The sequence below is a fragment of the Chanodichthys erythropterus genome, chromosome 10 (genome assembly GCF_024489055.1).
Source record: "Chanodichthys erythropterus isolate Z2021 chromosome 10, ASM2448905v1, whole genome shotgun sequence".
Lineage (NCBI taxonomy): Eukaryota > Metazoa > Chordata > Actinopteri > Cypriniformes > Xenocyprididae > Chanodichthys > Chanodichthys erythropterus.
Genome location: NC_090230.1, coordinates 30,757,916 through 30,828,539, shown reverse-complemented (window position 1 = coordinate 30,828,539; position 70,624 = coordinate 30,757,916). Strand labels below are relative to the sequence as shown.

The following is a 70,624-nucleotide window of genomic DNA, read 5'->3' as shown; positions in this document are numbered from 1 at the left end:
CGATTTTTGTATTGTTGAGGGATTTTCATCTTTAGAGAGGATAATCTTTTAAATCTACATGTTGATATGATATATACGCATTGGAAGACAAATTAAATCCGCTTGTGCAAGTTCTATAAACATAATGTATATATATTCATCAAGCACGGATGTGATTGGTCCATCTTGATCATCGGGGTGAAAAGTAACAGATATTACCTGACCACGCGGCTTCGTGAATCATCAATCCCGTCCATAATTTAGATATAAATAATGATATTGTTCAACTTTAATAGCGATTATTTAATAAATAAAAAAATAAACAGTAAAATCTTAAAATAGAAGCATTATTACAAACTGTCCAATGAGATCCCAGCAATGAACGTGAGCTTGAAATCGATTGGCGAACGCCTGAAAAGTCAGTTGAGCGCTGAGCGTCACTCGTTGTTTTGTTTGAAACTGACAGTTAATTTGAATAAAAACTTTTAAAATTGTGAAACAATCAGAGATCAGTTAAAACAATATTATAATAAGACATTAACATATTTTGCCCCAAAATAAAGAGCCTCACATTTCCCTAAAATGGTGAAATATGAGATTTATAATAGAAAAGAGAGTCGGTGGAAACAATTACATACTGAAATTAAAGGTAAATCTTTAATAATCATCAGTCATCAAATGAGTAGTGTTGAAAAAAAATATCATATTGTGCAGTAATAATGTGAAACTGCACTGTGCTAGGCAGTAATAATTCAACACAATACCATTTCAACACTCCTCGGTATATTTAGTTCATCAAAATTAAAGCTCTCGACTTGTAAGTTGAGCTTCATGATGGTGAGAAAACCGTTGAGCGTGTGCAAGACACCTGTCCAAACCGTCCAAACAGACACGCGCCTCGTTGCTAGGTGACGCGTGACAAAGGAAAACAATCAGTTTTGACAAGTTCGCTACTTTTAAATGGTTGATTATTTTTCCCGCTGGTTAAAGGTGCATTCAATACTGTATAGAGTAACTCTATATTTAAAAAAAAAAAAAGAAAGAACGAAAGAAAGAAAGAAAATTTAACGTATAATGTTAAAATGTGTTTTTAATGTAACATTCTCCCTTTAAATAATTTGATTAATTCAAGAATAATTTATGCATTTTATAATAGGCTATTATTTAAAATATATTAGTATTGTTCAACTGCTCAAGGTTAATATGGGATTTAGAATATAAGTAATATAATAGAGAGAGAGAGCGGCCATTGTCGCTCGCGTCACAACAGCTAAAGGCTATCTACACTTGACATGACAAAGCACCTGTCGTAAAACATTTGTCCTTTGTGTCATTATGTATAAATTGAACAAGACATGAGTTTAATGTGGGAGATTTGTCACTCGTGTCACACCACATTCAGTGTAGACATCATCACTGATTGTAATGAGTCTTTTGTTTTGTCGCATATCGCCTCTGGCATCAGGTGTAGACATGGTGTAATTACTACAGTAATCTAATTACACTGTTGAAGATGTAATTAGCTAGTAATTAATTACTTTTTTAGAATAACTTACCCAACACTGATTGAAACGAATTTTCGCCTGCAAAAATTCGCCGAACATAAGTAAACGTGACCGCACATATCGGAGTCGCGATTTTTTGTTATATATTACTCACAGCTTTTAGTATATTTAAAAAAACCTAAAATAATAGCCAAATTTAAAAATAAAACGACCAACAAATTAACACTTAGGCCGTGTGTCCACCAAATCGTTTTTTTCCCTCCGCTAGAGTATTTTTCCAATTGTTTTCAATGGGAACGCCACATTTATTAAACGGCACTGAGCGTCTATTTGAGCACTCAGCGTTTTTTACCAGTCGACGAGAGTTGAAGAATGTTCAACTTTGCGTAAAACACAGCACTCATCTTTGTCACTTTATACCCAGCCGTCCAATCACAGTGGAGGAGGTGCAGGACAAATGCAACACCGACAAGCCGCCACATTCTGCTAGTACAACGCCAACAGATGACAACAACAAGCATAATAACGGAGCAAAATCATTTAAAACAAGAGCCAGAGCAAATACTTTACATTATGTTGACGTTTTTATATAAAAAAAATACAGAAACAAACTGTGAAATGAGATACTAGTAGGGCTTGTTCACACAGAATGCGTCTTTTCATCTAAAAACGCGAGACGCTGTGCTCAGGAATGGTTTTTAAAAAAGTGCAGGACAGAACGCAAGGGTCTCGAGACACTCTTTTGAGACATGATGCGATAACGGCAATAACGAATAAATAAAACAGTTGCCATGCCAACTTGCTACTGTAAACAAAAGTTCACAACACTTGCCCCGCCTCTGATTTTTTCTGATTGGTCCACTGTTTTGGAAATGACACTGATGAGCGGTGCTGCGTATAAAAGTTGAAATTCTTTTAACTTGACACGGCGTCTTAAAAACGCAACGCTCATGTGCACGGCGCATTAACACTGCATTCACACGGGGCATCGGCATTGACGTCCATGACGGAGGGCGTGTCTGAAGCTTGTGTTGACGCGACCATTATAGTGATAACAGCCAATCACATTACTTTCTGGTGCTGCATGAACGCAATTAGCTAGCGACTGCTCTAGAGTGTTTGCATAAGGCGATCTGATTGGCTGACGCCTGCGTTGGAGCTTGAAAAGTTGAGAAATCTTAAATTTCTGCTGCTTGCAACGCGAGTAAAGCGACGCAATGGAACCCACAATTCAGTTCGGCAACGCGTGACGTCACCCATTCAAAGTAAACGAGATGCCTACGCCCTGTGTAAATGCAGCATAAAAGATACAAGACGCAATAAACGTCCTTCTAGCACGTGTTTACAAAAAAACAAAGAAATAGAAAAACGTGTTCTGTGTGAACAGCCTAGAGGTGTTTTCAGCAGAGCGCCTAGTATTTTTAGCTGGCTAAAAACGCTTTGGTGGACACACAGCCTTATAGGTACTTAATATGAAACAGTGAGCATTAAAAATGAAACATAAATAGCTATTAATTTAGTATGAATATTAAAATCCATATGAAACAATTAAACAAACTGAACAATACTATCCTTAAACCAGCCCCACAATCTAGTTATCCATAGATTGACTCCTAAATGAGTCAAATACTGGATCTCAGGTGTCAGCATTTTCCTACAGAGCTCTTGGTACTGTTGGTCAATATCAGTCCTCAGGTTGTAGCCTAATATGGAAGCTTTTCCAATTGGCTGCCAGGGCTTCATGTGTCTGTCTGTGATGTCCTTAGCCTCCACGGCTCCCCTGCCGTCAATGCAGATGGCCTCCATCTCTGCGTTTCTCCTACGCAGCTCCCTCACATGCTCTTCCATTCGGATCCGGCCGTAGGCCTCCACACGGGCCCAGAAAGTGGCGTTAAAATGCAGATAGAGCTGCCAGTCGGCGTCGTTCCATTGCCGAGCTTGATCCTTCAGCTCGGGGCTCATGAGAGTCGTGACATTTCGAGCGTTTAGCTTAAAAAACAGCAAGTCATCCATCTTCCAGCATAGAGCGTCTTTCAGCAGAATGAGCGACTCGTCAAAGTAGTCCGATATTAAAACAAGTCGAAAGTGCTTTTCGACGTATTCAATGCCTTGTTGAACTCTTGGATCTCCAGCCTCCAAATTGTTCTCAAAGCCAAAGTCAAAAAACTGTAGGTTCCTGAGGTAAAAGCCGTTGATTCCCTTTGGGTTGAAGTAGCGGTTTGGGTGGGCGAGAAACTCTTTAAGTTGGTTTTCTCCAGGGATTCTCCATGTTTGGGGTATGTAACCTTTGTAGTAGTGAAACGTTGACTCAAAGAGCTCTGCGGGATCTCGTAGGATGGTGAAGAAGAAGGCGTCCGCTGGGAGGAGCTTCTTCACTTCGGGTGCGTTGAATCGCATGTGATTGCACACGATGTTATAGCACGAGCCCGGCTGGTAGCTCTTCACTTGAGTTCGAAAGAAGCTAGATGGGTAGGAAAAGTCATTACGGCCGTCTGGGAGAGCGAACTTCAACTGATGCTTTTCTCCAAAGCGGAGGAGAATGTTCATCAAAGTGCTGCTGGCTGTCTTGTGGGTCTTCATGAACATCAGGTTGACTTTAGGCGTACAGGCCACATCTTTTCTGATGCTCTTGTTCCACATTTGAATGTTTGGTGCACATGGAGCCAAAAGAACACTGAAGAAGAAACAAGAAAAACAAGCATTGAATTATAATATGTTGATTTGACTTCAGAGTAGAAGGCAAATGGTCTTTTAGGCGCTGGCATTAAGATGCGTTCACAGGTGGATGACTCTAAATACAGGTGTAAACAGGGTCTAAAACGTTTTCTCCTGTGTTTTTATCAGGAGATTCTGTACTCTTTTAGAAGATGCGTAATAGCGCCACCTACTGTAGAACAGTGAAAACATGGATTGCCAGAAAATTCCATCAATGGTGGGGAAATACAAATTTCAATAGGTTGCACTGAATGTCCATGCAGCTAACAGGGAACATTGTCAGAAATGTAGCTAATGTTTTATCAAGGTTCTCTCAAAGTTATGAAACTAAATAAATGTTCGCTTTAAGTTATCTGGTCTTTAGTGTTTTCAAAGCTACAGAGCCCTGCACATGACATGCAAAAAAAAAAAAAAAGTAAATTGTGTGATTTACAATCCCTCAATTTGCTAAATCGTGCACACAATTTACTATTCCGTTCCCTCGATTTCGAGTTGTGTGCATGATTTATAAATCGAGAGAACAAACAAAGTAAATCATGCGTACAATTTGGCCTACTATTCTTTTTCCCTGCATGTCATGTCCGGGGCTCTGTACAAAACATTAGCACAAATTATTTAATGTCCATGAACGTTTTAGTTGGACATTCATTTAACGTTTTTAAATGTTACTACTTGTTTCAGAACATTCAAAAGTAACATTCTCATAATGTGTGCAGAATGATGAAATGGAATGTTTACTAAACGTTCGAAGAACCAAAAGAAAAAGTTTTAAAATCAGTTGATAAACAGGATGTTTGCAGAGACATTCAGAGAACATTCAAAAATAAAGATAACGGCAACGTTAGCAAAATGTATTTTTGTTAGCCGGGTGTCTCTGGAAACACCTCAGATATAGCATTAAAAGTATGAGGATTAAAATGACTTACAGCAGTTGTATAATTTGAATTTTATTCCATTTTACTTCAATCTTAAAATCAACTTATATTTATGTTACAATTAAAGGCATTCTTAATTCAGTTCTCTCTATATACTCTTGAAAGTTTGTAATTTTTACAGAAAATGGTACTCCACAAACATGTTAATTGGTTAATTGTAAGTTACCATTAATAAAAAACTTTAACATTTATACGGAAGAGGATAAAGGCCAAGCAATAATAAAAAAATAAAACCATCTCGAGATTAAAGTTGTTAAATTTCGCGAAAAAAGTCGAAATAAAATGTTGAGAAAAAACTCGTTAAATTTCAATAAAAAGTCGAGATAAAATGTTGAGAATACAGTCATTAAATTACGAGAAAAAACTAATTAAATTACAAGAAAAAACTAATTAAATTACGAGAAAAAACTAATTAAATTACGAGAAAAGACTCATTAAATTACGAGAAAAAACTCGTTAAATTTCAATAAAAAGTCGAGATAAAATGTTGACAATACAGTCATTAAATTACGAGAAAAAACTCATTAAATTATGAGAACAAATTCGTAATTTGATGACTTTTTTCTTGGAATTTAATGACTTTATTCTCAACATTTTATCTCGAATTTTTTCTCTAAATTTAACAAGTCTTTTCTCGTAATTTAACAAGTTTATTCTCAACATTTTATCTAGATTTTTTTTTCTCTAAATTTAACGAGTTTTTTTCTCGTAATTTAACGAGTTTATTCTCAACATTTTATTTCAACTTTTTTCTCGAAATTTAACAACTTTAATCTCAAGATGGTTTTATTTTTTTATTATTGCTTGGCCCTAATCCTCTTACGTACATTTACATATGCATTATATATATAATTGTCAAAATTTATGGTTTTGAAAGTAAAATGTGTAGTGAAAAATATTAAAAGGACATTTCCAGAGTAACCATCGCATATGGTTACATTTCTAATTTTTGTTATTAGTAATGTATATTAATGTGTTTTGTGTTACATTTCAAGTGAATTAGTTAATGTTTATTGCATTATTTTAGTGTCGCGACTCATACCTGATGCTGTTTTATGGACATAAACTCTTTTATTCAGCAAGGATGCATAAAAAGGATCAAAAGTGAAAGACATTTAAAGGTTTTTGTACTTCAAATTTGGTCAAAAGTTATATAATAAAGATTGTACCTCACCCTGTAATCAGCATGATCATTATTTTACATGCCATACCTCTCACATGTCATTTTGCATCGTCAGCATGAGATCAGCTTATGAAATCAGTAAACTGAGAGATGAAGTGATAAGAAGGAGCACCCATATTATTATGGTGGTTATCACAGTATCTTAAGGTAAAAAGATAGTTCAGGTAGTTTGGAATATTAAAATTTTTCACTTAATGAAAGCGATGGTTAAACACTGTAAAATATGCAGGAAAGGTCACAGTATTTTTACAGTGAATTTCTCTCAACCACAGCTGCCAGTTGTTTATCAGTAATTCAAGTCCTTTGGGCTACTTTTACTCTGTCGCCGTGGCTTGTTTTTCATGTCTGCGGGTTTTAGCCCCTGGAGTGCAAATTTTACCAAGGGAACACCACCAAAAAGCAGAATTTACCCCCCAGAATGCAATTTTTTACTGTGGAAACGTGATTGGGCTAGTTTTGAGTAGCAATTGGGAGTTTTGTTGTGAGAACATGTGCAACACTTATATAATGCAATAAACATTCATTAAACAACAGAAGATGTAACATAAAACCCTAACAGATATAAAAAACTATTAAGAAACATGATTTTTTTAAACAAAATACTTTCAAATGTAGGGAATTGTGGGAATGTTTACAGTTTTTGACTGTAAATTATATATTGATTTGTTCTTTTTTACTTCTAAAAATTGTAAAAATTTACAGCATTTTACTGTGAAAATTACATAAAATGTCTGGTTAGTTTTTCCCTGTATATAATACGAAAACGTATTGTTAACCCATTAATATTTTAATATAGGGTTTTTACAATATTTTACCGTTAAAATCACATTCATTTTTTACAGTGCAGTGGATAAAAAAGTCTACACACCCCTGTAAAAACAACTGTTTTTTGTGATATAATGTATATATATATATATATAGCCAACAATACATACATTATATGTGTCAAAATTATCAATTTTTCTTTTATGCCAAAAATCATTAGGATATTAAGTAAAGATCATGTTCCATGAAGATGTTTTGTAAATTTCCTACCGTAAATATATCAAAAATGTATTTTTGTGAGGGGATATGCATTGCCTAAAGACTTCATTTGGACAACTTTAAAGGTGATTTTCTCAATGTTTTGTTTTTTGCACCCTCAGATTCCAGAATTTCAAATAGTTGTATCTCGGCCAAATATTGTCCATATCCTAACAGCAACACAAAATGTACCCTTATGTCACATAATGCTAAATATGTAGGCTAGATGTAAAAATAAACAACAGAGTGTGCTTACCTGTGTGTGGCCAGGAGCGCTGGAGCAATTAAACAGTAGAAACCCATGATGCAAATCACAAAAGTTCCCAAAATCAGCTTCTGTGTCACTCGCCTCATCATTCTTCCAGACTCTGAAAAATGCAATCAGCAGACGAATGAGACCACTTGCATAATCTGCGTAGTCTTACAAGAATCCAAAAAGCAACCCTTGACTGACTGATAGTTGGTCAGACTAGTTTTAAAGAAACTGTTCGGTTGTCAGATCTAGAAATGAGATTTGTTTGACAAGTTTTGATGATTTTTGTTTTGCATTTTCAAAAGAGAGGCCCTCTGTTAACCTGTCATTTATCAGAATATATGTTGTTTTACTAGTTCGGTGGATGAGTATGCGCAGCGTCTCATACTGTATTTGTACGGAAACAGTTTCTTTCTCTGTGTTTACACACCAAACAGGTGTATGCCAGTGTTTACAAGCACAACTCAAAACACAACTTTTGCTTTAAGAGCACATCACAAGACGTTTAACACTTTCTCCGCTCATGCATTTTCAAAGGCTTTGATCTGAAATCGCATTTTAAATTTGTATCAAATCAATGATTAAAGATTTGAATGTGCCAACCTGATTAGCCCTTGATAAAGAAGGATTGCATTGCCACATTAATTCCCCAAATAATCCCAGAAATCATGACCAAAGACAGAGATAACAGTGCTCAATCCATTGATATGAACCTGTTCTGCTGCTGACAGAGAAAACCTCTCAGTCCTTTATTGTGTCTGATGTTTATCAATGATAAAGTGTCTGAAGAGCAACTGAAGGTCACACCTATCTGTGATTTAATAAAAATCTGTTGTCTAGTGAATATTTTATGAATCATCTACACCCGATCATGTTGTTTCATGTTGTTAGACTTGTGTTCAAACCTCGAAATAATCAATACAAGAACTTATGTGCAGATTTATGAACCAGATTCATGCAAGTAATTATTCAGTATACATTTGAGATATTTTTACTAGTTTTTGATTGAATTCGTTTTTATTTTTTTCATTTTCATTTTAGTATTTTTTTATTAGGTTTTATATACATTTCAATTTTAGTTATTTTAGTACATGTTACAACAAACTAAATGAAAATGAGATTCATTCTTTATGCATTTTTATACTTTAAAATAACTCAATTATAATTTTAATATACATCAGTGTTATTTTAGTATCATTAATATTTAGAATTTTTTTTTCAGTTTTTTAGCAATTTTGTTGTGTGTTTTGTCATTTTATGCATTTTGTTTTGAATATGTCATTTTTTAATTGAGTTTTTGTAGGCTACATCACATTAAACTAAATAGAAATGAGAAATATTACCCTGAAATCAAGCTAAAATATAATATGTTTAGTACATTTTATTCTATATTAACTATAATACCATTTTATTTTTTATTTTTAACTGTTATACTGTTTTACCTTTTTTGAACTATAAAATGGATTTTATTTTAACTATAATATTTTATTTTAACTATAATATTTAATTTTATTTTAATTATAATACCATTTTTTATTTTAACAATAATAACATTTTATTTTATTTTAAAAATAATATTTTATTTTTAACTATTTACTATAATAACATTTTTTTATTTTTACCTATAAAAATATTTTATTTTAATTATAATAACATTTTATTTGAACTATAATAGCATTTTATTTGAACTATAATAATATTTTATTTTAATTATAAAAGCATTTTTTAATTTTTTAACAATAATAACATTTTATTTTTTACTTTTTAACTATAATAACATTTTCTTTTAATTTTTACCTATACAAATATTTTATTTTATCTTAACTATAATAGTTTTATTTTATTTTAACTACATTTTATTTTAATTATAATACTTTTTTTTATTTTTTAACAATAATAACATTTTATTTTATCAATAATAACATTTTATTTTTTACTTTTTAGCTATAATAACATTTTTTTTATTTTTACCTATAAAAATATTTTATTTTAACTATAATAACATTTTATTTTTTACTTTTTAACTATAGTAAAAAATTTTATTTTTACCTATAAAAATATTTCATTTTAACTATAGTAATATTTTATTTTATTTTAACTATAGTAACATTTTATTTTACTTGAACTATAATAACATTTTATCCTATTTTATTTTAACCATAATAGCATTTTATTTTAACTATATTTTATTTTACTTGAACTATAATAACATTTTATCCTATTTTATTTTAATTATAATAGAATTTTATTTTATTTGAACTGTAATAACGTTTTGTTTTATTTTATTATTTTATTTCATTTTTGTATAATTTCATCTCATCATCTCATCTCATTTCATTTCCTGTTTTCAGCCGTTTGCTGCAGTTGCTTGTTTCACCCTGAAGGAGGCGCCATTTCGAGTCACTCACTTCCTGATCCGGGGAGGGGAAGCGCGTGCGCCTTTTTATCCTCGGTGTTTTACTACGACCTGCAAATTATAAAGGTAAATCGAAGTATTAACATCTCTTATATGTGACCCGTAAACACATTCGTGCATGAGGAAGCAGCCCGAGCTCGTTATTCGCCGTGTTTCTCATTTCGCCTTGAGCAGTTCCTCAACAAAGGGGCTAGCAGCTAGCATGCTAATGTCATTGTGTAGTATTGTGATTAAACGCGCAGGCTTGACACTTTTAGCTCTCATATTATACATATATTAGTATAAATACATGCATTTGGGTTCATTTTTCAAATTACATGCGGAATTAACAACATTAGAAGAGATGAGAGATGTTAGCAGCTCGTCCACTCATTTGCATTTGACTCCTTTCTTAATAATCAACGACTTTATTGTTGTTAAATATTCACGTATTTGCATAGTTAGTCTCTTTACAAAGTCCTGCTATGCTATTATAGTTTAAATAAAATAAAATGCTATTATAGTTCAAATAAAATGTTATTATAGTTAAAAAGTAAAAAATAAAATATTATTGCTAAAATAAAATGCTATTATTGTTAAAAAATTAAAAAATAGTATTATAATTAAAATAAAATTATTATAGTTTAAATAAAATGCAATGTTATTATTGTTAAACATTTTTAAAAAATGGTATTATAATTAAAATAAAATATTATTATAGTTAAAATAAAATTATTATAGTTCAAAAAAGGTAAAACTGTATTATAGACAGTTAAAAATTAAAAAATAAAATGGTATTATAGTTAAAATAAAATGTACTAAACATTATATTTTAGCTTGATTTCAGGGTAATGTTTCTCATTTCTATTTAGTTTAATGTGATGTAGCCTACTAAAACATGTAAAAAATAAAAAACAACATTCAAAAATAAAATTTAAAATGACAAAACACACAACAATTACAAAATATTAATGATAGTAAAATAACACTGATGTATATTAAAATTATAATTGAGCTATTTAAAGTATAAAAAATGCATAAAGAATGAATCTAATTTTCACATTTAGTTTGTATTAAAATAACTAAAATTGAAATGTATATAAAACTCTTAACTAATTCAATATTACAGAGCTCATTTAACATACTAAAAGTAGATCTTGGCAAGAAGTATGGTTGTTTAATAAGTGTCATATGTCAAAATAAGCCCTACAAAATGTAAATCGTCATTTAAATAACGCACACGACGTTATTCAAATGTTTCACGCTCGACTGGAAGCATCATTCAGTCCCTTGTTCCTCATCTGAGCCTCATGTATGTTCACATTGATTGATTATCCTGTGTTTCTAAGTTTTCAGACTGTGGTCCTGGAGAAGGTCCTATGCTGGGTTGCTTGAGCCCGACATGTACTGCTTCCGCCAGAGTTTAGAGTTGTAAATAGTGGCTTTTAGAAGGACGGACTAGAGTTTGGATGTTCTGAACACCTTGACTCGGAAACGCTCTATTTCCTCGAAGGCTGCAGGTCCAGCGGGGTTTAAGCCATGTCGGATGGACGGATCTACGTGGGAAACCTTCCCATGGACGTTCAGGAGAGGGACATTGAGGATCTCTTCTACAAATATGGAAAAATTCGGGATATTGAGCTGAAGAACAACAGAGGCACCATCCCGTTTGCCTTCGTGCGATTTGAGGACCCACGGTGAGTCGCACGGCTCGTGGACGAGGCTTTTTCAAGTGTAGAACGAAAATTAGGAGCACTTTCCTCTCTTCCTCTAGGGATGCGGAGGATGCGGTCTTTGGAAGGAATGGATATGGATTTGGAGACTGTAAGCTGCGTGTGGAATACCCACGTTCTTCTGGATCCAAATTTAGTGGACCTGCAGGAGGAGGAGGAGGAGGAGGAGGTGGAGGGGGGCCGCGGGGAAGGTTTGGTCCCCCGACGCGTAGATCTGAGTTTCGGGTTATTGTGACGGGTGAGTTAAGAGGTTTGAGACTTAAAAGGGTGTTAGTTCACCCAAACATGAAAATAATGTAATTTATAACTCAATTCATGCCGTTCCACACCCGTAAAACCTTTGTTCATCTTCAGAGCGCAAATTGAGATATTTTTGTTGAAATCCGATGGCTCCGTGAGGCCTGAGCAATGACATTTCCTCTCTCAAGATCCATCAATGTACTAAAAACATATTTAAATCAGGTCATGTGAGTACATGTGAAGCAGTGTTATGAAATCGGCCATCACTAAATAAGTCGTTATTTTGGGTTTTTTTGGCACACCAAAATATTATCGTGGCTTTATAATATTAATATTGAACCACTGTACTCACATGAACTGATTTAAAAATGTTTTTAGTACATTTATGGATCTTGAGAGAGGAAATGTCATTGCTCAGGCTCACTGAGCCATCGGATTTCATCAAAAATATCTTAATTTGCGTTCTGAAGATGAACAAAGGTCTTACGGGTGTGGAACGGCATGAGGGTGAGTAATTAATGACATTATTTTCATTTTTGGGTGAACTAACCCTTTAAATCAACATGATATTATAATTTTCACAGACTAATTTCCACAGTTTTTCCTAAATCTATCAACTTGCATTTTTAAAAAATGTAATGTGCATTTTTAAGATTATACTTTGTAGAGCTGCACGAATTAATCGTTAAAAGATGATTGTTCTGTCTATTAAACCTTTGAAAAATCACAGCGGGCATTCAGATCTTCAGCCAGAGAGAGCCGTTGTCATGAAATGTCACGGTTACGTTATTCCTGTTATAAATAATCACAGAAGTACTGGGATGAAAGTTTATCGTTTAGATATAAACACTGATGTCTACGATAATGATCAAATTAGAGCAAATCACCTTTTGAAAGTAACTTTGCGCTTCAAATAAAGATTGTATCAATTACATCATTACACCAGTAGGTGGCGACAAGTGACTGTTTAAAAAATATATTTGTCATTGAATCGTTCATTCAAGAGATTGTTTTCAAAAACGCTGATTCAATCAGCAATGGAACAAGTGTTTATGAGAGTCGTTGTATTATTCACTCAACCAGAGTTTTTTTTAATAATTCAGAATAATTTTACATTATAAATAGACTGCAGCAATTTACATTTTGTCAGAACTTGTAGTAAATTACTTTGAGGCTTCTGACCAACATAATCTCAATTATACAATAAGAATTTATAATTACACCAGTAGGTGGCGACAAGTGACTGTTAAAAACATATTTTTCATTGAATCATTCATTTAAATGATTTGTTCAAAAATGCTGAATTATTCAATTGAACAATTGAAGTCTTAATGAGTGAGTCATTGAATCATTCATTCAACCTGATTTTTTTTAAAAATTCTGATTAATTAAACATTTTAAATAGACTGCAGCATTTAAGTTTGTTAGAACCTCTAGTAAATTGAGGCAAATTTGACTCTCCTGACCAACGTAATCAATCTCTTGTTAATTTTTCCTCTTTTGTAAAGTCATATAAACATTATGGTGGATTTTTTTCTTTTTCTGTTTGAGCAAATGGGAATGCAAAAATTATATTTGTAATAGTTCATAGAAGTTTGCCCAACTATGACGACTTCTGCTTCCTAGAACCCCGGAAATATGAAAAGGGTTTACTTTTTACTTACTGCTAATCATAATGGATTGTGAATTATTGACCTTGATGTTAATTTGTTTACATGCATATACACACATCTTTACAGCACTTTTCATTATAACTCTCAAGGTGTTTTGTAGATGTGTTTATGAACATAATAAAAACCTTTCCCTGCAGGTCTTCCTCCCACTGGCAGCTGGCAGGACCTCAAAGACCACATGCGGGAGGCTGGAGATGTGTGTTTCGCTGACGTGCAGCGTGACGGCGAGGGCGTGGTTGAGTTCCTCAGACGCGAGGACATGGAGTATGCACTGCGGCGCCTGGACGGCACAGAGTTCAGATCCCACCAGGTGAGGGTCCTGTGATACGCTTACTATGAGATGTGCATTGCAAATTCACAAGTTCGGTTCGTCCCTCAGGTTTCGTCCCAGTCCACTTTAATGCATTAACACATGCAAATAATTCAAAATGTGTAACGCGTTAAAATAATTTAATGCAAATAAAAAGCACATGGAATTGCATTATTAACATCATTTACCTCATGCAGATAGATGATCTTTGAACTCAGGAGTTTATCACACTGAGTATCTACAATGATGCAAACTATGGAAGTCACAGGTAATTGTGACTTTTTATCTCCCAATTCTGACTTTTTTTTTCTCAGAATTGCAAGATTTAAACTTGCTATTTTGAGTTATAAAGTCAAACTTGCAATTCTGAGAAAAAACATCAGTCACACGTCAGTCCCTCACAATTCTGACTTTATAACTCACAATTTTGTCTATATCAAGCAATTCTCACTTCATATCATGCAATTCTTACTATATCTCGCAATTCTGACTATATAACGCAATTCTGACTATAACTCGCAATTCTGACTTTAAAACTTGCAATTCTGACTATATCATGCAATTTCGACTAACTCACAATTCTGATTTTATATCACACAATTTTGACTATATCTCGCAATTCTGACTTTATATCTTGCAATTCTGACTATATAACGCAATTCTGACTTTATAACTTGCAATTCTGACTTTATAACTCGCAATTCTGACTTTATAACTCGCAATTCTGACTTTATAACTCGCAATTCTGACTTTAAAACTCGCAATTCTGACTTTAAAACTCACAATTCTGACTTTATAACTCGCAATTCTGACTTTATAACTCGCAATTCTGACTTTATAACTCGCAATTCTGACTTTATAACTCGCAATTCTGACTTTATAACTCGCAATTCTGACTTTATAACTCGCAATTCTGACTTTATAACTCGCAATTCTGACTTTATAACTCGCAATTCTGACTTTATAACTCGCAATTCTGACTTTATAACTCGCAATTCTGACTTTATATCTCGCAATTCTGACTATATAACGCAATTCTGACTTTAAAACTCGCAATTCTGACTTTATAACTCGCAATTCTGACTATCATGCAATTTCGACTAACTCACAATTCTGACTTTATATCAAGCAATTCTGACTTTATATCTCACAATTCTGACTTTATGACTCGCAATTCTGACTATAACTCGCAATTCTGACTATATAACTCAATACTGACTTTATATCTCGCAATTCTGACTTTAAAACTCAATACTGACTTTATATCTCGCAATTCTGACTTTAAAACTCGCAATTCTGACTATAACTCGCAATTCTGACTTTATAACTCGCAATTCTGACTTTATAACTCGCAATTCTGACTTTATAACTCGCAATTCTGACTTTATAACTCGCAATTCTGACTTTATATCTCGCAATTCTGACTATATAACGCAATTCTGACTTTAAAACTCGCAATTCTGACTTTATAACTCGCAATTCTGACTATCATGCAATTTCGACTAACTCACAATTCTGACTTTATATCAAGCAATTCTGACTTTATATCTCACAATTCTGACTTTATGACTCGCAATTCTGACTATAACTCGCAATTCTGACTATATAACTCAATACTGACTTTATATCTCGCAATTCTGACTTTAAAACTCAATACTGACTTTATATCTCGCAATTCTGACTTTAAAACTCGCAATTCTGACTATAACTCGCAATTCTGACTATATCATGCAATTTCGACTAACTCACAATTCCGATTTTATAAATCGCATTTCTGACTATATCACACAATTTTGACTATATCTCGCAAAAAAAAGTCAGAATTGTAAGATAAAAAAAGTCTTTTTAGTTTTTTATTTCTTGGCGGAAACAAGCTTTCATAGCAAACACCTGTCACCCTGGTAGGCGGAAATTTCTATTCTAACCCTTTAACCTGATCTCTGTCATATTCTGTGATTGTTTCTGAAGAGTGCGAGCCCTCACATCACAAAACATCAACGTCAAAACATCCCAACGCTGTATGGCCAGATGATACGCAAACTACTTTTCTCAGCTGGATAAAGCAAACCAGTTTCTCGCTAGTAAAGTTTTGATGGATGAGGATTGTAATCAAGGTAAAGACGATTGCTGTGACATACAGGAGTCGTACCGTAAGCACGCATGAGTTCGATATATATTGATGCGCAAACAAACCGTGCATGCGCGCTCTCGACGCACTGATCGCACATTGTGTTTATGCACAGACACACTTCAGTACATTTACGTTGTTTCCAAACACATTCAGGATAATGTTTTTATCTGTCGTGTATGTTGCGTGTATGTGTCTTTAGTAATTCTGAATGGATCCGTGAACTGTAGTATACGCAGTCAGGTCTAGTGAATTTTTTAAAAATATGACGCTTTGAGCGCTGCTGAGTGGAGTATCTTGCAATTCTGACTTTATATCACGCAATTGCGAGTTTATATCTCAGAATTGTGACTTTGTAACTCACAATTGCAAGATAAAAAGTTAGAATTCTGAGATAAAATGTCACAATTACTGTTTTTATTTTTTTATTTAGTTGCGGAAACGGGCTTCCATACGTGCGTTGATCATTGTAGCCAATCACAGACATATCTGATAAGCGTGTCAACACAAAGGCCAATCAGAGTTGTTTACGAATCCGCTCAACAGTGCTCAAAGCGTCATATTTTTAAAAATTCAGTACTGATTTGGTATCGCGGTTGGTAATTTTGACAACACTAGTCAGGTCAAGATGGTCACTAGTCAGGTTATTCAGTAAAACTCAAAAATTACGAAAAAGCCAGTTTCTGCCACTAAATAAAAAAATAAACACAGTAATTGCGACTTTTTTCCTCACAATTGCGTAATATAAAGTCACAATTCTGACTTTTTTTTCTTACAATTGTTTTTTCTCTCAGAATTCTGACTTTGTCTCGCAATTGCGAGTTTATATCTCAGAATTCTGACTTTATATCTCGCAATTCCGAGTTTATATCTCAGAATTGTGACTATATCATGCCATTGCGAGTTTATATCTCAGAATTGTGACTTTATATCATGCCATTGCGAGTTTATATCTCAGAATTGTGACTTTATATCACGCAATTGCGAGTTTATATCTCAGAATTGTGACTTTATATCATGCCATTGTGAGTTTATATCTCAGAATTGTGACTTTATATTACGTAATTGCGAGTTTATATCTCAGAATTCTGACTTTATATCTCGCAATTCCGACTACATCACGCAATTGCGAGTTTATATCTCAGAATTGTGACTATATCATGCCATTGCGAGTTTATATCTCAGAATTGTGACTTTATATCACGCAATTGCGAGTTTATATCTCAGAATTCTGACTTTATATCTCGCAATTCCGAGTTTATATCTCAGAATTGTGACTTTATATCATGCCATTGTGAGTTTATATCTCAGAATTGTGACTTTATATTACGTAATTGCGAGTTTATATCTCAGAATTCTGACTTTATATCTCGCAATTCCGACTACATCACGCAATTGCGAGTTTATATCTCAGAATTGTGACTTTATATCTCGCAATTCTGACTTTATATCGCAATTGCGAGATAAAAAGTCAGAATTCTGAGGTAAAAAGTTGCAATTACTGTTTTTATTTTTTACAGCTTCCATACCTAATGCCTTGATTATTGTAGCCAATCACAGACATATCTGATGAGCGTGTCAACACAAAGGCCAATCAGAGGTGTTTACGAATCCGCTCAACAGTGCTCAAAGCGTCATATTTTTAAAATTTCAGTACTGACTTGGTATCGCGGTTGGTACTTTTGACAACACTAGTCAGGTCAAGATGGTCACTAGTCAGGTTATTCAGTAAAACTTAGTTTAAAAAGTTTTTTTTTTTCCGTCACTAACCGACTGATTAAAATGTAGTCGCTATTAATCTCTAATTTCAAAGATGTTTCTGTTATTTTAGGAAGTTCTTATCACGCAGACGTATGTTTAAGTGTTAGTTTGGTTTTAGTTATTTGATGTTGAAAAAATGGGGTGTAACGTCATGTGCTAGCGATTGAGTTGGGCTCCGAATGATGTAATTGAGACCTTTTTTTTTTTATACAGTCTGTGGTCTAATTTCTAAATTAGTTTTTCAACTAATATTTATTATTATTTCAGTTTAATTTTTTTTTTTTTTTTTTTTTTTTGGTGTTTTTGCCTTTATTATAACAGAGACAGTAAGTTAACAGGAAGTGAAGTTGGAGAGAGAGAGGGGGACTGGATTGGGAAATGTCGGTGTGCTGCCCACAAGGCTATTGTCACCGACAGCAGAAATGTTTTTAATAGTTTTAGTTAACGATAATAACCCTGATTTAAAAGTTCATCCACCTTATTGGTTGTGCAGGGAGAGACGTCCTACATCAGAGTCATGGAGGAGCGGGGCACAAGCTGGGGTCGCTCGCGCTCCCGGTCCAGGTCTCGCGGACGCTACTCACCCCCGTACCAGAGCAGAGGGTCGCCGCCTCCCCGCTACCGATCGCCACCGCGTCACATGACCCGCCATAGCCCGCCCTCCCGACGAGCCCCGCTTCAGCATCACAGCCCGCCGCCGCGCCATTATCGATGAGCGCCAGCTGCGGCAGCTCCTTTTCTCCGTGCTCCCTTTTCCTTTATCAATTTTGTAATTTACATTCCATTGTAGGAACCCGAATGGCCTTATTCACCGTTCAGTTCATGGAGAGTTTGCGAAATGTGTAAATGATCATGTGGATGATGTATGTTTACAGAACAGATGATGTGGTTATGATTGTGAAAGATCTGAAGATGAATAACCCGTTTTAACCCGTTTTGTGATTATTGATATGAGGCAACAGACTAAAGACCTGCTGTTTGTGATTAATCTGGTCCATTTCATAAACATTACAATTTTATGATTTTTTTATTATTTGAATTAAAGGCTGAAATTTTAACATTTTTCTTTCGGAAATCTCCCCGTGTGATTTTTTTTTTTTTTTTTCTTGTTTTGTATCATGTGATGACTGTATGCATAATTTCTTTTTTTTTTTTTTCAATTAAAGCATTGTCAAATTTACTACCACAGTGTATCACGAGTCATTTTTACACACCTGCGTTTTTACAGCAATAACGGAAAACCTGGAAATGGGTGTTAAAAATCAAGTCATTGAATTATCAGTAAAAGAGTAATAAATTAACCAAATTACAGATGTATATGATGCATTAAGACATTTAATTTAAAAAAATACATCCGTAAATGTTAAAATTAGCATTTGCATCTTTGTCTTATCTGAGTCACTTGTACACAAAAAGTGCAATTGTGAAAATATTTTAATTTCAAGGATTAGTGTCAAATTCAAATTGTGACTTTATATCATGCAATTGTGAGTTTATATCTCAGAATTGTGACTATCATGCAATTGCAAGTATAGCTTACACTTTTGACTGTCACACAATTGTGAGTTTATATCTCAGAATTGTGAATATATCATGCAATTGCGAGTATATCTTACACTTGGGACTATATCACGCAATTGCGAGTTTATATCTCAGAATTGTGACTTTATTTCACAATGAGTATGATCACAACCTCATTACAGGCAAATTAGTCTAATAGTTTAATTTTTCCATTATGTGATGCCTCATGTTTCAATAAATAATTTGTTGGAGTCTATTGTTATGACAAAAACATGTTAACACTAACTGCGCTCATCAATGTCAAAATGACTGAGATGGCCAATCAAATCAAAGATGGCAGGGCTTTACGCTTAAGTCGTGACGTAAAGAACGCCGTTTCCGGGTCCAAGCCTCGACTCGTTTCACTTGAGAATGCCATCGACGGCGGTTTATGAGCATTATTTATTCATATTAAATATCAATAATTTAAAAAAGTTAAACATTTTAAATATTTACAGTCTACACAACTGTCTCCGTGCTCACAGTGTCACATATATTAATATTTTAATAATTTATAAAAGATGAATCATTGTCTGGCCATCTGGAATTTTGGTATGGAGATAAAGGTTATAATTATATATATTTTTGTAGTACACCACATTGTGTATGTATATTAGCACCATTTGTTGTTTTCTTGTGGTATGAGATAGAGCGTTAGGACCCGGAAGCGCTGCCGCATGACGTCAGACTTCACAGAAATTGAGCGCGAATTTCACCGCAACGCTTCCGTTTTTGACGGTGAAAGAGCGCGAATGCGAAGTAAGATTTAAATAGCTGTTTTACGATATAAATGATAAACCACCAAAAACAGTAATATGCAGTGACACGAACTGCTTAACTTATATGTCAAATTTCACCGTATTGAATATGAAATATACGCTGAATAATTTGCGATACAAGAAACATTTCGCCTCATACGACTGAGAGTGAATCTGTGTATATTTTAAGATAAATTTTATTTGTAAATAGCTATAGGCTAATTGATATTCTTGTTATTTTACTGTTTTTTCTTTTTGAGAAGCTTCGAAACCTTGTGAATCATTTGTTTCGAATCAGTGATTCAGAGCGTATTTCGAGCAAACTGCCAAAGTCACGTGGTTTCAGTAAACGAGGCTATAACCGTTTCGAAATTTCAGTATGGTTATGGTTCACATCTCTTCAGTTCAATAAATTTGTGGACATTTTATAATACAAAGGAAGAGTTAGTCTCTTATTGGCCTGAACCAAGCTCTACATAAAACAAAAACAACAGTAATAAAATTTCATATTTTACAGACACTTCATATTTAACGGTATTAGATGATTTTGTTAGTTGCAATAGATTACACTTTCATAAATTAGAACATTACAATTAGTTTGTAAAAGGTGTACATTGCATTTACATAATTTGACCAGCAGGCGTCACAAGAGTGTCACTATCCTCAGATTCTTTCTGGTTCAGTGCATAAAATATGGCCCTTAAGAGCTCTAAAACCTACATCTATGCTGCTGTGATTAACGTGAATAAATAGCAGGTAAATTCAGACTGACGTTTAATCAATGATGTGGTTCTGTGATCGAGGTTTATTGATGAAACTGAGGCTGCTCGGTTGACTTCGCTTCAACGTCGTCTCAGATGATAAAACGGTTTTGGACCACAGTGAAAACACTTTAAAAGAGATAAATAAATTTACAGATAAATAACTGGGCTATATAATTTAACTTACCTCTATATATTTTATTTTTTAATGACTACGTTAACCATTAGCTTGAGGCGACTTTTAAATTGAAATCTGCCAAGAACTCCATAAAGTAACAAAAATTTACCATAGTACATAATCTTTTTGCTTAGTGTTTTTTTTTTCTTGTTTTCCAGTACAAATAACTAAAAAGACATTTATTTGAGAAGCAAAATGACGATAATAAATCTTGTTTTCTCAGAAACTGCATCAAAATGAAGTGAGTTTATGGTTAAAACAAGAAAAAATACATGTCAGTGAAAAATAATCTAATTTTCCCTTTAAATGAACTATGTTTCTGACCTCACTTGCAGATAATTTTTCTTGTTTTTAGCATAAACTCACGTCATTTTGATGATTTATTAAGATTAAATAATATCTTGTCATTTTGCTTTCTGAGTAAATAGGGGCAAGACCATCAAGAGACATCAGAAAATTAATGTATTGCTATTTTCCATCTTTTTAGGACACCAATAATACAATTCCATACAATAATACAATTCCATGATTTTTTTAAAAACATAACTTTTATTTTTTATTTTAATGTTTGTATCACCCATGTCATGTTGCCAGTTTGGGGGTTTAAATCCATTGAAAACAGAATGCATGTTTGGCAATGCGTATTACAACATTATACATTTATTCTCTCATAACTTCAACTAAACATTTTTTGTAAAATTCTGTTGAACAATAAGTATAATGCCTATTTATGAATATATTGTATAATGCTTAATAATATTTATTATGCAAATTTCTAGGCCCTGTATATTATCATTACAACCAAAACTTTGTTTTACACAATCTACTTCATGCCTTCTGCCCTCCGATTCATACTTTATCAAGTAAACTGTTTTTTACTGTGAAATCTTTAATGATTTTTATAAAGTAAATGTAAGATAAACATTTATTGTATTGTAGCAAATTGGGTTTACTTGATTATTTGTACATTATTTTTTCATTATTATTGCTTTGCAATGAATTGCATGCCATAAAAGCCTGTAATATGATACTCAACAAAAAACGTTTATGCATGCATACAGTATATATACAAGTTTGCATGTGGTTTTTTATTTTTTATTTTGTTTGCATGTCATATTGCACATACACGCACACCAGGCTTTTATGGCATATATATGCAATTCATTGCAAAGCAATAATAATTGGGAGATGGACAAATAAATGTTCCCCAAAAGTCTGTTGTGTCATATTTTACATTTACATTAGCATGAAAAAAATGTCAAAAGAATGTTTAATTTTTAACATTAAAAAATAATGTACGCATAATCAAGTAAACCCAAGTTGCTTCAGTACAATAATTGTTTATCTTACATTTACTTTATAAAGAAATAAATAAGGATTTCTGAGCAAAAAAGACTTTACCTGATAAAAAAAAGCATGAATTATCAATCAGAGGGCAGAAGGCATGAAGTAGATTGTGTAAAAATAAGTTTTTCTGCAAAGTTTTGGTCGTAACGATTATTTATAGGGTCTAGAAATTTGCGTATTAAATATTATACAGCATTATACAATATATTCATTATACTTATTGTTCAACAGAATTTTACAAAGAATGTTTAGTTTAAGTTATGAGAGAATAAATGTTTAAAACATGTTGTAACATGCATTGACAAACTTTCTGTTTTCAATGGATTTAAACCCCCAAACTGGCGACATGACATGAGTGATACACACATTTATAGACGAATTATGAAAAATATAAAAATCATAAAATTTCAACATAAACGTAATAAGCTAACAGTAAACAACAACTTTTTAAACATGCAAGTCCCCTCCAAATAATGTCAATATGTGAAATATATCAACTTTTATCAGATGGTTAGTAGATTTCCCACTACAGGTGGAAATGTTGTTTTAAAATGCTGCTCGTAAGGTTAAAAAAACAAAGAAATTGAGAAGAATGAAACCAAGAAATGAGACCTAAACTTTCCCTGCCTCGCCCCACAGCCCCTCAAATGTTTGTATCACCCATGTCACGTCGCCCCTTTTAGGGTTAAGAATGTTTAGATATTCTGGAAAACAAAACAAAAATACTGATTTAAATTTTTTTTTTTGCAATGTATCTAATGCCATCACTGTACCATGATACGATTTACAATAACATATTAGATTTGTAAGCAATAACATATAGTTTTAACAGCTATAAACTCACGTTTGCAAAAAATCAATGTACACAGTGATTTATGTTTTCCTGTCATCAGTTTTCACAACTAACGAACACAAAACATTGTGAAAATGTAACTGGCCCCGGATCATCCATCATTATTTTTGAGTTTAAAGGTATTTTGTTAATAATAAGCTTTCAATCTGTCAAAAATAATCACTAGTATATCAGTATTAATTTATGCTAAATCTGTTCTCCTCCAATCACAAGCCTGCAAAAGTGGCAGAAACAGTTTCCCACAGTTGGCGATGAGGGCCGTTCTCAACTTTCTGAACGTAAGTTTATATATAAAGGTTTGACTTCTACATACCTGAGCTCCTTTAATGCTCGAGTAAACAAAGGAATAATCCTGGAAATTAAGATGGTAAGTAGCAGCCGGAAACAATCATGGGGATTTCTTTGTTCTCTTTTCATTTAATCTCAGTCAGTCTGTTACACCGTACAGGGAACAATAAATCTCTGTTGCATTTTCAACCTCACAATTAATATCAATAATAATGATAACACAGAACATGTGGGAATGTACACAACACTTGGCCTGTTCCCTGTGGATTTTCACTGGATAACATTTGATTGGCACAAACCAGGGCTTCAACAAACATAATATATGAGCATTATGTTGTTTTGGTACACAGCAAAATCCCCAAAGTTAAATCAACTCTGCTTAGAGTACATCTCTAAATAATGTTACAGTAACACTGAAGCAGAGTTAAAGTTAATTAGATAATTAAGCAATTAATAAGGCTGTGCCTTAAGTCACTTCTTGTAGTTCTTGTGTTTTTTATTTCTTCAGTGATTCTGCTTGTTAACAGCAGGCGTTCATCACTAATGCACAATCATTACTTAATTAATTGCTTAATTATCTCATTAAATTTAACTCTGCTTCATTGTTATTTTAACACTATTTAGAGAGGGACCATATGTACTCTGAGCAGAGTTGATTTAACTCTGATTTTGCTGCCAAGTTGGATCATGATGAATATTTAGGCCACTTTTCTTGTTATATTCACGTATCTTACACAAGTACATATATATTTTCCTCACAGACCACTCAAATGTTCTAGCAAATCTTACTACAAAATAGGATTCGAGAACGTACAACAGGGATGTTTTCGCTATGGGATGACTGGGAAAACATACTGAAAGAAGTGTATAATGCTGAGAGATAGAAAACAAGAATAGAAACAAGTGTCGGGAGAGATTCTTCACCTGGTTGCTCACAGGGATGAACTTAAAGAAATGTTTGTGCTTCAATATAAGTTAAGCTCTATCGAAACTAGTTGTGCAGTAATGTCCATTAACACAGACAATAATCTGTAATTTGTGGTTACAATAAAGCAATACATTGAACATTAAAATACAGACTGTTTCAAAACAAGAGAATTGAATTAACATGGAACTAAATTGGGTTGAGTAATGACAACTTGACAACTAATTTGCTTAAAGGTGCAATATGTAAGATTTTCACAGTACAATATCCAAAAACCACCAGTGTTACATATTTTGTTCACTTGAGTACTTACAATATCCCAAATGTTTGCAACTATTTGGGGCTTCGGGACGTGTGAGGAGTCGACTGTCAATGGCGTCATACCCGCGTTACCCTCGGTTTCCGGTTTTATTTTGTAGAAACCATGGAAACACCAAAGACGCTTTAATATTTGCATGTTTTAATAGATAAGGGAACAACTGTTTGGTTACATTTATAGACAGAAATCTAATTGTTGTTATATAGCTCAACACGTTTAGTCTTATTAGCAAACGCACAGAGTAACGTTATAACATCATTTTCAACACTCTCAAATGTATCTAATATGATAAACAGAGCTGTGTTTCCTCATACTCATGACCGGAAAAGCGGCGCCGGCGACTGTGTCATAATAAAAGTCCCGCTGCTCGTGAGGCGTGTGTTGATCAATCGCTCCAGCTCCTCGTTCAGCTCCACAACACTCGGTCCTGCTCTGCTTCATACTACAGTAACGTTAATAATCGCATCCATGAACATGATTTCTGCCCGAGTCCTATCCTGATTGTTTCCATCGGCTGTGATATGAAGACCACATGTCCCAAGATTCCCCGCCCCGTCATCAAGCTATGCCTTTGTTTTGAATAGACCTCTTACATATTGCACCTTTAATAAATTAACTTTGCAACACCATTGATTTCTGTGAAGCTGCTTTGAAACAACCTGTTGCATAAAGCGCTATAGAAATAAATAAATGTGACTCAACGTTATACATATTCACATGATGGAATCATTGAACATTGTCAGTGTAAATTTATATTCTATATATTAGATAGCTTCAGTGTCGTGACCACGACATGTCAATAAAACATTTGCATGATGCATGCAAAGAGACTTTACATCCATCAGAACAAACTCAAAGGAAATACTGAAGCAAAAAAAAGCACAGCTCAAATAATAAATAGCGAATTATTCAGGGTTTTAATATGCCAGCTTTAAAACTCTCTTGCATTGCAATAACTTGCTGTCATAATGCTTTTCTATAGTAATCGACAGTCACATATGAGTCAAATGAGCTCTACTTGTATTGAACCTGAAACACTGCTTTAATGAAATTAATAGGGGTGTGACGAGACACGGGTAGCTCACGAAACAAGATTTTTACACAGTATTTTTAAGAAATCCTCAATGAAGAAATACATGAATAGAAAAATACTCTGCAGCTGTTTGAACTAATCATCTTGTAATGAATGTCATTTCAGTTCTACTTTCCAAGTATGAATTATCATACTTTTTTTGTGCTTTTTACACAAACTCAACTGACTGGCTTCTCGCCTGTATGATTTCACTTGAGTCTCTTCAGACCTTACTGTACATGATTTATGAGCTCCTACAACTTTTGTCCTCCTAACTGAACTCCTTTCCACAAATTGATAATAGAAATAAAAACAGTATAAATAAAAATGAATAACACGGTTTTCTCTTAGTCTAATTAAGTACGAACGATAACTTCAACCATAATCAAAGCACTCTCTCAATATTCAAACTGCAAACAGAAGCCAAATTTTTCTTCAAGCATGAAACAGAGCTGAGCACAGCCCAGCCTAAGATAGCTCTCATATTGGGAGATATTAGCATGCATCAGGGAGCTGCTTTCAAAATGCTGGGTATTGAAATCGTGTTTGAATGCGCGTTCGCGTTTTACTTTCGCTTTCTATTTCTCGCATACTCTGTGAATAGTAGGGTTGGGTACTGAACTCTGTACTTTTAAGGGCACCGACCGAATTACTACATTGGCACTACATAGTACCGATTCACATTAAATCAATCTGTGCCAAATTTCAGTACCTGAGAACGCATCTTGTCACAAGAGTAAGATACGTTAGAGAGAGAGAGAGACCATGCGACGTCACCCGTGCAACTTGTTTAAACACAACACACAGGGCAATGTCTAAACGCTCTGAAGTGTGGTTACATTTCACAAAACTAGATGCAGATTGAGACAACGCAATTTGCAATATGTCTATAAAAACTTGCTATAAAACTATATAATCTATGATCCGCGTTGCAAACGTTGTTTTCCGCGTTGCAGAAACCGTGTGCTCAAGTATTGTCACAGTCATATTTTCCATGTGTTGCTAGTCAAACTCCAGCTCTGACAGCATTGTGGGGAAAATGAAACAAGACTTTTGTGCTACTGTGCTAAGGAAACATACACTCACGGCACGTGTCCGAACGCAATGAGGTGAAGAACAGGGCAAGAAACTGTCTTTCATTTTCATTTGAGTTCTCCGCTGTAATGCAATCTTATGCATAAAACATAACAGTTTATTGTCGTCTAGTGTGTAAAATTTCTAAATAAATAAAAAAAAATGTTTAAATTGAGAGGGTTGGGCTTATATTTACTGAAATAAATGTTTTTGTTATTACACGGAGAGTAAAGTACAGAAAAAAAGGTCCAGCATCAAATTTCTGGTACCGGTTAAAATGTGAACGGTACCCTACACTCTAAAAAATGCTGGGTTAAAAACAACCCAAGTTGGGTTGAAAATAGACAAACCCAGCGATTGGGTTGTTTTAACCCAGCAGTTGGGTTAAATGTTTGCCCAACCGGCTGGGTAGTTTTACTTAACTCAACTATTGTTTAAAAATGACAGTATTGCTTACTTAAAATGAACCCAAAATATCTTGAAAATTAACATTTATTAATATGTTTATTATTTTAATTTCATTTTAGATTCATTTTAAGTCAGCCATATAGTCATTTTCAAACAATAGTTGAGTTAAATAAAACTACCCAACAGTTGGGTTAAAACAACCCAATCGCTGGGTTTGTCCATTTTCAACCCAACTTGGGTTGTTTTTAACCCAGAGTGTAGTGAATAGGATGCTGAGTGCGCATTCTACAAGATAAGACATTTGTCTGATGCTTTTTTAAAGCTCTGTTGCGCAACGAATCCTCCGCCATGGTCTTGTCAGTCATCTCGTGTTGGATGAGCCGGGTGGAATTGAAGCAACCGATATCCAACTGAATTAAATGGTTTTTATTTCGATAAAAAGCAAAACGACAGTCGTAGCGGTGGCATATTCTATCCTAATTTCACGCTCACACACCGTCATGTCAATATAGCGACACCTTTTCACCTCGACGAGAAATCATCACATTTTAATCACGAGGCACGAGATCTCGTCACACCCCTTGAAATGAATCTGGCTGATTTTTGGCCCTATTGTGATGCGAGTTACTCGTTTTCATAAGAATGCTCTTTGTTTAAGGGCAAGTAGGTTTGGTGATAAATCGCAAACACAGTGGTTGTGTCACTCTCAACTACTTCTGCAGTCCGTGCTGTGGCTGAAGTGGCGTGAAGTTGAAGCAGCTGATTATCTGCACGCAAACTAATTTGGCCCGATTGCTTTTCCAACAAAAAGGCTGATGTGAAACTCTCAGCGGAAGACTGTGGTTCTCAAGTGTTCTGACTCGTCTTCAGTGAAACACGAACTTAAAGAAGAGCATCATCTGGTTCGGCCTCAGGAGAGGAATTTCTCCACAGACTCCAGAAGCTCGCTGGAGCAATTCAGGCTTTTGAGGTCCAGTATTAATTTGTCTTCTCTGCTCTGCGTCATTTGCTGCTCCTCTGATGTGGGGGCGATTATGATTTGTGGCTCCTCCGTGTCTTCGTAAAAAGCCAAACCATTGCTCAGGAGGCTTATAGAATTGCTGTCTTCCTGTTCCTCATTGCACTCCTCTTCTTCCCCTCCTGGAGTGTTTTTGGCCATGAGAAGCGGGACGGTGGCCATGTTGATGGACTCGGACGCCAGGTCAAGGCCACAATCGATCAAAGAGCTGCTCTCTGTGACTGCAGGCTGTGATAGACAAAACATTTACATTCATGCATTTGATGCTTTTATCATTGTACATTTAAAGCTATACTTACTATTGACCATCAAAGGCAGTGGCTAAATGCACCAAGTAAAAACAGCAGTTTATTTGCAACAAGTGTAAATAGTAGTCGTTAGATACTATTTGCACCTCAGTATTTTAGTACATTATAAAACAGTATGCAATGTGCTAATAGCCTATTAAGTATTAAGTATTTGTCGCTGTGATGAACAACATTGCGAATACAAAACAAGAAATGGCTGTTTGAATAATTTTTGAATCATTCAGTAGCGCAGCTGCTTTGTTTCCGGGGTAACCGCTGCATTTCTCCAGTGTACAGAAATGTATAGGATTATTTTTTTTTACAATGGATCCATAAATCGCAATTTTAACCAGAAAAATCGCAATTTGATTTTTCCCCAAATCGTGCAGCCCTAGTGTATAGTGCATTATTTGGGATGCAACTAATTGACTATTCACTGTAGTCACTCTTGTGAAGCACATACCTTACCTTCTCTTCACTGCGCTCTTCCTCTCCTCGGCCCTTGTTCTTCATCTTGCCGTGTTTCGTTTGCGGCTTCCGTCCTTCATCTCTCAGCAGATTTGCCGACTGCGAGTTTCTGAGGATCTGGCTCTTTTGCTCCACAGGATCTAATTCTACATCACTCCAGACCTAGAAATGACACGTTAAGCATAAAAGTCCTGCCATTTCTACTACTTTAACCACAATGAAACATAGAGTAATAGCTAGTCTACTACTTAAGGGGATAGTTCACCCAAATATATTGCATTACACCGCATCCCAAATTATTATGCAAGTGACATATTTCAGTACAATAAACATTCAGATGTTAGTTTTTCTAAGAAAATGTTTGTTTGTTTATTTATCCATGTCTTTTTAGATAACTGGTATTAATCTCAGACAAAATAATTTGCCAGGTCTATGGAAACCGAAGTTGTTCCACATCATTAATCAAGTCACAGTTCTCATGCAATATGGGGAGGAAAGATCTTTCTGAAGATGAACAGCATGAAATGGTGCAATGTTGTGCAAAAGGCATGAAAACAACTAATATTGAATACTAATATTCACATAGCGACTGCCGCAAAAGATACCAACTTTCATACCATTCTGATTAAGTAACGATTTTTAATATTTCAAAACACCAGAGGGTTAAGAACCTAAATGCCTATGTAGATACATAAATGTCATATTTAGTCACCTTTTTTATATAGCGCTTTTTACAATGCAGATTGTGTTAAATACTATTAGTGAAATGATTAGTGAAATACTAACCGTGTCTGAAGTGGACATAGAGGAGATTCGCTGGAACTTGGCCTTTGACCCTGATGACTGTCTGCTGAGCATGTGCTCCTTGAAGGAAGACTCACTGTTCGATACTGAGATGCAGTCTTTACGTGAAGACTGGGCTAGAAAATGCAGACAAGGCACCTTCTCTGCCAGAGTGTCTCTGAAAATCAGTCCAAAATGCACACTGCGTTGTATGTTTTTGCACAAAAATTGTGTGGTTTGCTCAGGTGTTTGCACTTGAACGAACCTGTATTTGGAGCGTATGATGGCGTAGATGAAGGGATTGTATATTGCTGATGCTTTGGCAATTACTGCAGGAACTGCCTTAGAATATGGAGAAAGAACGTGGCTGTATCTGGAACATAAAAACAACAACCAAAACACATCTTTATTTCTGGTACATTGCTGCGGCATTGAAATTCACGCTCAAACCCACAGTTACTGGCTTCAGAATCCGCGTCTTATGTGTTTTTGCCTCGTTTTCAATTACAAATATCTAAACATTCTTAAAACAAGACTTAATATCTTAAGCAATTTTGCTTCATTTAAGATTTAAGTTAAAGTTAAGTGAGTTTGTGCTTAAAACAAGAAAAAATGTCAGTGGGGTAAGAAAAATAATCTTGTTTATTTTTTAAATTCTGTTTATTTTTCTTGTTTTAAGCATAACTAAATTTGAATGTTTAGTTACACTGCGAAAAATTATTTTCTTAGCATTTTTTCCCTTGTTTTTCAGTACAAACGTACAAAATCTTAAAATCAAGTTACATTTACTTGAGAAGAAAAGTAAGATAAGTCTTGTTTTATGAACAAATATAAAAATTAAGTGAGTTTATGATTGTTATTTTTAGCATAAACACGTTTTTTGAAAATTTGTTTTTCAGAAAACGACTGAATATCTCATGAAAATATGCACAGTATCTTGATTTAAGAATGTTTATATATTTTTACTGGAAAACAAGACAAAAATACTGAGGACGAACATCTTTTTTAGTGTATTTTGTAGTGTATTTGTAATGGAAAACAATATACAATATTTTATTTTTATATATTTTTACACTGCAAAAAAATGTCTTATGTGTTTTTCCCTCGTTTTCAATTACAAATATCTAAACATTCTTAAATCTTGAAGCAAAATTGCTTACGATATTAAGTCTTGTTTTAAGTTCAAGTTAAGTGAGTTTATGCTTAAAAAAAAGAAAAAAAAAATGTCAATGGCATAAGAAAAATAATCTTGTTTTCTTTTTAAATTCAATTAATTTTTTTTTTGTTTTAAGCATGCCTCAATTTTGAATGTTTAGTTACACTGTTAAAATTATTTTCTTAGCATTTTCCCCCTTGTTTTTCAGTACAAACATCTACAAAATCTTAAAATCAAGATACAGTTACTTGAGAAGAAAAAAATATAAATCTTGTTTTATGAACAAATATAAAAATTAAGTGTGTTTATGATTGTTATTTTTAGCATAAACATAACTGTGCAAAAATATGCAAAAAATAAAATATACACAGTATCTTGATTTAAGAATGTTTAGATACACTGCGAAAAATTATTTTCTTAGTATTTGTTGTTTTTTAGTACAAATATCTATATGTTATTTTTATTACCCCATTGACATCAAACTTTTTCTTTGTTTTAAGCATAAACACTTAATTTTGTTAAAGCACTTAATATATGAAGTAATTTTGATTCTCAACTAAATGCATCTTGATTTAAGAATGTTTATATATTTTTACTGGTGTAGCGTATGCACACGTATCAGGATAATCAATAAACTTTGGAATGTCCAGAACGCTTTTAGCATGCTGGACTGGGTTGTAAAACCCCCCCAGAGACTGACCAGATCCACATTCCAACACCCCACACACACAGGGACACACAAAAACACACACACAGACAGACACAGAAACACACAATCATACATTTTCAACTGTATTTGTAAACTACCACTATGCTGAAATATATATTTCATATATTTTTAGGGCCTATGCATGTTTCCTAGTGTTTAAATGAGTGTATTTGTGCTAGTGTGCATTTTAACGATATAATTTTGTCTGTAAACCATAACTTCTCTCCTATGCCTTTCTGACCTATCGAGTTTGGTCTCGCCGTAAAGCTCCGGACACGAGCTATTTACTGAGATATGTCACACCGCTGACAAATGCATTTTTCTATGTGTTTAATGATACTGTGAAGAACACACTCCATTTGGAGATCTGAATTGATAGTCATAACTCATGCAGATTAAGTCGTGAGGCCAAGCAAAGGAAAAGCTTTCCCGCCAACTTTGCACCCATGTTATTGGCTACCCCACCTCAAGGAGGTGTGTCGGCTTATCTGTCATAAAAGCAAAGACGCACAATTCCAGACTTTCTCTCTCCCGTGTTCTCTCCCGATTGTCTCACGAGCATCTCGTGCACGTTTTTCCCGGACTCCTCCGGTGACCACGCGCTGCCACCGCGCTCAGCTTCGGGATCGCCATCTTCCAGCGAAACTCACTCTCGTCCTCAGTTCAAACCTTCCCGCTGAACGGAGGAAGCCAACGAACTGCACCAGCGCTAACCTGAAATTTGACACACGCAACCAATGCAAGTATACTGCCGTTTCTCAATCTTAGATGATGAAACTGATTTCCGTGCTGGCTTAGGACTGGTTGTGAGTTTGCTACTTGCCTTCTCTCTCTTTCCTTCTCTACTTCTATTCTTGTACATAGGTGTGTATTTTCTTGTATATATATTTAGAACCTCGGTATTCGTAGTTTGCATATATTAAAACGTTATTCATGCTCGATTGTTCTGTTTGTTCTTTCAGCGGAAAACCCAAGTCACTTTAACGTTTTTTCGATCGCTTTATGCTTTAGTTATTTTCATGGCCAGAGAATAACTCCGTTTATAATATTCTGTGAGGGACTTAGTTTGCTGGACAAACGAGCAGTTTCTCTAAATAATTATTAAACCAGAACTAATCATATATGTAATTGATTATAATTCGTTGTAATTGATTCACAATATATGTTTAATTCCCCATTGGGTCGATATATGAATCATAATTTATTCATAACCTTATGAATTATTATATTCATATTTCATCCATAAATTGATTAATAACCGCTACATTTCGTTACATATATTAAATGGTGGAGAATGCAGGCATGAATAAACAAAGATTATGAGCTTAAACCACTGTCAATTTAAAAGTGTGCATTTGATAATTCCAGTCAGAATATGTCAGACGATGCGCATTTTGGTCACTAATTGCTGGCTTGTTAGATGCTGATAAAGTGATGGCTTGAATTGACATCTCTACTGTAACTGAAAGAGTCTACTCTTGACACATTTTAGCATATGTTCAAATGGTATCAGTGTAAAGTTAATCTGATTTTAGCGAAGAAATCCTAATCTCAGTATTAGAGCGTAAGCCTGTGTTGACGAAGGAATCTCAGCTCAGCGGCATGTAAACTGTACCAGAATTGATTATTCTGCTTTGGTTGGAGAAATACCAATTGCAGTATTGCTTAACCTGTTTCTGATGAATGAATCTCAGTACAGTGTTATATAAATGTAGATTTGGGTAATGCTCCCCTGTTATAGTTAAGATTGATGTCATTCATCTAAACTTTGCCTGCACCTACAAGCATAGCTATCTTTTGACCAAAACTGTGTTTCACTCGCTGAAAGGAATATCAGTATTCATGCACAAGACGGACTTAACTATATATGCTTAAACAAGCTTTGACTTACAGCAAACTGTGTAATTACCCTTTAAACAAGTACAAGACGTTGTTTAAAGTAGAGAGAAGAGTTTACATGAGTAAAATTTGCAAATGCCAAAACATATTTGCATTTTACTGAATGTAATATCAAGTTTTTGAAAATCTGAAAGTATAAGCGTCACATTTTAACTCTATACGTAACTTGTTTGAAATGAGCAGACAGTCTCAATAAACTGTTTGAATTGCCCAAATGTGCATTGGTTCCCATGACAACGACTTGTCACAGGAAGTGCTAACTCATCACCCTGTGATGCCATATTGTAAACAAACCAGGCTAGGTGGCTAAGCTAACCTCACCTAGCAGCCCTGCACCTCAGGCTAAGCTAACTAATAGCTTCTACAGTTAGTGGTTAGCATCATTTACGTGAAGCCTTTAACTATAGCTTGTGTGTATGCAGTGTGAAATGATCTAAACCAATTTCCCTTAACCACATTCCTGGTTTTCTGATTTCTTTCTTTCCTTACCTTTAATTCTTCTCAGCTAATTTCACCTGCACTTAGGTGCATTTCTCCCTGAACACTGTTCAGCTAAATCTGCAGTTACTAGGGTGATTAAATCTAAATTTAATTACATGTAAACTGTTTAACTAAAGAAGAATTCTAGGATTTATTGAGATATTTCAATAACACGTTGACTAAACTTCTGGGAGGGACACACACATGGTGTGGTCCTGAACACGCTGCAGCTGTGACCAACTATAGAGTGATTTCCAAAGCTAATCTAATTGTTAATCACTAGTGCTATTGACTATTCCCAATACCAGGTCATTCTGCTGTTTTAATCACTTCTTTAAATATTTTATTGATTTTAATTATAATAGCAGTCAGCTATTTGTTTTTACTAGTATTTCTTTCATCTATGTGATTTATTTACATTTTCCTGTTTAGTCTTGTGTGGTTTAATTTCCCAATATAACCACAAGCAACTAGACATACTCTCCTTCTTGATTTTGTTTATTTACAACAGTTGCTTCAATTTTATGAGCCAGTTACAAAGGAATCCGAATGATTGCTATGGCATAATTTTGAGCACCACTAATAAGCACAATCTAATAGGAAAGCTCTCCTCTTCCTCTCTCTTTCTCTTTTCCATTTGTTCGGAGGTCAAGCCTGTTGTGAGCCATCAGTAAGAAATACTAAGAAATAATCTGACCACAAGAACCATCTTAAGTCATTTATTAAAGCTAGCTGTATTTTATACACCTGGCTGCTCACTGTGCCTTTAGCCCTAAATTCTGTTTGATCTTGCAGTAGTCTCTTGCCCTTACTCTCACCACAAGCGTGCCTAAATGTTGCAGATGCTCAGCCTAACTGCCCAGATGGCAGACCAAAAGGACTGGCTATGTGTCGTGAGGAACACCCTCCTAACCAGTGCTGCTGAGCAATTACGGCACCAGAGCCAAAAGCAACTGCACAAAGATGGAAGAGAAGTAAAGGCAGATGACTCAAACCAGAGGTGTGATCACAATGATCTGACTGAAGTCAACTTTTTCTTGGCCCACATCCTCGCTGTTTTGAAACAGGAGGTGGACAACCTCAAACTCCAGATCACAGAGACTCACAAGGAGCTGATGCATGCTAAAAGCCACATAGACCAGCTAGAGATGGAGGCTCGGGACAGACACAAGGACCTGACAGAATAGAGACACCGAAGAAAAGAGAACTGAGACTCTCTTACCTGCAGCAAACAGAACCACTGCAGGAGAAACGTCTCACTTCACCGCATGGAGTCAGCAGAAAAACCTCCCCCAGCCAAGCACAGAGGTACAGAGGGGGAGGCCAAAGCCTTCTGCTTGACACCTTATCAGCCAATTTCCTGAAATCCTCTGCAGCTGCAGAAGGAGAAGGATTAATTCAGACAGACCCAGGTACCAGACCTACCACAGGGAGAAGCCAGGGATGGGAGCATCCTCTCCCTGCAGACACAGCAGGATCTCCAACAGCAGGCAGCCCAAGGACGACTGGACACGCCTGCATCGGACCTGCAGGAGCTTCTAACGCTAGTAAGATAGCTCCTTGAACAGTTCTTACCTGAGGAGTACTCAGCAGTACAAGCTTCTGACCACTCACACAACACCAGCTCAGAGACCTGAGCTTGTCTACTGTCTACATCAACCGCAATGGAACGACCACCACTCCAGGAGACACATACAACCAGAGCCCATCACAGCCTTCCAGCCTTGTGTGCCAGTGGTGTGTCTGATCTTTCTACACCTTCAACGTCGCTCGCTGTTGTCCATAGAAAGAACAACAACGACCGAAAGGGGGGATGTAACGTCTGGACCAATCAGCCACACAATTATTCATTGTATTTAATGAATTACCCATAAACTCACTCTCCCTATCAAAGTTCTCTGAACTCATCCCCCTAAAACTGTAACCAGCATCCCAATGTTGCTAGCACACAGGCCAACCTAGGTGTCCTGTTACAGTTATATGGTACTTTTATGACCCAGAAGAATTCTGGAGAGACTAGTGACTCATTCTTCCTGAGAAGGACAAATAAACTCTCTTAATCCTATGTATTATCTATATAACCACTTGGGAAATGTATAAACATGTATCCAAGTTTCCCATCTCATGACTTTCCTTTTATAGGCTTTATTCTATGTATTAATTCTCTCTTTTGAACTATTTTGGTATTAATGTTCCATAGTTGCAAATGTATAGTTAACTGAGATCACATTGGCAGCATGCTTGGTATCTACGGACTCCAACTTTCATTTCCTATTTGGTAATTTATGTCACATGTTACTAACTCTGTGACACATTAGTATTATAAGAATCTAGAAGGTTATTCTTTCATTCATCCAATCCAGTGTCTTATGCTAATATCTTGCTACAGAACAAAGACTCGTAAAACTTCCCTCTGAAAGGGGAACTCCTTATTGGCTCAGACACCTCAAGAGGGTGTGACATCTTCACCCCTTATATTCACTGATCACAAGGAACCCCCTCTCTTCCTGCTCTTCCTCCTCTTCTTCTCTTTTACTGATGAATGCTGACGTCAAGATGATGCTTTAAGAAGCTAGAAGCTTCTAAGGAACCCCAAGCTTGTGCCAGGCCTCGGCCTAGACCTTCCATTCACCAAAGATCCTCTGAATCCAGCCGGTTCTCTTTCGTCAAGAAAATATCAGCAAAGATTCAACGGGAGCCTCCACAAATTGCATCAGGACAGTTTTAATTCAACTTGGAGAGACATGCAAGTATCAAACTTAGTCTCATTATCGGATACATTGAGTATCCTTACCCCTTTTAAAGAAGGGCCTGTTAAAACTAAACTGATGGTTTGCTCAAGGCTGTTGATCTGCTGAATGTCCAACAATGCTGTAACTTCTTGCTTCCTGTACTCCGCTTTCTCTCTCTCTCTTGGTAAACTGTATGCATGTATGTGTGTGAATGTTAGAGTAGTTTAAGTGTTTAGTCTAGTTAATAAAGTCTTGTTCATGTCACACGTAAGGTTGTCCGTGTTTTGCGCTCATGTACGGGAGTCCCTATTCATGTCGGTCCTGACTACAGGCTTTTAGTAGAATAAGATTGTTATTTCCCATAACCTGGAAATGAACATTTCTTAGTTAATAAACAATTAACACTGTGTGTTCATTGAACAACAGGTTAATTGTTTGTAATATTAATTTTATTACATTAAGTTAATTTTATTGACTGATTAAAATATTAATAATTAATTATAACTAGTTATGATTAATTATTCATATTTATTTTGAGCTAATTTGCTACACTGGAAAACAAGACAAAAATACTGAGGACAGAAATCTTTTTTGTAGTGTATTTGTACTGGGAAAAAAAGTATTTGTAGTGTAGAAAAATGGAGCAACACACCACTGGAACCAAACAGAGAGCCGACTAAATAAAGCTGAAGACCCCTGCTGTGGCTGTTTACATGACATGGAAGTGACCCAGAGGTGTTGTTGGTTGAACGGAAAGAATCACATGGATGGTTATGTCTGTCCTCCAGCAGACTGCACACCAAGGCTTCCCGTCCGCTCTTATAAAGGTGTTAGCATCAAACTGGCTCGCCCTACGTGAACCCCAGCAGCCCTCACTTCAGCTGACAAACACTGTCTTTCACTTTGGACAGTGCTTCTATAAAAGGATGTCTTTTTACCCTGGAATTCTTAGAAAGTCTCAGATCTTCTGCATGGTTTGACTCCCTTTAACAGGCTACACATGAAGCAGAATACTTCTTCGAGAGATTAAATGAGCTACATGAAAACGGCCATCACTGTTTAGGGCCAAACTGCCGAAAATGAAAGTGTGCATGTATGTTCAATGCAAATGGGAGAATAGAGGGATGATGCATTTTTTTTTGTAGGCCAAAACCCCGAAATATGACACATTTTAGCACTTCTGGCTCCATCGTCCTAAAGTCGATGTTGAAGCTTAGTGATGGTGAACTAATCTCACCATGGTTCCAAAAGAAGGTTTTCACAGCAATCCCATAGAAGAACCATTTTTGGTTTCTCAAAGCAGTTTTCAGTGAAAAGTTCTTAAAAGAACCCATTTTTTCTTAGTGTGTTTTAAAGTTTAAGTTTAAAATCTATATCTCTTTCCACTATAGAGGGTAAGCATGTTACGTAATTCTGCGGTTACGTGTTGCAGCATTGGTTTTCAGCGTGAATGCTGTGAAAAACACACAAAACACATCAAAAACGGGAAAGAGCTTTGCGACTGACTGCACAAATAGCTTTGACACAAAATCTGAGGTATATTTTTACAGACTGCTGAAAGCTACAGAAAAAAAGAATGCTGCAATTCACAGAAACAACTGGACTCCAAGCAGAGAAACATGTTTTGCAGTTGGATTTTGGGATAAAATCATACCCTATATATTATATTGTTATATATTGCGTCATCAATTAAATATTTACTATCTTATATTCTGCATAATTGGGTGTTTTTAAATAAACACTGACAAAAACTATATAAGTTTTAGGGCTGGATGATATGACGATATAACATTGATATAAGTGATTACTCGGATTTAAACCTACCTATATTGTATTTATATAAAATATTCACAGGCAGATTTGCTTTATGCGTCGAAATCAGGCACATATAAATGTCAGGAAACACGACTCCTGAATGCATGTCAATATCCATGGATTAGTTTTCTTTGACATGTCATAAGGAACACTTTCGAGCCCAACCTTTAGTGTAATCGTTTGTTTCCTCTATTAAATCTAGTCATGCAGCAGGTTCTTTTGCCACTCAGTCCAGCAGAGGGAGTGCGTTCCGGCGGGAAAGTGACATCTATGCATACCCTCTATAAAGAGAATTTTGTGGAATGGAAAGGTTCCATGGATGTTAAATGTTCTTCATGGAATGCCAATTTTTAAGAGTGTGTATACATATACAGATTAACATACATGTATTTTCAGTTGTTCAAATGTTTATTTGCTGTTGGATATTAATAGAAAAAGATCAAGAGCATAAAAGATCCAGGCTAGAGATGCACATGCATGTACACAGCATTAACATTTAAACAACAGACTAACCAAAGACACAAAAATTCCATATATTGTTTGAAATAATTCCAAAAAGATCACGATGATAGTTACCCTGCCCAGGCGATGAGAGTGACGCAGGCGTAAGGAGACCAGGACAGCACAAACACAATGATGACCACAAACGCGATCTTCGCCAGCTTCCACTCTGTCTTTATGGACTGCTGCTGGATGAGGGTGGTCTTCCTCACATGGCTTCCCATCTTCTCAAGATCTCTGAACACATTGGAAGATGGACAATAAGAATTTTTACACCATGTACACCATGTAGATGTTCCAGTTATGATGACCAGATGTCCTGCCATGACTTTGTCCTGATTGTTTATGGTGATTTTGAAGATTCTTGTCCAAAAACATTAACCCTCTGGAGTCTGAGGCTGATTTGGGGCTTGGAGAAGTTTTGACATGCCCTGACATTTGTGCTTTTTTCAGTTGTTCATAAACATATAAATGACAAAAGTGTCATTACACTGTATTCAGCACAAACTACACTCTTAAAACAGATGTGTTAAAAACAACACAACTTGTGAGGAACATGTGTGTACATGTTTGTGTTTTTGAAGGAATAATGTTTATGCGTGGTTATTGAAAAAACAAAAAACTTAAGGCACTGAAATAAGGCCCAAAAAAAAGTATAGTAAATCTGTGTTCACAAGACTTTTGGGTATTGGAGGTTGTAGACTAGAATTTTTGCTTCAAAATGAGGTAAAAATTATGCTGCCTGCTTGTTCATATAAAACAATAGAGAGATTTAAATTTTGTAAGACATTTTTTGTCAAGAAACACAGTATGCATGGAGGTGTGAATCATCATGAATAATGGGCCATTTACACCTGAGAAGACAAAAGACTCGCATAATAATGACCTGAAATGACTTGCATATTAATGAGGCCTTTCAGTCAGGTAGGCTGTGAAAAAACCCTCTGTAATCATGTCTCAGCTCAATTTAAAATAATGGTATTCTATTATATTCTTTAAAATATCATGTATTTCTGTGATGCAAAGAGTCTGAACAATTATGTTACCTCTATGGTATTTCATGTAGGCTTTTAGCTTAAAAGCATGCACATTTGGAGAAATATTGATGGATTCTTATATGTTTATGTCAATTTTCTATACAGAGGAGTAATATTTATTAAATATTTATAGTCATCACTATGAGTGCTGGATACTGTGTTTTCAATTCATACTTGCAGCCAGAGGGCGCTATGTGCACCTTCAGGCCACAAATTCATATAAAGAAGAACAGGAACCTGGAGCTAATGGCATGTCTTTTAGAGATAGCTAACCATGGCTTTAACATCCAAATAAACACTTTTCAAGACAATAAATACACGATTGAGACGATGAAATCATGTATTGCCTCTGAATTTGCGTCTGAATAGCGCTGGCTCTGTGGGCGTGGCCACATTAGCGGATAATGAGCTGAATCACGGATTTCTGACATGGCTCTCTTTTCATACAGATTACATAAACACAGAATTTTTGTTTTCGATTTCACTTACATGATTTTAAACCTTACATTTCAACGTTTCTTTAGACATGTGTCATTTTTTTGTCATTAGTATTCACTAAGTTACAGTTCATTTTCTGAGAACTATCAGATTGGACTTTGTTCAGAGGGAGAGGAGAGATCACGCATCATGTTAGTTTTCTTTATTTTACAAAAAGCACTACATTGTGTTTTTACTCTGAGTGTACACAAATAAAAGAACATATTCTATAGTTTCAATTGATATATTACTTATGTCTCTATGACAAGAAATGACGGAGTATTTTAAGTCTGTTTTGCTGCAATGTGAAAAAAATCCTGCAAAACGCGCCGGCGCGTTAACGGACTCCAGAGAGTTAACTTGACATTAACTTTTTTGCTGCGGCTAGTGGTTTTGCAAAGATACTTGCCACTCAGCATTTTCACTGGCCAAAACTTTGACATTGATATCCTGGGGAAAAACTTCTATATAGATATTTTTAATATTATCTCATAATTTGGCAGCAGGTTTATTAGGCTGCTGTCTAAAAAACAGGTCTTACGGGTGTGGAACGACATGAGGGTGAGTAATAAATTACATTATTTTCATTTGTGCCCTGTAACACTAACAATATTCATCCGTGTGTTGTACCATTTTGTACCTGCTTGCATTACGAATGGCGAGGAACATGAAGAAGTAGCAGTAAGAGATGATTCCAAGAGGGACGAAGAACACGAAGCAGCAGAGCATCAAGGTGTAGCTCTTGTTTGCTGGAGTGGACGTCACATAGTCCCATGTGCAGGATGTCATGAGGCCTTCTGGGATATAGGAACCTATCGAAGAACGATTACAACACAGTGTCTAAGATTGTGGAGAAACTTCAAAATATCACATTGTAGAGGTGGAAATCATTAAGCATCTCATGATCTTATCTGAATCATGATGCAATTATAAAACGATTCTTGATCTACATTTTTTCTTATTAATTAAAGAGTTTACTAACTTAACTTTATTAAATTACTTGTTTAATTATAAGTACTTACAAATTATTATAGGCTAACTGAGCAAAAAAATGCAATGTGATGCAGATGCTGATATTCATATGACAAAAAAGAAAGATTGAATTCTGCTATAGTGCATATGCGGGGGAAACTAAGTTCAGAATCGTTGAAGAGAGAATCATGATGTATGAGAAAATTGATTCTTTTCTCCCACACTTATCATATTGTTCTCTTTCAAAGGCGGAGGAAATACGTGACACTCACTCCATCCCAAAAGAGGTGCAAGACTCCAGGACAGAGAGTAGATCCAGACCAGGAGGATGATAATTAGCGTCCGCCGTCCGGACGTCCAGCGGATGGCCTGCAGGGGTTTGGTGATCACAATGTAGCGGTCGATGGAAATGGCCAAAAGGTTGATCATGGATGTGATCCCGAACAGAGCCCCACAGAAGGCGTACATCTTACAGCCTGTGTGGAGAAGCACATACAAGCACATGGGATATGGAAACAGTAAATGAGTAAGTCTGGATGGGAAGATTGGGAAATTAGTTACCCATTTCACCGAACACCCATTCCTTGTACATGCAGTTGACGAAGAAGATTGGCGACTGAGTGATGGCCATGAGAAAGTCACTCACAGCAAGATTCATGATGAAGTAGTTTGGAGGCGTCCGTAGCTTTTTGTTACTGAAACACAAAATACCTTTTAACAGTTTGTTACAATCCCAGTTTCAAAAAGCATGTTATTTATGGCCATTTCCTCAATACACATTAGTAAACTGATAGACTTTGACCAACCAAACACCAACAGCTTCACCTCACACCCCTTTAAACCTTAAATGCACAGATTTTACTTTCATATGACCACTTTTTATTATTTTTTATTTTTTTTGTGCAGTTGCAGTTTTAAACAGTATGCAATCATACACTCTAAAAAAATGCTGGGTTAAAAACAACCAAATTTGGGTTGAAAAAGGACAAACCCAGCGATTGGGTTAAATGTTTGACCAACCTGCTGGATAGTTTTATTTAACCCAACTATTGTTTAAAAATGACTATATGGCTCGCTTAAAATGAACCCAAAATATGCTGGAAATTAATAATAGGTTCCATGAATGTTAATAATAATAATCAAAAGGTGAACATTTATTAATAAGCAATTTAATAAATGTTTATTGTTTAATTATTATTCATTAAACTTATTAATAAATGTTCCTTTCCAACATACTTTGGGTTCATTTTAAGCAAGCAAAACAGTCATTTTAGTTGGGTTAAATAAAACTACCCAGCAGGTTGGTCAAAACATTTTACCCAACCGCTGGGATAAAACAACCCAATTTTTTCAATTTTTAACCCAACTTGGGTTGTTTTAACCCAGCTTTTTTTAGAGTGCATGTATGTAAAGATTCAGCTGAGGAGTGCATTTCTGCATGATGCATTATGAAACAAGCTCTTCCTTAACCCCGTAAAGCCTGACATCAGGAAGAAATAGTCAGAAAGAATATAATTGTTTGAAATGCAAGTTTACTGAACCTTTAGACAAAATATTTTTAAAAAAATCTAAAGTATTATATTTGATATGGCTCATATAGTGAGAATATGGAGGGGGAAAAAAGCTCAGTTTTATTCAGAGGCCCAAACTGACCAAAAATATGCAATTTAAATGCTATTTATTTGGACAAAAAGTAAGTTGCTAAGTAACTTAAGTTGCTTCAGTCCAGTAAATGTTCATCTTGAAATATTACTAATGATATTCTTAAGTTTACTTGATAGAATCAGTTCAGATTTCACAGCAGAAAACCATGTGAAGCATGAGCTGAAGGAGGACGTTTGTACAATTCTACTAAAAGATTTTTACTTGCTAATTAAGTCTAAACATTCAATCAGACAACAGAAAGCAAAATTTTGATCATGTTGAACATTTAGAGGAAGTTTGTGAATCAAGTATGATACAGCAGCTTTAAAGCATCTATGGGGTAAAACAGTGAGAGAAACTTCTACACGCTTTAAAGGTTCATTGACTCGACGCATGATTCATCGCTCAACAATCATTGTGATTGCACGTCATCTCATTAATCGCACAGTCACGGTTCACACCATTTCCTCTGATTGGAAGTGGCCTGGCATCACCTTATGAACCATCAGGCATTAGTCGCCCTCGATACATCAGCACTTCACAAGATGAACATGTCCTTTCCTAGAAAGCTCTCAGCCGACAGACGACTTCCTGAAAGATGCTTCAGTTTGAGCCATTCTCAGTTAGGGAGAAAATTCACACATATGAAAAGAGTCTGTTATCGACGTGTGATGAACAGCAGTCACGTTTAGTTATTATTAGGTAACACTGGAAATAATCCGCGAAGGATGTGGATTGTGGCTTTGTTTTGCACACATCGGACAATATTAATATGCAGATGCATGAAGCGAGTTACCTTGCACATAAAAAAATACATTATCCTAATTAAAATTTCACAACTTATCACACTTTACATAATGTGTTAGTATAATGTTGAAATTATCTGCACACTAAAAATGCTGGCTTAAAAACAACCCAAGCTGGTTTGAAAATGGACAAACCCAGCGGTTGGGTTAAATGTTTGCCAAACATGCTGGGTAGTTTTATTGTTTAAAAACTACTGGATTAAAATGAACCCAAACTAGGTAGGAAATTAAAAATCAGACACATAACTACAAGAGGCAACAATAAAAGGTGAACATTTATTAATAAGCAATTAATAAATGTTTATTATTTAATTATTATTTATTAAACTTATTAATAAATGTTCATTTCCCACATACTTTAGGTTCATTTTAAGCAAGCAATACAGTCATTTTTAAACAAAAATGGAGTTGAATAAAACTGGAATAAAAATTGAGTTGGGATAAAACAAGTGTTACATTGTAGTGTAGTGATGTAGTGTTACATCAATAAATAAATGCTTTATATAGCTTTATACTACTAGTATTTTTCACTGCAAAAACATAATTTTTCTTCTCCGGTAAATGTATCTTGATTTAAGATTTGTAATGGAAGACCATAGAAACATAAACATTTTTGCAGTTTGTTCATGTTGATTAATGTAGTTAACTAATGAAACCTTTTTATAAAGTGTTTGCAAAATGCATTTAAACATATGTAAACTTTATGAGCTTGTTGAGTATGTCTAAGCACATTTAGTAAATTCGGTCTCCCACTCAGCACAGTTAATGGAGATGAGAATAAATGAGAAAGAATAAATGAGAAAGCGTTCTGATGAGGTCAGGCATTGATTCCTGTCATGTGCAATGGGTCTGGTAAATTAAACAGGCCGTCACTGGCTTTGTTTCTGAATCCTGTCAATGATCATTGAGAAACAGATGGTTTGTTTTCCACTTCCATGCCATCATGTGCCACTGTCACCCATTACCCCTTCACTCCAAAATCCTACAGGCCTGCATGTGCATCTGATTAATTACGGTCAGAAACATTTTGCTTCGTTTACACTCAGTGTGCAACATGTTATCTAATTGTGTGGCTTCTTTTCTTGACATTATGCAATCACATTGTTAGTGGACCATTGCAAACAGCAGCTTCCAGAAGGCAAGTTGAAAATAAACAGTAACAATAAGGTCTCATTTGTTAGCTTTATTTAATGCTTTATCTAACATAGATTAACAATGAAAAATTTTTTAAGCATTTATTAATACTGGTTAATCCTAGTTATGGCAAGACACAACAGCTGAATAGGCAATACAAATGTAGCTAATAGATATCACCATGATCACATTAAGAATTGAAAACATTTTTTGTAAGTTTTCTAAATTCTATATATTCTAAATATGCAAATGAAGCATCATATGCACTAATTTGCAGAACATAAATCCCAACATTGGTTTGAAATTCTTGTTTTATTTTGTTGACATATTAGAGTTAAAGGTTTTTACAGAAGGGATTTTGGATATCTCTTTTTATCACTCCAGAAAGCAGAAAATACTGTCGACAGACAGAAAAAAAAAAGTCATTTTTTACCATGTTTTAAAGAATACAATTTTATAAATCAGACGAATGATATATGAACAAACCCCTCAGTAAAAAGCTTCAGAATATAGATAGGAATAAATGTGTAAATTTTGGTGTTTGTAAGTGCTGCTGAAGTGGAGAAAAAAACTCTTTAAAGGTATGAATTGACAGTCGCGAATAGATAAAATGCAATAAAATAAACACAAAGTTATTTTGGATGTTTTGAGCCAAAAGTCCAAAATCTCAAAATTGACCAGTGTATGATATAATGTATTTGTCTGTAATGTCTCGCCTTAATAGAAATACATTTATTTATATTTTGTTCATGTTAGTTCAAAGTGCATTAACTAATGTTAACACATACAACTTTTAACTCAAAAACATATTAGTAAATGTTAAAATTAACATTACATAAAAATAATAAAGACTAGAAAGTTTAATAATAATAATAATTAATTATATTAATTAATAGATCAAGTATTTTAAGCCAAAATATCAAATGTATAATAAAAAAATCAAATATCAAAACAGTAAATATTCTATAAACATTCTTAAAAAAAATCTCCTTTTGCTTTCCACAGAAGACAAACCAGGTTGGAATAAAAGTTCAAAAAGTAAATGAGTTTTCATAATTCAAAATGTGAATGCAGGTCCGTCTCTCAGTGTCAGACTCAGACCTTCAGCGCTCATGAGAGTGTGTTTGTCTTTAGAGATGTAATCCAAGAAACCGTCATGGGACTGAAGAGAGCGAGAGTGAGAGATGAACTAAATGTAAAAAGTATGTTTGCGGCCCTTGAGGATTTAGGCTGAATGCATCGCATAGAGCATTAGATATCATCCGAGACAGAGAAAGATGCTGGCACTTCTTCATGACTTCAGTCCGTGAGTACTGAAAACACACACTAAACCTGCAATATACGACTCCACATTCACACTGCAGTTATCATATGTGAAAAATCAGGCTTTTACAGTGCATTTAGTATGAAATAGAGAGAATATGGAAGAAAAAAACAGCAAAAATTTATTCAAAGGCCCAAACTGAGCAAAAATATGCAATTTGCTGCAGATGCTAATATTTATATGGACAAAGAGTGATGAAATTGTGAAGCTTGTAATGTAAATCAATGAGATCTTTATATAGTATAGCAGATACTTGCATAAAATGCATATAAATATCAATATCTGCCAATAATATAGAAAGTAGTGGGTAACACTTCAGTATAGGGAACATGTATTCACGATTAACTACAACTTTTGCCTCAATTAACTTCTAATTTACAGCTTATTAATAGTAAGGTAGTTTTTGTAGCATTAAAATGTAGGTATTGGGTAGGATTAGGGCATGTAAAACAAGGTCATGCAGAATAAGGCATTAACATCTGCTTTATAAGTTCTCATATACAACCAATATGCAATATGCAAGCTAATAAGCAACTAGTTAAAAGTGAGAACTGAACCCCTAAAATAAAGTGTTACCATGTAGTCTTAATAAGATATTTAAATGCTTAGTTTAATGATCAGCTCTGTATTTTTAAAACATATAATGCAATGCAATACAATAATGATTGAGAGATATATAAACATTCCCCAAAAGCCTGATGATCATATTTGATACTCATGATATATATATATATATATATAAATATATTATATATATATATATATATATATATATATATATATATATATATATATATATATATAAATATAAAGATAAAGTAAAAAGTAAACCTGCTTCAGTGGAGTTAAAATATTACCAACAATATCAAAGTTATTCTTAAGTTTACTCAATAAAAACCAGTAAAGATTTCATTCACAGCAAAAAATGTGATCCATGCTGAAGGAGGACGTTTGTACAATTATACTAAAAGACTTTTAAAGGATTTTATTTTAAAAGACTTAACTATCAATTCTATTTCCTGCTTGAATGTTGATTATTTTCCTCATATTCTCCATTGTTGCAGCTCCTCTCTTCCCAGTCTGTCAGTAACGCTCTGTTTAGTTCCTCTGTTTAGAAGAATATTGTGACGTGTTCATTCCCAGAAGAAATTTCAAGACTACAATGGAGACGTTTCAGGGAGTTCAGAAACACTGACACTGATATAGAGAAGAACTCCTGCTGGAGGGACTTTTTCATGTTCAAACAGCAACGTTACACACTAAGATGAACATGTAAAAAAGCAGAATAGGACTCCTTTAACATGTTCACTTTCATACTTAAATGTAGTTTCACTCCCAAAGCGTTGCAGTGTGTATGATGAAGCTGAAGTGTGTCCGCTGTCATCATCTGTTACTGATGGCAAACTGTCCCTCTCAGCAAAGACTAAAATAAATCTGTCAGTATAAAACCACGTCAAGACTGGCAGACTTCAAGTATACAGCAGTACAAGTAATTAAAACAAATGACACAACATAAGCAGTGACTCATAATTTAAGAGAACAACAAACATTTGAAGCATCAGCACAACTGTTTTCAGCATTGCATCAAATCATCATATTAGAATGATTTTTGAAGGATCATGTGACACTGAAGACTGGAGTAATGATGCTGAAAATTCAGCTTTGATCACTGGATATAAATTACAGTTTACAATATATTCACAAAGAAAACAGTTATTTCAAATTGTAATATATTTTAAAATTTTTACTGTATTTTTGAGCAAATACATGCAGCTTGGTGAGCAGAAGACACTTAAAAACAAAAACATAACATTTAAATTTTTCCAAAATTTTGGAACTCTAGTGTATACTCTTACTGCATACAAACTATTGTCTTATGACATTTTTAGGAGAAACATCTGAGGCCAGATTAATACTTAAATGATATATAATTAAAAAAACTCTTAAGAGAGCAACCTCTGGGAACTTGTGTTTAATGCTTAACTGGAAACTTTCATTGTCAAAATTATTTGGCACAGCCTTATAAGAATACATACACCTTAATATTGAATATATGAGACCCATAGGCCTACCTAAAGAAGGCGTACATGACCAGCAGGTTCCCGATCACTCCCACAGCCCCGATGATCGCCACGAAAAAAGCCACTATGTAGTGTGCATGATCGGGAACGTCCACTTTCCTGAAGAAGCCACGATCCATGTCCATGGGCCCCTCCATTCCTGTGACGACGAGAGCGCAAACGTTACTTAGCACTCCATCAAACCCCATTAAACTCGTAGAGAGTTTATGAAGTACATTCTGACTCGTTCTCCAGGAGAACCTCTTCACAGTGACCTCGCTCACAATGTGAAAAACACATTTTTTGCTGGTTTAGTGTGGTTATACCAGCGTTTTTTGCTTTGAGCCCTTATCTGTTGCACAAGCGTCCAAGAACTGCGGCGCATGTGATGCGAGAGGCTTAAGGGAAATAAGAACATGCTCTGTTTGTGCTCTTGACCTTCCTGTACTGCGACGCCAAACAGAGAACTGCCTCAAGCTCCAGAAATATGGAGAAAGCAATAACACATGCTGCAGATATACTAGAACATACTTCTTCTTCTTTTAAAAACATAGTAAATAGCATTGTCCTTGAATCACATGGTGAATGTGATGAAGGGTTGACACACCTTTAGCTTTAGGATGGAGGTTCAACAATACTTTCCTCATTTGATCAGTAGTTACAGCCCACCATGAAATTTGTTTATGGAATATTGCAGTGTTTATCATAGATTATGTATCAGTGCACATCATTATTGTTTTTAATTCATGTTCCTCATAATTTTGAATCAGAATATCTTCCTCTTGCAGCATCTGTTCTCTGATGACGAGGGCGGGGCAACCAACCTGTCAATCACATGACATCCACCAATAGCAAACCACAACCGTCCAATCAATTCCCCACAGACAAAATCAAGCCCCGCCCTACATTTGTTCTTGTTCCAGAAGTTGTTTCACTCGGATTTACGTCACAATAGGGAAGAAAAGACGAAAGTAACTTCCCGACTTTTAAGTACTGAAACACTTTCTGAAAAATATCTAAAAATATCCCAGGCTTTATTATTATTTTTGCAAAGTTGTTAAGAAAACAAAGACTACTGGAGTACATTTTACAAGAAAATACTATTTTGTTTTTTTCTAAATTGCACATTTAATTCAATGTCACTTGCCACTTCTTTGTAATTATATGTGAATTTTACGATTTCTGTGTGTTTCTACGCTAATTTTTTTTCAGTGTACAGGTTACATTATTTTGAACTCCCTTTCCCCTAACTTGTTTATTTATTTTACTTACTATTATTCATAATAATAATAATTAGTATTATTTATTTTGTTTCCTGATCACAAAATCATTGTATAATGCGACTGCATTTACTTTCTTATCTGTTATATTTAACAACGTTATCTCATATTTATAAATGTATTCTATCCACTCATTCCGTCTCTTTAACCAGAGATTACAATCACAAGATTCACGACAGAAAACAAAAGCATTCACTCTCTCAACCCTTCAGCTAAAATGAAATGATACTTTCAAATATGAAACTAAAACCGCCAGTAGGTGGCGGCAAATCATTGTCTGAGTCATTGAGTCATTCAGTCAAACGATTCATTCAAAATGGCTGATTCATTCAAGGGCTGTCTTTAACTCCACTTTTAGACATACACTCCGGAGCCATTTCGAAGTGCGTTCAACTTCGTCAAGTGGACGAGGGAAGTTTGATTTTGACTGAGGGAGTGTCTTCTCAACATGTACACTTAAGGCAAATCCATAGACCACAACGCACCATAACTGTGACGTCACAACAGATCGCACTTAGAGTGTTTCACATATAGTTCATTTTAAAAGAAGCAATCCTCTTCAGCACTGAAGTGATTTCAGACCCTTTCTTGTTCACACCACAACTTCATAAGAACTCAGACCCAGGCTTTCTGTGTTTTCAGAAACACTGCTGCATCTTTCCAATTGTTAAAATAAAAAAAATAAGCTTTAACTGGAAGATTTTACAATTACTTGAGAAGACTGTCCTGCTTATGGTTTAGAATATATATCTATTTCCTTCATAGTACAAATGTATAACTCATAATATACAGTACAGTCCAAAAGTTTGGAACCACTAAGATTTTTAATGTTTTTAAAAGAAGTTTCGTCTGCTCACCAAGGCTACATTTATTTAATTAAAAATACAGTAAAAACAGTAATATTGTGAAATATTATTACAATTTAAAATAACTGTTTTCTATTTGAATATATTTCACAAAGTAATTTATTCCTGTGATGCAAAGCTGAATTTTCAGCATCATTACTCCAGTCTTCAGTGTCACATGATCCTTCAGAAATCATTCTAATATGCTGATTTGCTGCTCAAGAAACATTTAATGTGTACAATTGTACAAAATATTTGTGTACAATCATTTTTTTCAGGATTATTTGATGAATAGAAAGTTCAAAAGAACAGTGTTTATCTGAAATCTAATCTTTTGTAACATTATAAATGTCTTTACTGCCACTTTTGATTGATTTAATGCATCCTTGCTGAATAAAAGTATTCATTTCTTTCATTTCTTTTCAAAAAAATAAAAATAAAAATTCTTACTGACCCCAAACTTTTGAACGGTAGTGTATAATGCTACAGAAGCTTTGTATTTCAGATAAATGCTGTTCTTTTGAACTTTCTATTCATCAAGGAATCCTGAAAAAAAAAAGTACAAAACTGTTTTCAACATTGAAAATAATCATAAATGTTTCTTGAGCAGCAAATCAGCATATTAGAATGATTTCTGAAGGATCATGTGACACTGAAGACTGGAGTAACGATGCTGAAAATTCAGCTTTGATCACAGGAATAAATTACTTTGTCAAATATATTTAAATAGTACACAGTTATTTTAAATTGTAATAATATTTCACAATATTACTGTTTTTACTGTATTTTTAATTAAATAAATGTAGTCTTGGTGAGCAGACGAAACTTCTTTTAAAAACATTAAAAATCTTAGTGGTTCCAAACTTTTGGACTGTACTGTATATATATATATATATATATATATATATATATATATATATATATATATATATATATATATATATATATATATATATATATATATATATATATATATATATATATATATATATATATATATATATATATGTCAATATAGATATCTATTCATTCTCAGTCGTTACTGTAATATATGTCCAGAACTCTTCCCAAGGAGACAACCCATCCTCTTTGACACCATTTACTCTATTAAGTATAGATTCGTAAGAAGCAATTTCAATCATTGCACTAGCCCAATCTTTCAGTTTTAGGGCTTTCAGTGTCTCAGCCACTGTAATACATACCATTATAACAGAAAGTACATGCTTAGAAACATTTGGTAATTGAGACTTGTCACCTAGTAAACACAGTTCAGATATTACCAGCAACTTACGACATCTGTAACTTGTTTCCAGAATGGTTTAACTAGGCTACACTCCCAAATACAATGTAAAAAGGTAATTTCATCCTGTAAAGTCTTACCAGAGTGTGGAAGAAAATTGACCAATCGTTTCTCTAGATGAGACTCTTATTCCTCGTCTGGTATCGTTTAAAGCCCTTTGAAGCTGCACTGAAACTGTAATTTTGACCACTGAAGTCCACTATAAGGAGAAAAATCCTGAAATGTTTTCATCAAAAACCTTCATTTCTTTTCAACTGAAGAAAGAAAGACATGAACATCTTGGATGACATGGGGGTGAGTAAATTATCAGGAAAATTTTATTTGAAAGTGAACTAATCCTTTAAGTTATCGAATTGCTTGAAAAATGAAGATGGTATTTTAATTGGAAGCATCATTAATATATAATTAAGCTGGGGGGCTGTAACCATTGTAAGTGTAGGGGTGTAAGCAGGCCCGGTTCTAGCATTGCGTGACTGGGGGGGCATTTCGAAAACTTGGTGAGGCAGCATAATATGATTTATGATTCATAGGTTTATGATCCCCTTACCCCCTTTTAACTACTAAACAGTTTCCTCCATTTTTCAAATTTTTCCGATTAATAACCACTTCAAATTTAATATTAGCTAATCACAAAAGTACTTTCTATAATTCTGAAATTGAAACATTTGATTTTTGACTGTTTAGTTAGTACAACTGTTTAATTGGACTGTTTAGAGACTTTTGGTCTAAGATACGAATGGCTTAAAATTACAATGAATTTGATTACTTTATTTTCCAAATATTACATAACTCTTGGTATAATAATGGAAGATGAACACATTCAATGTCTACTGAACAATATTTTCATTTTGGGAAAATGTTATATTCATGTTATATTAATTTACTGTAAGTTCCTTAAAACAAAGCCATTGTTTTCTGTTTTGCAGAAAGAATTTTGGATTTACTCTAAATCTTTAAGAATGGTAAAATTTAAAAGTGGAAGAAGACAACTTGGTTCATTGAAGAAATTTAAATCATTAGAAGACCTGGTTGCGTGATTCTTTCCTTTTTCGTGTTTTATTATATATTGTGGACTATACGTAAACATCTCATAATAATACATTTTTGTTGCAGTGCCAAAAAACAAAACAAAAAAAAACAAAACAATGTTTGATCTAACTTATTTATTTTTTAAAGGAACACTCCACTTTTTTTGAAAATAGGCTCATTTTCCAACTCCCCTAGAGTTAAACAGTTGAGTTTTACCGTTTTCGAATCCATTCAGCCGATCTCCAGGTCTGGCGGTACCACTTTTAGCATAGCTTAGCATAGTTCATTGAATCTGATTAGACCGTTAGCATCGCACTTAAAAATGACCAAAGAGTTTTGATATTTTTCCTATTTAAAACTTGACTCTTCTGTAGTTAAATCGTGTACTAAGACCGACGGAAAATAAAAAGTTGCGATTTTCTAGGCTGATATGTCTAGGAACTATACTCTCATTCCGGCGTAATAATCAGGCGCCGCCATTTGCGCCATTTAGAATTTCAGCCGCCGCCAGCCAATAATTTCCTAAGCCAAATTGAGCCACCATCTGATAAAGTTTGGCTGAGCCGGCTAGAATTATTTGCATCAAATAATAATTCTATCACATAGAGACACACACACACAAAATATATAAACAATACACGAGATCTATTTTCCCACTGGTTTCATAACAGCACAGTCTTGTGCTCGTACCGATTAAAATGGCTCGAAGAAGCGATGCATTTTTTTTTCTCGCACTGATGTGAAAAAGCGGAAAGAAGCAAGCAAGGTTATTGCAACGTTATTTTGATCTTCTCACATACTTTCCTAATTCCTACTTACTTTTTTTTTTTAAACTTAGGCCTACCCAGACTTTTGTTAAATCTTCAGGGCACGGTTGCACAAACACCTGAATCAAAGATGTTATGAACCAAATATTCTGGAACGGAGAGATTTATAGCACTGAACTTGATATTGCTGCAGTAACAAACCACCGTTTCCACATTGCTAATTCACGACACATGCGTCATTGTACACTGTACATTGAAGTGAAATGTGCAAAACTTTGTCCAAAATAACACTGATAACGGTGTGTGTTTATATTAAGGCGAGACACGGCAGGCAAAAACATCGTTTTTTTTTTCCTGGTCAAGTTTTAGATTTTTGGATATTTGTCTTTAATAACATGTCTTCTTTCAGACTTGTGGTGAAAAAAAGTCCGAAATACACATTTAGGTCTTTATTTTACTACACTTCGTCTGTTTGCGTCTGTATATTTCTCATAAATTCAACAAAAGTTTGCGTTCTTAATCAACATACTTCTCCGCGATCTCTGCCGTCACCCTCTCATCGCATGCACCGTTAGGAATCTCTCTTCTGTACAATCCTGTTGGATCCAAATATGGTAGTTTCCTTTTTATCAGCAACCATACGTTGTGAAAGTAAAATCTATTGTTTTCTTTATTACATTGTATTGCATTTTGTAGAAATATAGTGTAAGCCATGCATTAGTGGAAAGATAATCAGTATGACATCTGTAGACATGGAGTGGCAGCTTCAGCCATTTGCAGCTATGAAAAGTTTGGCGGCTGCAGCAGCCATTTAGGTTTTGGCTGAGCCGGCTAGCCAGCCAATAACTTCATCAGCCAGCCATTATTCTCAAAAGAAATGGCTTCGGGCTCTACGCTGCGTAATATCATTGCACTGCTGCAGCCATGGAACGGCAGCAAAGTTCCTTGATTATTACGCCGGAATGAGAGTATAGTTCCTAGACATATCAGCCTAGAAAATCACAACTTTTTATTTTCCGTCGGTCTTAGTACACGATTTAACTACAGAAGAGTCAAGTTTTAAATAGGAAAAATATCAAAACTCTTTGGTCATTTTTAAGCGCGATGCTAACAGTCTAATCAGATTCAATGAACTATGCTAAGCTATGCTAAAAGTGGTACCGCCAGAACCGGAGATCGGCTGAATGGATCCGAAAACGGTAAAACTCAACTGTTTAACTCTAGGGGAGTTGGAAAATGAGCCTATTTTCAAAAAAAGTGGAGTGTTCCTTTAAATTATTGATATTTTGCAGATTCTGAAAGGTGTTATCACATCAAATAATAGGCTACTATTCAACAAATAGCGCAATATGCTGATAGAATATTTTAGAGCTGAACATAACTTAGCAAAACTATTTTAGATTTTACTAGAATAGTTAAATCTATATATATATATATATATATATTTTTTAGTTTTTAATTTATTAATTTTCAAGATTTTTCATGACTTGGAAATCACATTTTTAAAATTCCAAGCTACATTTCCGAATGTTCCATGATCGTGTAGCAACGTATTAACGGTGTGTGCGCGTTTAAATATTGACTAGAGTGCATTTATTAAGGAGCTGCATGTCATCTGCTAAAGTGATTGTCAATGGCCGTCTTGAGAAGTGATCAGATAAGGTGTGTCTTGGAAAACTGCTTAGAAAAAGGATGTGGATGAGGACATGAATGCTTTTCACAAGTTGAAATCTTGTAATTATGGCAATTCTAGCATGGTGTGAGTGAGCACCTGAAGTGCTGAGCATGTCTGTGAGGGAGAACTGTAAAAGGATGCGCACCAGAAAAATACAATCGCACAATGTTTCTAGTAATTCGCATATAAACTAATTTAGTTTATATATTTTTTACATTTTGAGTGCTATCACAAAAAAATTAGTATCCTGGGGATGTTGGAGGGGCACAAGAGAAATCTGGGGGGGCATTGCCCCTCCTAGCCCCTCCTAGCCCCCCCCTAGAACCGGTGTAAGTTTGATTTTTCCCCACTTCTCCAGGTTACTTTTGAACTTCTGTAATAATGGGTGTAAATTGAGTGTTATTATTTCCTCCATGTTTTATTCCTAAATATTTCATTCCCATTTAAATGGAAACTTTCCCACCATAACTGGTAAACATGAATTGGAAAGGGGGGTAGCTTCAGACTTATTTATGTATAACCAGACAATTTTGAGAAGGATTGTATAACATCCAGTAGATGTGGTAGAGAGGTCAGGGGGTCAGTTATAACTGCTAAAATGTTGTCTGCATACAGTAATAACTTGTGTTTTTTGTCTCCTGCTTTCACTCCCCTAATCCCAGAGTTCGAATGATATATGCCAGTATTCCCAAAAAAAAATAATAAACAAAAGTAGTCTTAAAGAACACCCCTGGTGTGTCCCTCTTGAGAAGTTAAAAAAGGGTGATACTACTCCATTTGATATCACTGCAGCCTTGGGCTATTTTTATAATATTTGATCATATTTGCCCAAAGCCAAAATGTGACAAGGTAGAGAATAAAAATTGCCACTCTACCTTGTCAAAGGCTTTCTCCGCATCAAGAGAAATAGCTGTTATTGGAGAATTTTTGGATTGGCACAAAAAAATGAGGTGAAACAACAATCTTACATTGTCAGAAGAAGCTCTGTTGTACATGAATCCCACTTGATTAGGATGAATAATGTTTGGTAACACCTTTTGATTTTTGTCAAAATTTTCAGATCAACATTTAATAAACTGATAGGTCTAAAATTTGAGGGTTTTTTTTACTAAAATGGAGGATTCCATCTCCACCACCTGATCTGGCTGCAAGCTAGGCACTTCAACGTTTGAGAGAAAATCTTCAATCTCATAGTATGTGTTATAGATGTATACAGCTTTTCATAATATTGCTGAAAAACTTTATTTATGTCTTTGGCTGCAAAAATTTGTTTAAGGGATAGTAAATATTAACATTAACCATGCTGTTAGTGATCATTAGTAGTATATTAAAGTGTAACAAAGGAATGCAATATTTATTTTATATGGCAAATATTTTAAGCATTCCCCGTAACGCGATCGCGAATGGACCTTGTTGTCAGCAGTGACGGAAAAGACGGAACAGTGGGAATGGCGAGCCTGAAGGTACACTTGTCGAAATGAAATGCAAAGCGGACTGGGACCTCTATGCTTTCACATATCACGAAGAAATCAAACCACAAACGAAGGTGGTCTGAGTAGGGTTTGCTTTTGGGTCCTTTTAGGGGGTCTGAGATCACTTGGTTTGTTCACAAATACACGCTGAACCACTCCGAGAGCATTTGAAAGGGTTAAACGAACTAGGTGTGAAAACACCCTTAATTTACCACCACCCCAAACAACTCTAGTGTATGATATTGGTGTTATTTAGACATTTTTCCGCATTTAATAACTGTCACTGGCCCACCAGTGAGCCCATTTGCCACTGCATGTTTAAAACAATTATACTTTATAATAAAAACCTTTTCAAATGTTGACAAAACACATATCGTCGGAAAAGTATCACGGTTCTATATTTGCCAACTGTTTTGTGATATTTGGACAGAAATATATAAATTTGTTACAGGAGAATGCATTAAAAAAACAATAGAATGTCAACGACACCTGGTGGCTATTTTTGGTACAGCGCCTAAACAAAAGATCATGGGAACTTCAATTTTTGTGATATCAACTTCAAATTTGGAACACAAATTGGTTAGACATATGGCTTTAATTTGATAGTAATTTTAGAGCAAAACTTATTTTGTAACATATATTGTATTTAAAATATAAAATATTTAGTACAGTACATTTGATTTACGGTAAATTTAAACTTCCATAACTTTTTCAATAATTTTTTATTTTTTGAAGAGATTTCACTTGAGCAATAATCTGCTAACTGTCTTCTTTAAAATGAGACCAAATGTATGTCTATATTCCAAAGCATTCTTAAATTACAACCATTTAAGTTTGGATAGTGCATTTTCATGTATATTTTCAAAAAGGGGGGTGTCATTAAAACCTGTTTTTTTAAACACAAATATTTTTATTTTCCATTTGTGTATTGGCTTTAATATTTTATAATTATATATTAATATATTCATATTCAATATAAAAAATCTGACTTGAACGCAAGTCTTTATGAGTGAGTCGTTGAGTAATTAATTAGATGATTAGTTCAAAATCATGGATTAACTCATCAGTTCGAAGACGCGCAATGGCTCTCCTGTGGATTTATTTGGAGCTATTTTCATTGGCAAAATAAAGTAAAACAGACAATATTCTGAGTTTAAAAATGTAAGTCACCTAATATTTAATTCTTGTTTATTGAATTGTTGTATGAAATCACATTTCCAAATGTGCTGATATTCAGGAAAACAGCACTTCTGAGTTTAAAAATGTAAGTATTTAAATATTTCATTCTTGTTTATTGAACTTTTGTATGAAATCACATTTCCAAATGTGCTGATATTCAGGAAAACAGCACTTCTGAGTTTAAAAATGTAAGTATTTAAATATTTCATTCTTGTTTATTGAACTTTTGTATGAAATCACATTTCCAAATGTGCTGATATTCGGGAAAACCGCACTTTTGCTTGTGAATATTAAAGGATTAGTTCACTTTAAAATGAAAAAGAGGGGTTAATAAAGGTCCTCTGAAGCAAAACAATGCATTTCTGTAAAACAAATATCAATATTTAACAAGTTATTAAGTAAAATATCTAGCTTCCACCAGACCGCCTTCTGTATTCAACTTACGAAAAAAGCTTACGCAGTTGAATACGGAAGGTGGTCTGATGGAAGATAGATATTTTACTTAATAACTTGTTAATTATGGATATTTTTCTTACACATACGCATTGTTTTGCTTCAGAAGGCCTTTGTTAAGCCCCCGGAGCCGTGTGGAGTACGTTTTTCTTTGGATGGATGTCGTCAGCTTTATACTTGTTGATCCCATTCACTGCCATTATAAAGCTTGGACGCATCAGGATATTTAATAATATAACTCAGATTGTGTTCATCAGAAAGAAGAAATTCATATACACCTAGGATGGCTTGAGGGTGAGTAAACCTTGGGGTAATTTTCATTTTAAAGTGAACTAATCCTTTAAAAACAAACTTATACAGAGACATATTTTGCTCTCGTATGATCTGTGTTCTGCAGTGTTTGAAGATATTGAACATTTCTGACTTTCGCTATATGAACTGAAGCCCTGATAAGGCGTCCTGTGGCTCTCAGTATTGATTAGTTCCCGCTAACGGCTCCTGTCTGAAGGTGTAGAGAACATGTCCTCTGAAAAACCTTGTGCTCAGGTGGACGTCTCTGCGTCTCACATACACGTCAATCAGATCTGAGGGAAGCTAAATATAAGCAGAGATAAATGCTGTTGCAAACATATGATCTGAGCATTAGCAACATGCTAACATCAAAACCCTATTTATGAAAACGGATAATAGCAAATATTAAGTTAAGTCCCTATTTCACCATCCATAAAATGTGTTGTGCAGGAAAGCTTTATAATTGTAATGACCCTTACGATTAAAGGAAGTAATTAAGCCTGAGAGAGAGTGATTAAATGACCCATCTGTGTAGGTGCCATAAGAGGATTTATTTTTATTTATTTATTTAATGTTAATGTGATCAAGACCATCAACAGTCATGCAAGTTAAAAGCAGCTTGTTCACTTCACACTTAAGTCGCACTTGAAAATGTCATTAAATTATATCAAATCAAAAGAAGTACCAAGTTTCAAAAGTTTTGAAAAAGCTCCTGCAGCATTTAAGTGCAGATTTAGACCCTTCATTTAATGCAATGACGTTTTTAAGCGTTAATGGACATATAAATATATGTTAACCGTTTTGGGACAGAAATGGGTTAATTACAAACTCAAAATGTATCCAAATGGATTAAAGATGCACAAAAAGGTCTGACTATGTTAAAATCTGGGAAATACATTTTTTCCATCTCATGACTTTAAAATAGAAAGTCAAATGCCTCATGCAGACTGGAACAACAACAGACAGACGCCACCAAAACATAAACAAACACAGAAAATAATCACAACAAGCTCACAATGATTTTATTTCTGATTCAATGATTCAATTAAAACTGCTCAAAATTATGGCTCAAATCATTATATGGCTATTTTTATACTTTTTATCTAATCTAAAAGTGGAGTTTTCCCAGCTGACAGGGAACGTTCTCAGAACTTTGGGTAACATTCCGGCAATGTTCTCTTAACGTTCTGAGCAAACATGCTTCCAGTAACATTAATAGAATGTTAGTTTAAAGTTGTCTGGTCTTTAATAATGTTATTTAATTACGTTATTTAATAACGTTATAGCACAAAAATGTTATTTACACATTCGGATGTTTGTCTAATGTATTTTAAACGCTATTACTTGTTTCAGAACATTCCGAAACATTCCCTTAATGTATTCTCTTACATTTTCATACAAAAAAAAAAAATTAAAAACTGGATGTTTTAAACCTTCAGGAACATTCAGAAATAAAATTTTCATAATGTAATGAGAATGTTAGCAAAAGTTCTTATAACATAATTTTGTTAGCTGGTTTCAGTGTTATTTTAGTATTGCTGAGATACTATTATAGTTTTAATTTGTATTATTAATTAGATTTTATGTTTATGTTTATATATATTTTTAAATATGTCTATATAGTTTTTATACTTTCAATTTTAGTTTTAGTTATTTTAGTACATCAAATTAAACAATAAAAATAAGAAATTTTCACTTGGAAACTAATCCAGGTTTATTTTATATTTTATTTTAAGTTTTAATTTCAGTTTAAGTTTATTTTTATTATTAAGTAACAAAAATGTTTATATATATATATATATATATATATATATATATATATATATATATATATATATATATATATATATAAAAATGTTGAATAAAAAATATTATACAGAAATTGTTCCTAATTCAACAGAATAAATGTAAAGTGAACAAACACAGACATAACAATCACAACAAGCACACAATTAAAATAGCTCAAAATCATTATATTTGCACATTTTATCTAATATAAAGTGGTATTTGGCAAAATAATGTTTTAACAAATAAAATGGTCAATAAAATCTACAGAATTTATTCTAAATTCAACAGAATAATTATAGAGTGAACAAAGCAGGCAGAAAATAATCACAACAACCTCACAATTATTTCTTTTCTGGTCTAAAATTTACTATTTTTGTACTTTATATCTAATATAAAGTGATTTTAACACATAAAATGTTGAATAAAAAATATTATCTACAGAAATTGTTCCTTAAGTGTAAAGTGAACAAACACAGACAGAAAATAAAACACAAGCTCACAATGATTTAATTTCTGACATTTTCAATTGAAATACTTCAAAATGATCATTATATGGCTCATTTTGTGTTTTAAATCTAATATAAAGACCAAAATACATTTTAACAAATAAAATCTGCAGAACTTATTTCTACAGTTCATCAGAATAAATGTGAAGCGTTTACCTGCTGTGCTGCGTCTCTCTGTGTCTGAGCCGGCGGTATTTGCAGTGAAATGTGTTGACATGAGTGCAGCGGTGTTTATCAGTGATATTTAAGGCTGGTTTTAAATGTGAGCGGCTCCGGCTGTGCTTTAATCCAGCAGTGAGGTGGAGCTTCACTTACTACTGTCTTACAGTCAGCATCAGCGCACTAACACACAGATCGACTCTACCGGCGGCTGCACACTGATGCACACGCTCAATTGATTTTCCAGACACTACTGTCACTTTCAATTGCCCACAGCTTGTTCATCTGGTCTGATAAGATGACTATAATGTCAGTGCCATGCATGTTTAATGCAGATGTCAATGAAGGAGTGATATATACAGAGTGCACATGCAAATCTGACTATAAACCTCTTATTCATTAAAGCTACACAACATTTTCAGAGAGCTCGCTGTATTATGCAAGAAATTATATGGTCTGACAAACATTGGGATGTTACAGAGAAACAGAGAAAGTTCTCCAGCTGCTACTGAAACATGCGAAAGCCACTTCATCACATGCAATCTTAGTTAATGTTAATTTTACTATTTACTAATGCATTTTTTTAGGTTTGTATTGTGAACTAACATGGACATTTTTATTAACTAACATTAAAGGGGACCTATTATGCCCCTTTTCACAAGATGTAATACAGTAAAGTCTCTGGTGTCTGTGAAGTTGCACCTCAAAATCCCCCACAGATCATTTATTATAGCTTGTCAAATTTGACCCTATTTGGGTGTGAGCAAAAACAGGCCGTTTTTGTGTGTGTCCCTTTAAATGCAAATGAGCTGCTGCTCCAGAAGAGGGCGGAGCTTTAACAGCTCAACAACAACAAAGCTGGAGAATCTCACGCAGACAAAATGAGGAAAGTGTTCAGCCTTACATTGTTCAAACCGGAGTCGACACTGATGGAGAGACTCAGGAAGAAGTTACAACTTTTAGACGTTTCTGAATGGTTAGTGGATAAATTGATGTAGTTTCTGTGGAGTTGATTCAACTCATCCACTAGCATGTGCGTCATGTTCATCTTTTGTGTTGAATTGATCCTCGTTTGTGAAGCAGTCCGGTGTAAAATGACGGCATGAACAACACTCTACTGCAACAACTCTTCCTCTTCTCTAAAGCAGCCCAACATGGCCCCGCCCCCTTTGTTGAGTGTTCTCGGGGGCGGGGTTTATGTAAATTTTAGGGTTTGTGTTGTCACTAACCCAGGAAGAAGCTCACTGTAGTCCCTAGCCGTTTGTTGTAGTCCTTAAACAGCAAATTCTGTAACAGAAAATATCTCCCTTTGCATTGAATTGTTAACATCGTAACTTTGCAGATGTTGTTAGCAACATTACACACTAACTAAAGTTAAAAAAGTGAAATCATAAACAAGGACCTACGGAAGAGGATTAGGGACAAGCAATAATAAAAAAATTAAATTTCAAGAAAAAAACTCGTTAAATTTCGAGATAAAAGTCAAGATAAAATGTTGAGAATAAAGTTATTAAATTACGAGAAAAAAGTTGTTAAATTACGAAAAAAAGTTTAGATAAAATGTTGAGAATAATCTCATTAAATTACGAGACAAAAGTCGTTAAATTTCAAGAAAAAAGTCGAGATAAAATGTTGAGAATAAAGTAATTAAATTACGAGAAAAAAGTCGTTAAATTACAAGAAAAAAGTTGAGATAAAATGTTAAGAATAAAGTAATTAAATTACGAGAAAAAAGTCGTTAAATTACGAGAAAAAAGTCGAGATAAAATGTTGAGAATAAAGTAATTAAATTACGAGAAAAAAGTCGTTAAATTACAAGAAAAAAGTTGAGATAAAATGTTAAGAATAAAGTAATTAAATTACGAGAAAAAAAGTAGTTAAATTACGAGATAAAGTTGAGATAAAATGTTGAGAATAAAGTAATTAAATTACGAGAAAAAAGTCGTTAAATTACGAGAAAAAAGTTTAGATAAAATGTTGAGAATAAAGTAATTAAATTACGAGAAAAAAGTCGTTAAATTACGAGAAAAAAGTTTAGATAAAATGTTGAGAATAAAGTAATTAAATTACGAGAAAAAAGTCGTTAAATTACGAGAAAAAAGTTTAGATAAAATGTTGAGAATAAAGTAATTAAATTACGAGAAAAAAGTAGTTAAATTACGAGATAAAGTTGAGATAAAATGTTGAGAATAAAGTAATTAAATTACGAGAAAAAAGTCGTTAAATTACGAGAAAAAAGTTTAGATAAAATGTTGAGAATAAAGTAATTAAATTACGAGAAAAAAGTTTAGATAAAATGTTGAGAATAATCTCATTTAATTACGAGAAAACTCGTTAAATTTCAAGAAAAAAGTCGAGATAAAATGTTGAGAATAAAGTAATTAAATTACGAGAAAAAAGTTGTTAAATTATGAGAACAAATTCGTAATTTAAAGAATTTGTTCTCGTAATTTAACAACTTTTTTCTCATAATTTAATGAGTTTATTCTCAACATTTTATCTCAACTTTTTTCTCGTAATTTAACGGCATTTTTCTAATAATTTAACAAATTTGTTCTCGTAATTTAACAACTTTTTTCTCATAATTTAATGAGTTTATTCTCAACATTTTATCTCGACTTTTTTCTTGAAATTTAATCTTAATTTAACTTTAATCTCAAGATGGTTTTATTTTTTTATTATTGCTTGGCCCTAATCCTCTTCCGTAAGGACCCCTTTAACAAAGGTTAATAAATGCTGTAATGATGCGCGGGCAAAAAAAGGTGAGGTCTCTTTTTGGATTTATAGGCAAATACTTAAGATTCTATGATTGGATCATTATTGCAGCAATTACTATGTTTCTATTATTTTATATGTTTGGCAGCAGTTGATCTTAACCAAAAACAGGAACTAAACAGAGCGTTACTGACAGACTGGGAAGAGAGGAGCTGCAACAATGGAGAATATGAGGAAAATAATCAACATTCAAGCATGAAAACCTGTTCTAGTAGAGCCCAAAAACAACATCAAGACAATATAACAATATGACCTCTGTTAACAAATGAGACCTTGTTCTAAAGTTTTACTAGAAAAACTGAATCATTTTCTTTGTGGAGAAACTTTCGTTTACAACTAAAGTTCCTAGATAATCTCAGTTAGTAGAGCTCAAAGTCTTTTAGCACATATGAGAGTCATGAGGGAGTCCCATCGGTAAACTCTCGCCGGGCCAGAATAAAAAAACTGGACAGCAAAAGCCGCATGTTGAGAGCTTCAAGCTTTTAAAATAAGCATCCATGTGTGAAGAGACTCCTCAGAGACAAACCTCACAGATAAAAGCTTACCGACACCGATCGGATCACACTTCAGAGTCAAACACTACCTGCTGCTCATTCACCCTTCCTACGGCTTCATTTCAGCCAGCTAATGCATGATGCCTGAAAGCATGAGGTAATGCTAAAATATCTTATATTATAGCTACACTTTGGGATTTGATCATGTCAATAAATCTATATTTCATCGATCTAATCATTACTGATACAATTTATGGCCATTATTAAAGTAAATATTCAAGATTGTAGCCCAGAAATCATGTATAATTTGATAAATAAAAATAAATAAATAAATAATATGATCAATTTAAAGTGATTTCAATGGGTTACTTCACCACTGGCTCTCAATAAAACTGCCTAGAAAGGCGGAAACATTTTTTGAATACCTGACTAGAGAAAACTTTTGCCAAATAGGTAGGAAAACTTCAACACCCATAATGCAATGGGCATGTTGCCGTCCTAGGCCACTCCCACCAGTCTGCTATGGATACGCTTAACCAGAGGCAAACACCTTGCTTTAGTAGGAAATACTTCTTAGCAAACTTTTAGTCATAATGGCGTTGAATTGAGTTGTTCCTCAAGAATTCAAAGTAAATGTGTAGCGGGAGTGAGTTACTTTTGTTAAGAATCGTAAATACGCCATGACAGACCTCCGTGTTTGTAGTCAACATGTCAAACTGGATGACAATGAATGTTTTAGGCCAAACGGAGGGGGGGAAAGCGGTTAAATTTTTACCATAATGCTGTTTAAAGAGTAAACACTGCTCTGTGGTCGGAGATGCAATAATGCAGAAGTATGATTTTATGAAAGTCCTGGAGCTGTCAAAAGTCTTTTGCTGACAAATGAACATCGACAAAGTTACACTTTAACTCAGAATGACACTGAACACGGAAGAGGAGTGACACCAGATTAAGCTGATGGTAAAAAACATGAATGTGTCTGCATTTATCTGTGTCAGTCACTTGAAAAACATGACCTGACATGTAGTTTAACATATTAATGTTAATCCGCTCATGTCTGTCTGTATGTTCTGAGAAAGCGTCATATTCTGGAATAAATGTTGAACATTTTCCAGCATGTCTCAGCCTTTTCAAAAACTCAATGCATTTTATCTGGAAATGAAACAAAATTGCAAATAAATACTGCAAAATTATGGCTGTAAACTTATTTTCTTTCTCTTCCTCTAATTAACTTGTCTCTGTTCAGTTGTGTATTTTAATATTGACTGTTGTATTAGCGTGTCTGTCTTTGTCTTATTGTGTTGTATATTGTTTTTCCTTTCTTTCTTTTTATGTGCTGCCAAGGGGTCTCAGATGGAAATTAGCCTAAGGCAATAATCTGGAATATTTACATTTGTCTTAATGTTCATTAATATGCATTGTTCCCCCTTTTCGTAAATAAATAAATGAATAAAATAAAATAAATTAGCTTTGAGTAACCTGAAAACATTATCCTGATCCAATTAAAATAAAGGTTCTTCATCGCCATTGACAATTTTCCAGCAATGCATGCACTGCAAAAAATGCTTTTCTAACTTAGATATTTTGTCCAGTTTTCAGTCCAAATATCTAAAAATTATTAAATCAAGAAGCATTTTGTAGACAATTAAAAAGCCAAAATTAAGTGAGCTTTTCCTTAAAACAAGCAAAATAATCTTGTTTTCCATTTGAAATAAGATTCCTTTTTTTTTTTTTGAAAACAAGACAATAATTTTTACTTGTTTAGAAAATGCTTCTTGTTTTAAGATTTTTTTACATTTTATTTTACAGTGCCGTAGTTACATTGTAATTACTCAAATAAGTACTGAGTACTATTAATTAATTACATGTACTTACTATAGAGTTACAGTTAGGTTTTTTGGGTTTGGTTTAGGGTTACTTACTTGTAATTATGCATAATTTATTGTTATTACTATAGTAAGTACATGTAGTAACGTGTATACACTGTAAAATAAAGTGTTACCAAAATTTTTAAATATTTGGACTGGAAAAAAGACAAAAACTCTTAAGTAAGAAACGCATTTTTTGCAGTGTGTTTCCACTGTTGTACAGTAGGGGGCACTATTACGCATCTTCTGAAACAGTACAGAATCACCAGATCAAAATACAAGAGAAGAAGAAGCAGAAATAAGTGATTGCCGACGCACATGTAAAATAACGTGATCATCAAACACTAAACCGCATATAAATCAAAACTGCCTAACATTACAAAATGAAATGTTCTGTGAAACTTCTGTGTTGATGGACTCGATCAACTCCATCCGTGTTTTGATCATCGCTCTGAATCCGATCCAACCATGTCAAAAAACATGATTTTGTTCAAAATGTTGCTTTTTAAATCAAACCTTCCCACATTCAAGTGTTGAAATAAAAAAGAATGCATGAAGATATAAAACATTTTGTTGTTGTTTAAAAGATGTTCTTTCTTTTTATATATTGCATATAGATATTGCATTCACAATTTTGTGAAAATGATCAAAAATGCTGGTGGAGAAAGAGTTCAAATAAAAGGTACTTTACAGTGGAAAAAGGTCTTTAGATAGTTTTTCTTTAGGACCCTTTCTCTAGTCTATCAACATATTGATCAAAACAATCAAATTATCAGAGCAACACAACAGTGATATCTAAAACTTATTACAGTAAAATAATTAGTGGTGCATGCAAACTAACCTCTCAATAATACGCTTTAGATCAGCTCATGGACTAAAACACATCCAGAGATGTTCAGACGTCAAAGGAGGAGAGTGTTTGAGCCGTGTGTGTGTCATCTGCTGTGAGCGCTGACTGATGCACAACAAAGAAATGTGACGCTAGATTGCTAAGGGAAGCATTACGTTACTATTGCTTAAATGTCTTGTTGGAGAGAGGCGAGCTCTTCTGCCACCCACAATATGCTTGTAAATGCAGAGCACAAATAAACTCACATCTATAAAAATGGTTCTACAGGGCTCTTGACTCCATTTGAAAGAATGCTTAATTCAAAAAGGTTCTACATAAGGGGAAATGTCTTAAAGATTGCACAATATTTTCATGTTTAATGGGTTATAAAATAATTTAAAATTAAAAAAATATCCATAAAATGATCCCATTATGGGAAAAGGTTCTATGGAACCCTTTTAAGGTTCTAAAACATTTTCTTCTAAAAGTGTAGAGTTTCCATTAACCATCATAAGTTCACTCATAAATGCATTTATCATTGATATGGCAGACTCATATCATGTCTAATCACTAGAGATGGTCTTCTGATGTTCACTGATGTATGTAATTTCAATGTACCTTCATCTGAGCATTCAATGGAAAAGCAATGAGTTGTTTAGAGAAAAAGCATGCTGCTGTTTTCCAATAATCAATATGTGCCGATGACTTCTCTAAATGAATGGAGGATGATTACATGTTGCATCTGAGTGATTGCATTGATTCTTTGCACCTAAAATATCCTAATGATCAATCGTAGAGTACCTGTACACTCAGTACAGCCATGGATGACAAACTATAGCAGCACCTCAATACTTATATTCAGCAAGGACACATTAAATTGACCACACATCGATTTTACAATTGTAGCGCATGCGACTTGTCCTTGCCTCAGGGTGGATCACGGCAAAACAAGTCACTATCGACAGAAAACACGGCGAATAGCTTAGTGTAAAATAGACCTTTACCGCTGCCGTCTTGTTCTTCAACTGTTTATTTGAATGCAGACATTTTTATTCAGACAACCAGAGAGATTCTGTGAGGGAAAAGAGAAAGAGAAGCAGGAGATCGATGGGGTCAGTAATGAATAGCGCAATGGCTTTAATTAACTTCACAAATCGGTCATTGACAGCTGCAGCAAAAGCCTTCAGGATCTCAAACACGCGACAGCATCACACGCCAACCCTGGGCTGCGATTAAAACATTAGTGAACGATAGACGTTAAATCTTGGAGGACAGAGTGTTGGACAGAGTTACTATGAATGGGAGAAAGTGCAATATGGTGGAATAAGTCCCGCCTTTTGAATAAAAGAGCCAATCGCTGATTGGTAAAATAATATAACGCTATTTGAGCATAAGAAACAACATGTACAGGTGCTGGTCATATAATTAGAATATCATCAAAAAGTTGATTTATTTCACTAATTCCATTCTAAAAGTGAAACTTGTATATTATATTCACTCATTACACACAGACTGATATATGTCAAATGTTTATTTCTTTTAATTTTGATGATTATAACTGACAACTAAGGAAAATCCCAAATTCAGTATCTCAGAAAATTAGAATATTGTGAAAAGGTTCAATATTGAAGACACCTGGTGCCACACTTTAATCAGCTCATTAACTCAAAACACCTGCAAAGGCCTTTAAATGGTCTCTCAGTCTAGTTCTGTAGGCTACACAATCATGGGAAAGACTGCTGACCTGACAGTTGTTTAAAAGATGACCATTGACACCTTGCACAAGGAGGGCAAGACACAAAAGGTCATTGCAAAAGAGACTGGCTGTTCACAGAGCTTTGTGTCCAAGCACATTAATAGAGAGGCGAAGGGAAGGAAAAGATGTGGTAGAAAAAAGTGTACAAGCAATAGGGATAACCGCACCCTGGAGAGGATTGTGAAACAAAACCCATTCAAAAATGTAGGGGAGATTCACAAAGAGTGGACTGCAGCTGGAGTCAGTGCTTCAAGAACCACCACACACAGATGTATGCAAGACATGGGTTTCAGCTGTCGCATTCCTTGTGTCAAGCCACTCTTGAACAACAGACAGCGTCACAAGCGGCTAAAGACAAAAAGGAGTGGACTGCTGCTGAGTGGTCCAAAGTTATGTTCTCTGATGAAAGTAAATTTTGCATTTCCTTTGGAAATCAGGGTCCCAGAGTCTGGAGGAAGAGAGGAGAGGCACACAATCCACGTTGCTTGAGGTCCAGTGTAAAGTTTCCACAGTCAGTGATGGTTTGGGGTGCCATGTCATCTGTTGGTGTTGGTTCACTGTGTTTTCTGAGGTCCAAGGTCAACGCAGTCGTATACCAGGAAGTTTTAGAGCTCTTCATGCTTCCTGCTGCTGACCAACTTTATGGAGATGCAGATTTCATTTTCCAACAGGACTTGGCACCTGGACACAGTGCCAAAGCTACCAGTACCTGGTTTAAGGATCATGGTATCCCTGTTCTTAATTGGCCAGCAAACTTGCCTGACCTTAACCCTATAGAAAATCTATGGGGTAAGATGCGATATGCCAGACCCAGCAATGCAGAAGAGCTGAAGGCCACTATCAGAGCAACCTGGGCTCTCATAACACCTGAGCAGTGCCACAGACTGATCGACTCCATGCCACGCCACATTGCTGCAGTAATTCAGGCAAAAGGAGCCACAACTAAGTACTGAGTGCTGTGCATGCTCATACTTTTCATGTTCATACTTTTCAGTTGGCCAATATTTCTAAAATCCTTTCTTTGTATTGGTCTTAAGTAATATTCTAATTTTCTGAGATACTGAATTTGGGATTTTCCTTAGTTGTCAGTTATAATCATCAAAATTAAAAGAAATAAACATTTGAAATATATCAGTCTGTGTGTAATGAATGAATATAATATACAAGTTTCACATTTTGAACGGAATTAGTGAAATAAATCAACTTTTTGATGATATTCTAATTATATGACCAGCACCTGTATAGGACAGTTCGTGTCAGATTTTGTTGTTGATTTGAAATATGTTATTTAAAGGGGACCTATTTTCCCCCTTTTACAAGATGTAATATAAGTCTCTGGTGTCCCCTGAATGTGTCTGTAAGTTTCAGCTCAAAATACCCCACAGATCATGTTGTAAATGCCCATTTTTGAGTGGAAGGAAAAACATGCTGGTTACGTGCATGTATCTTTAAATGCAAATGAGCTGCTGTTCCCCACTCT

At 34.5% G+C, this 70,624-nt stretch overlaps 3 protein-coding genes across 6 annotated transcripts; 1 reads left to right on the top strand and 2 right to left on the bottom strand.

The window, feature by feature from the left end:
• Positions 1–3,032: 3,032 nt before the first annotated feature.
• Positions 3,033–7,694, bottom strand: gal3st1b (galactose-3-O-sulfotransferase 1b). The gene is made up of 2 exons (XM_067397048.1): positions 7,597–7,694; positions 3,033–4,158 (listed from the first exon to the last, which is right to left on the bottom strand). Exons 1-2 carry the CDS (start codon positions 7,692–7,694, stop codon positions 3,033–3,035), a joined length of 1,224 nt encoding a protein of 407 aa, XP_067253149.1.
• Positions 7,695–9,985: 2,291 nt separating this feature from the next.
• srsf9 (serine and arginine rich splicing factor 9) lies at positions 9,986–19,013 on the top strand. Of its 4 annotated transcripts, none has more exons than XR_010896165.1 (6): positions 9,997–10,075; positions 11,338–11,685; positions 11,763–11,959; positions 13,772–13,944; positions 14,142–14,212; positions 18,327–18,416. XR_010896165.1 is itself a non-coding variant. In XM_067397310.1 (5 exons), exons 2-5 carry the CDS (start codon positions 11,528–11,530, stop codon positions 18,546–18,548), a joined length of 750 nt encoding a protein of 249 aa, XP_067253411.1. In that variant the 5' UTR covers positions 9,986–10,075; positions 11,502–11,527; the 3' UTR covers positions 18,549–19,013. The 4 variants fall into 4 exon arrangements, 2 of the variants coding, with proteins under 2 accessions (XP_067253411.1, XP_067253410.1); XR_010896166.1 differs by lacking the exon at positions 18,327–18,416 and adding an exon at positions 15,913–18,319; XM_067397310.1 differs by lacking the exon at positions 14,142–14,212 and having other exon boundaries at positions 9,986–10,075; positions 11,502–11,685; positions 18,327–19,013.
• A 9,238-nt stretch (positions 19,014–28,251) lies between these two features.
• opn4xa (opsin 4xa) lies at positions 28,252–48,939 on the bottom strand. The gene is made up of 9 exons (XM_067398943.1): positions 48,691–48,939; positions 42,272–42,405; positions 41,983–42,186; positions 41,379–41,550; positions 39,300–39,461; positions 30,198–30,305; positions 29,936–30,110; positions 29,150–29,311; positions 28,252–28,622 (listed from the first exon to the last, which is right to left on the bottom strand). Exons 1-9 carry the CDS (start codon positions 48,885–48,887, stop codon positions 28,287–28,289), a joined length of 1,650 nt encoding a protein of 549 aa, XP_067255044.1. The 5' UTR covers positions 48,888–48,939; the 3' UTR covers positions 28,252–28,286.
• Between the last annotated feature and the right edge of the window lie 21,685 nt (positions 48,940–70,624).

Bases quoted from the DNA above. Each gene is read 5' to 3' on its own strand.
- gal3st1b (XM_067397048.1), bottom strand. From the start codon at position 7,694: ATGAGGCGAGTGACACAGAAGCTGATTTTGGGAACTTTTGTGATTTGC. The intron at 4,159-7,596 runs GTAAGCACACTC...TTTCTTCTTCAG, and splicing joins GCGCTCCTGGCCACACACAG to TGTTCTTTTGGCTCCATGTG.
- srsf9 (XM_067397310.1), top strand. From the start codon at position 11,528: ATGTCGGATGGACGGATCTACGTGGGAAACCTTCCCATGGACGTTCAG. The intron at 11,960-13,771 runs GTGAGTTAAGAG...CTTTCCCTGCAG, and splicing joins GTTTCGGGTTATTGTGACGG to GTCTTCCTCCCACTGGCAGC. The intron at 13,945-18,326 runs GTGAGGGTCCTG...TTGGTTGTGCAG, and splicing joins CAGAGTTCAGATCCCACCAG to GGAGAGACGTCCTACATCAG.
- opn4xa (XM_067398943.1), bottom strand. From the start codon at position 48,887: ATGGGGTTTGATGGAGTGCTAAGTAACGTTTGCGCTCTCGTCGTCACA. The intron at 41,551-41,982 runs GTGAGTGTCACG...GTTCTTCGATAG, and splicing joins TGCACCTCTTTTGGGATGGA to GTTCCTATATCCCAGAAGGC. The intron at 28,623-29,149 runs GTAAGGTATGTG...TGTCTATCACAG, and splicing joins AAGAGCGCAGTGAAGAGAAG to CCTGCAGTCACAGAGAGCAG.